This window comes from Triturus cristatus, chromosome 1_1, assembly GCF_964204655.1.
Source record: "Triturus cristatus chromosome 1_1, aTriCri1.1, whole genome shotgun sequence".
NCBI classification, from domain to species: Eukaryota; Metazoa; Chordata; class Amphibia; order Caudata; family Salamandridae; genus Triturus; species Triturus cristatus.
In genome coordinates, this window is record NC_140579.1 from 337,572,191 (window position 1) to 337,644,279 (window position 72,089).

Consider the following 72,089-nt stretch of genomic DNA (forward strand, 5'->3'; position numbering starts at 1 on the left):
CTTGCCATGCATGATCTTCTGTGCTGCCATGGCCCCTCCCACCTTCCCTGTGTGGTCAGCTGCCTGCCCTGACCCCCTCCCACCTTCCCTCCATGTTCTGTGTGTATGCCATCATAGTCTCACTGTTGCTCTCCATGGTGTGTCTTGTTTCTAGTGCCCATCCTCACTGACCTCCATGGTCATCTTGCTGCTCCTGCCATGTCCCCTTGCCCCCAGCCCTCTGTTTCCATGTGCAGACCCCTATTCCCTCCCTCCTGGCTTGTCTGTTCCATTGTAATGCCCCTGATCCATTCCTCCTGCCCTTTATGGTCAGTTATGCTGCAGCTTTCTCTCCTGTCTGTCCATTATGGTCAGCTAGCTACCATTGCCTCTTTCCCCTCTGTTCTCTCTTGTCCATGTGCAAGGTCCTGTCCCCTCCCTATTGCTTTCTATGGATTGTTGTGCTGCACTCCCGTCCTGCATGCCCTGTGTGGTGTATTGTGCTGCTGTAAACCCTGATGCCTGCCCTGTAGGGTCAGTTTGGTGCACCTCTCCATGTCCCTCCTGTCCTCTGTTATCCAAGTCCATGTCCCTACCCCAATTCCTCCTGCCTACCATAATCCAATGTACCATACTTGCGAACATTTTGAACTTGGTAAGAGGGAGATTTTGAAAAAAAACTGGGGTATTGATTTCCCCCCTTGAGTTACATTGAAAAAGAGGAGATTGTAGACAGGACACAGATCAAATAAAGCCCATTGAGCTTAAAAACGTTGGACGTTTCCTGGCTGAAACGGGTCTGTTGGCATGTATGGTTGTACTACCACTGCCTCTTCCTTCTACCAACAATGTCTATTATATTGCCACAGCCTTTCTTGCCAGTCCTGTATTGTTGGTTTGTTGCCCCTGCCCCTCTTTCCACAGCCCTCCATAGTCTGTTGTGCTGCCACTGCCCTTCCTGCCTGCCCAGTGTGGTTAAATTGTTGACTTTGCACTCTCCTACCTGCCTTCAATTTTCAGAGTCCGTGCCCCTGGCCTCTGCCTCTCAACAGTATCCCGATGAACAACTAGATTGCTAACATTCTATATTTATTACAAAAGTGTGAAACGTCATCTTGAAGTCATCAAAACTGTAATACCTAGAGCAATTCCTTTAGAAATTACATATATGAGAGGGACTTTTTTGCATCAAAACTATGGTTAGTGCTCTAAAAAACTAAAATGAGGACATATTTTCTGAGTTTTCAAATAGCGACAAAGAACTTTTAAATTATTTGTAATCTTTATGTTTTTTTATCCAGTTGACCACTTGATTAAATGTTGCACCTAGGGGAGAGGATGTGGTGTTACTTCCAGAGCTGCAGACTTTGCAACTGGGGAACCAGGTTGGAGTTTCTGCTTCAGTTCAACATTCTGTGATTCTGGTCAAATCACTTAATCTCCCCATGTCTACAACCAAAATTAATTTGATCTTGTGTGATGTAACCAATGCTCATGTAAAGCACTCCAATACCTGACAAGTCTGCACTATATAAAACTGCAAATACACAAAAAATAAGTGTTTTGCACACTTCTGTCATTGGGCTACATCTGGGCTACATCTGGGTGATATTTGTGCTGCATTTGGGCTCTTTTGTCTCTGGTGGCCGTCTTGGGAGATTTATTTGTTATGAAGTTTCCTAATTTACTCATTTACTGCAGTCTCCTCAGTAGGAAATGCTTTCAGTTTTTTACTTTGATTCCATCAAGAAGGTATTCAGATATGTCACACATTAGCCATAAATTCTGAATGTTAGCACTCTAGTTGCTCATTAGATCACTTTAGTACAGCTACTGCTCACCAGGGAAGTCTGCTGCTGGTATTCAACGTGAATGTTTCAGTCTGCATGTCAGAAGTCTTTTATGAAATAGAAGAGGATTTGAGAAGTCAAAATGTGCCCTAATTTTTCTTTGTCATTGGGCTATACTTGGGCTATATCTGGGTGATATTTGTGCTACATTTGGGCTCTTTTGTCTCTGGTGGCCATCTTGGGAGACTTATTTGTTATGAAGTTTCCTAATTTCCTCATTTACTACAGTCTCCTCAGTAGGAAATACTTTCAGGTTTTTTACTTTGATTCCATCAAGAAGGCATTCAGATGTGTCACACATTTGCCATAAATTCGGAATGTTAGCACTCTAGTTGCTTATTAGATCACTGTAGTAAAGCTACTGCTCAGCACGGAAGTCTGCTGCTGGTATTAAAAGTGCATGTTTCAGTCTGCATATCAGAATGTTTTAATGACATAGAAGAGGATTTGAGAAGTTACTCAAAATATGCCCTAATTTTTCTTTCTTCAGCACTAATCATAATTTCTATGGCAAAATGAACCCCCTATTTGTGTTCCTTTTTAAATTAAATGTTTTAAGTGTTACCAGTTTATTCCAATCAAGATGGCTTCAGGTGTGCCATACTTTTGTCATAAGTAAGACAGTAAGCGCTCTAGTTGTTCTTAAGAACACTCTGGGACATTTTGTCATTGGGCTATACTTGGCCTACATCTGGTTGATATTTGGGCTACATTTGGGCTCTTTTGTCTCTGGTGGCCATCTTGGCAGATTTATTTGTATGAAGTTTCCTAATTTCCTCATTTACTGCAGTCTCCTCAGTAGGAAATACTTTCAGTTTTTTACTTTGGTTCCATCAAGAAGGCATTCAGATGTGTCACACATTTGCCATACATTCTGAATGTTAGCACTCTAGTTGCTCATTAGATCACTGTAGTAAAGCTACTGCTCACCAGGGAAGTCTGCTGCTGGTATTCAAAGTGCATGTTTCAGTCTGCATGTCAGAATTCCTTTAGGAAATAGAAGAGGATTTTAGAAGTCAAAATGTGCCCTAATTTTCCTTTCTGCAGCACTAATCATAATTTATATGGCAAAATGAACCCCATCTTTGTGTTGCTTTTTAAATTAAATGTTTTAAGTGTTACCAGTTTATTCCAATCAAGATGGCTTCAGGTGTGCCATACTTTTGTCATAAGTAAGACTGTTAGCGCTCTAGTTTTTCGTTAGAACACTCTGGGACATTCTGTCATTGGGCTATACTTGGGCTACATCTGGGTAATATTTGTGCTACATTTGGGTTCTTTTGTCTCTGGTGGCCATTTTGGGAGACTTATTTGTTATGAAGTTTCCTAATTTCCTCATTTACTACAGTCTCCTCAGTAGGAAATACTTTCAGCTTTTTACTTTGATTCCATCAAGAAGGCATTCAGATTTGTCACACATTTTCCATAAATTCAGAATATTAGCACTCTAGTTGCTTATTAGATCACTGTAGTAAAGCTACTGCTCACCAGGGAAGTCTGCTGCTGGTATTGAAAGTGCATGTTTCAGTCTGCATGTCAGAATATTTTAATGAAATAGAAGAGGATTTGAGAAGTCACTCAAAATGTGCCCTAATTTTTCTTTCTGCAGCACTAATCATACTTTCTATGGCAAGATGAACCCCCTCATTTTGTTCCTTTTTAAATTAAATGTTTTAAGAGTTACCACTTTATTCCAATCAAGATGACATGCAGTTTTCTTCCAATGGCAACAACGGTAAATTCCTCATTAATTCAAAGCAACAAAGCCCAGGCCATGCCCCTTTTTACACCTCTCTGCAACGCAGCTCTGTGGCGCTTCCTGGTGGTACCTGGTGGGCTAGTTGGCCCCCAGGGACCCTCAGGATTGAAGAATAATTAATTCCCTAACTTAAAACGTGCCACAGGGCGTGTTTGCACACATGTCACCTCAGGCCCCGCCCCCTCCCTTCACCACTGTGCAAATGCACCCTATGGTGCATTTTAAGTTAGGGGATTAAGTCCCTTTGAACCTTGATGGTCCCTGGGGTCCAACTAGCTCACCAGGTACCTCCAGTAAGCGCCACATAGATGCGTTGCAGAGAGGTGTAAAAAGGGGCGTGGCCTCTGATCACCTTTCTGCAACGCAACTCCCTGGGACATTCTGGAGGTACCTGGTGGGCTAGTTGGCCCCCAGGGACCCTCAGTATTCAAGGGGAATTAATTCCCCGACTTTAAATGCGCCAGGGGGCGCGTTTGCTGAGTGTTGCAGGGAGGGGGCGGGGCCTAGCCGTGATGCCGGCTTTTTTAATAATTTTTTTAAGAAGGGGCTGTGTGACCCCCCTTCTCTTCGCTTTATTTTATGCCCTGGGGACCCCATCCCCCAGGGCCTGGCACCCTTTTTGAAAAAAAATAAAAAAGTAAATGGGAGGGGGGCCGCGTGGGCCCCCCTCCCATGGCCAATTCCAGCCCCGGGGACCCCATCCCCCAGGGCATTGCCACGCACATTGGTTTTTTATAGAAGGGGGCTGCATGGCTCCCCTCCTAAGGCCTAGATTGGCCAGGGTACACCATCCCCCGGGGCCCGCCTTTGTTTATTATTTTTTTGGGGGAGGGGGGCCGCGTGGCCCCCCTCCTGGGCCATTTCTGGCCCCGGGGACCCCAGCCCCCGGGGCCTGGCCATCCTTTTTTATTTTATTTTTAGGGGGCCGCGTGGCTCCCCTCATCAGGCCAAATATTGACACGTAGCCCCCATCCCAGGCCCCTCCTAGCCCCGGGGACCCCATCCCTCGGGGCTGGCCCTCTCCTTTAGGGACCGTGGGGGGAGCCCCAATGCCCCCACGGTCCCTGCCGGCTCCCCACATCCTGCGGGAGCGGGCATTGCTTTTCTACATGGGGAGCTGCTAACATGCAGCTCCCCATGTGGAAAAGCAATCTGGCATGCTTCATTGAAGCGAGAGCTGGTTTACCTGCTCTCGCTTCAATGAAGCAAATCAGTTTGCTATGACAGGGTGGGAGTCGCGAGGGCCCCCCTCCCATGGCCAATTCCAGCCCCGGGGACCCCATCCCCCGGGGCATGGCCACACACATTGTTTTTTTATAGAAGGGGGCTGCATGGCCCCCCTCCTAAGGCCTCGATTGGCCCGGGGACACCATCCCCCGTGGCCCGCCTTTGTTTAATATTTTTGGGGGGGAGGGGGGCCGCGTGGCCCCCCTACCGGACCATTTCTGACCCCGGGGACCCCAGCCCCGGGGCCTGGCCATCCTTTTTTAATTTTTTTTGAGGGGGGCCACGTGGCTCCCCTCATCAGGCCAAATATTGCCGCGTAGCCCCCATCCCAGGCCCTTCCTAGCCCTAGCCCCGGGTACCCCATTCCTCGGGGCTGGCCCTCCTCTTTGGGGACCATGAGGGGAGCCCCAATGCCCCCACGGTCCCTGCCTGCTCCCCACATCCTGCGGGAGGCGGCATTGCTTTTCTACACGGGGAGCTGCTAACATTGGTTTCCCTGCTCTCGCTTCAATGAAGCAAATCAGTTTGCTATGACAGGGTGGGACACAGCAGTGTCCCGGGGGTGGACACCCCAGTGCACTGCAGGATCCGGCCCTGGGGGGTGGCGGTCCCCGGGGCCATCACTGGCTCCATGAGGGGGGCCGTGCGGCCCCCCTCACAATCAATGCACAGCCTCGGGGCTAAGGTCCCCCCACTGATTAAAAAAGAAGCCGGGTGGCGGTCCCAAGGGATGCGGGGGGGGCCATGTGCCCCCTGCAAATATTTTTGAAAGGCCCCGGGGTGTGGCGGTCCCCAGGACAGTGTGGGGGGATTGGGCCCCCCACACATTTTCTATTTAAATTAAAGCAAACGCAGTAGCCCGCACTTCGTTTATTTTATTTTCGCAGCCAGATCCACGGATCTTCTGCACATCTCGTGATTTTTTGGGGGAAAAAATGTTTTTTTTTACCCTGAACAGGCCTAGGGGTCAGGGTGTTTATACCCTGCCCCCTTTTCCTGTTTTGCGACTAAGTTTTTCTGTTTTCTTGTGCCTCGGTTCTACTGAGGCACAAGATGGCTGCCAACACTTCCTGGTTTGGAGTGAGTGTTGACAGCCAATTAGCATGAAGCTCGTGATCTGGAGGGTGCGCGGATCCTCCATGCCTCTAAATATTGAAACTTTTATTTTTGATTTTCTCAGCAACTACTGAACGGATTTACACCATTTGTGAAAAGGTCGCTTTCTGTGCCAAGCAGTACCTTTTTGCCGAATTTGGGGCAAACCCGTTCAGCAGTTTCAGCTGTATCCTTGCATAAAGATTCCGATGGGAAATGGATTTTTTTACTTATTTTTTTAATTTCTCAGCAACTACTGAACAGATTCATACCATTTAAAAAAGAAAGGTCTCTTTCTGAACCAAGGGCTTCCTTTTAGCAAAATTTGGTGTAATTTAAACAGTTCGGGCTGTAGTCGTGTCTAAAGTTTACTACGGGAAATAACATGGAGAAAACGCGTTTTGGGACCCCCCCTTTTTTCTCAGCCCCCGCTTGGCGAATCACCCTGAAACTTTCAGGATAGGAGCTGACCAGAGCGAGACCAACATTTTGAAAATTTCACGGAGATTCGTCAACCGGCGCCAAAGTTATTGGGAACAGATAAAACGCTTTTTGAATAGAAACAAGGTCCTAACTGTAACTACCTACTGGAGAACGCCAGTAGGTAATATATATGTATATATATATATTACCTACTGGCTATAGGTAGTTATAGTTAGGACCAAGTTTCCATAGGAAGAGCATTTTTTGTTTTGCTTAAAACTTTGGCGTCTTTTTATGAATCTTTATGAAATTTTCCAAACTAATTCTTTGTTCATATCAGCTACTATGTTAAAAGTTTGGGGGTGATTTGTCAAGGGGGGGGCTGAGAAAAAAGGGGTCCCAAAACGTGTTTTCTCCATGTAAATTTCCATAGGAAACTTTAGACAAGGCTACAGGTCTAACGGGTGAACGGAATTACCCTAAATTTGGCAGGGAGAAGGGTCTTGGTCTAGAAAGCACGCTTTTGTTCATTTGGGGTGTTTAGGGTGTGCTATACAGGGGTGCGAAGCGAACTACTCATCCCTACTGGTCTAAAAGTGCTGAGCTATGGAAATTAAGTGAGGTATTGCCTAGAGTCTGATGCTGCTAAGGTGAGCTGCTGCGGGACTTGGGATTAAAGCGTGAGCCCAAACTGTGTGCCTTATGCTGTGAAGTCATGTGCCCTCTCCGTTGCACCACGCCTGTGGAAGTAGTGTCAGCATGTGTTTATACCTACTAGGATGAACTACTGGCCCCTACTGGTCTGAAAGTGCTGGGGTACAGAAAATATATGAGGTATTGTCTAGAGTCTCGTGCTGCTAAGCTGAGCTGCTGCCGGACATGGGGATGCAAGCGTGAGTCCAAACTGTGTTTCATATGCTGTGAAGTCATGTGCTCTGGCCACTGTGCCACATCTGTCCAAGTAGTGTCAGCATGTAGTTATACCTACTAGGAGGAACTTTTGTTTCGAACATTGTAACTTGTGTATGGTGCTTAGGGGGTGTTATACAGGGAGTGCGAAGGGGCGTAAGCTGAGCTGCTGCCGGACTCGAGGATAAGCCGCTGAACTACTGACCCCTACTGGTCTGAAAGTGCAGGGTACGGAAATTAAGTGAGGTATTGCCTAGAGTGTCATGCTGCTAAATTGAGCTGCTGGTGGACTCGGGATGAAATCGTGAGCCCAAACTGTGAGTCCTATGCTGTGAAGTCATGTGCTCTGGGCTCTGTGCCACACCTGTCCAAGTAGTGTCAGTAATATTTTTCACGTAGTAGGAGGAAGTTTTGTTTGGAACACGGTAATTTGTATATGGTGCTTAAGTGGTGTTATACAGGGAGTGCGAAGGTAAATCAATACGGTATTTGTAAAGCGCAATCTACTCACCGCTATGGAAGCCAGCGTGGAAATTATGTGAGTTATTGAGTGAGCTATTGCCCAGAGTCACATGGTGCTGAGCTGAGCTGCTGCCGGAGCAGGGTATTAAACCGTGAGCCCTGTGCTCTGAACTCATGTTTTCTGGCCGCTGTGGCACACCTGTCCAAGTAGTGTCAGCATGTGTGCATACGTACTAGGAGGAAGTTTTGTTTTAAACAGTGTGACGTCCGTAGGGTGATTGGGTGGTGCTACAGAGGGAGCGTGAAGTTCAATTCTGCTGTGTCCAATCAATCTGGTATTTGTAAAGTGCAAACTACTCACTCATACAGGTCTGCAGGTGCTGGGGGCCGGCGTGGAAATTAAGTGAGCTATTGCTCAGAGTTACATGGTGCTATCCTGAGCTGTCGCTAGAGTAGGTGATCAAAGCGAGAGCTCTGTGCTCCAAAGTCAGAAGGTCTGGCCGCTGCACCACAGCTGTGTGGAGAATACATTTTGGCGAGGGTGCAGGAGTTGCCGTTACCTGGCCCTAAAATAGGGGGCCTAAGTTGTCAGTTATAAGGCGGCTCTAAAAAGCACCCTTGTGTTTATTAGTTGGAGCTACATATAAATGCGGATGCACAGCTTCAGGTTATTCAGAAAAACTCGATTTCCCTGATCTTTGAAGTGTACTCCATCACTTCTGTAGATATCAGCCATATCAAAACGTATGTTGTTGTTGTAGATCGACCCCATTCTATGGTCTCTGAGGTATGCAGACACAGCTTTGTTGACATTCTTCCTAGATTTTGCATTCTGAGGACAAAATTGGTTTGCCCATTTCCACTTCTGTCTTTGGCATATTTTGGAATATACAAAGACAGTTTGAGGCAAAAGCAACATCAGTTGTCGAAAGGTGTCCTTCATTAGCATTTCCAAACCTATCCCAGTCAATGTGCCTAGGTCGTTTCCACCACAATGCACAATCATGAGGTCAGGGTGTTGGAGATGCAAACAGGTTTTAACCAAAGGCAACAATTGGTGCCACTTCAATCCTCTCTGTGCAAATCATTTAATGTCCACATTTTGTAAACCTAGGTCTAGGTCTAAGTCAATATGTCTCTGTTCTGCATACCTCTTGCACCAGAAAACATAGCTATGTCCTACGATCCACACTAGCATTTTGAAGGTATGGAAAGATATCTGTAGCTCATGAGGTTCCTTCGTAGAGTAAGAGATATGTTTAAAGATGGGGAAAAATCTTTTTTTTCCACAGAAAACGATAATTGATTGCAAGATAAGAAGCATTGCGAACTAAAAACTAGGGTGCACATTAGTTGCGTGAAAAAGCATGTTTGTCATTGGTTAATAAAGAGCAGTCTAAACGTGGAGTACATACAATAGGATGAAATGTGCTCAGCTCAACCAGACGTGCTACTTGCATTTGGAAGGTTCATATGGAACTTAAAACAATGGTGAACTTTTAACCCACAGGGGCTGTTAAATGTTCGAGAATATGCTGAAAAAAAAACATTACGTTTAAAAAAATCATGAACTTTTAACCTGCAGGTGTCGTAGAATGTTCCAGAAAGTGGTGATAATATAGATTGAACTTCTGACTTGTATGTGGCGCGGAATATTAAGTAGCTTTTCATATGGAAAATTCAAAAATAACCAATGGAGATTAGGTTTGGAATGTCGATGAAGGAATAAAGTATTCTGATTTGTTCTTTACATGTATTTATATGTGGAGTGACAGAGATATTGTGCCATTACTGGTTCCATTCTTGATGAAAGCGGTGCATTACATGTACTGTGTGACAAAGAAAGAATTGCATGCGTGTGTGACATTTGAAATCTGCATACCAACTACAAAGGTGAGGTAGAAATGAACAAGGTGTGTAATGTGTTATGTAGTAGTGATTAAGTATTTGAGGTGATATTTTTAAGTTTGAAAGTATTTTTTATTTCAAAATAATATACTGTTAGTAAAGTGTGGTGTTTCACATTGGTTATAAAATATGCATAAAGTTTGACCTGTTGTTAAATAAGTACTTTATATATGTTTAGACATTTTTCACAAAGAAGAAGTGTAGTTTGTCATCTTTAAAGGACTGTATGGTTTCGAAAATGAGGTACAGCGTTAATTTGGGTTTGCTACTGTATCAGTCGAGATAAACAAAATGTCCCACGTTTGCAAATTATACTTTTTGTGGAAATAGTGGGGAAGGGGGGGGGTAGGAGATGTATGTGTTATTAAGTTAAAAGCGATAAAACCAAACCCAGAAATGTTCTGTGGACATGTTGTGGTCTCGTTTTGGACACTGAAAGGTAGATTTGAATATAGGTCTAGGTAGGTTGTTGTACTGTGAGGCCGTCTACAGTGTTTGGCGATTACATGGAGAGGAGATGAAGATAGTAAAAGTGATACGTTCCTTTTATATGTACACATAGTTTGAATCATTTGATCATAGGTTGAGATATAATATGAACATGGTTTCTGGTTTGCATTTGGGTATAGTCAATAGTTTTAGTAGTTTCTGACTAGTGAATAATAAAGAGGTAGATATACTAAAATATATGGTAGTAAACGTATTAATTATTGCTTGTTCTTATGAAATAGAAGTGGTTGGGGAGTGTTTCTTTAGAAGAGATGTTTTATAAATGTGTGAGAGATAAAAAAATAAATGAAAATGTTCGTTATATTTTCTGTTTGACTTTCTGGACATTAGTAAACTACATGTGATTATAAGTGATACTAATTGTCAGGCTGTGTCCCTGTGCTGAATATACGTAAGTGTTTAAGTGGTCCGGGTTTTACTGGTGCTCAGCTTCATATCCCTTTTGAGACACTCGTCAATTTTTTCATTCCATTTAATGTCCTTAATATACATACAGTAAAGGGACGGTATATCAAAAGTTTGGGAATTAGAACGTTGTTTACTCTCCCCATCCTCTGCTGTACACTCTACAAAATGTTTAAACGACTTTAGTAACATACAGATGTCTAGCTAGTAAAGGTGGTGTAGTGCCACTGGGCCATTTATAAACCATGCTATGGGAAGATTGTGCCATCACCTTTATTTGCTTTCAAGAGGAGTCCCAATATTAAGGATCAGATTGTGCAAACCAGACCAAGAACTAAGCAAAAAAAATCTGAACAAACATCCTTATGGGGCTTACCACCTGTGGTGGGGCACTACCCTTGTTGCTCTTGTGCGGCTTGTCCTCAGACTACTCACATGACGGAGGTAGACATTGGTACCACAAAACCATGGTTGCTGAATAAACATACGAACTGCAATAGTGAAAAGGTAATCTACCTGATCACATGCCCATGCGAATTGCGGTATGTGGGTATGACCACACGCAAGACAAAAATGCGAATTTTGGAACACAAAAGCACCATTCGGTGCAAGAGAAGATCTACAAAGATGACGAATCATTTTCTGGATTCTAACCATCAAGCTGACGAACTCAGATGGACTATACTTGAACAACCTACAATACCCCAACATGTCACGGACATTTCTAAATTTTTGTTTAGAAGAGAACAACGTTGGGTATTTCGCACCAAGAGCGATACCATAGGATTAAATGAAGACATTCCCTGGTTATCGTTATGAGTATTGCAGTCAAAGGAGTACAACATATTTAATCTTTAGGAGGTTATACTTCAGTTCCCTTGCACAACAATTTTGACAAAAACAGATATATCTTACATTTTTGCCCTTTAATTACCCAGCAGTTTCATTCATCTCTATTTAATAATAGATTAGGATCTTTATGCTGGTAGGAACACTAATACTTGATATAATTGGTTATTTCACAGGTCTGGTAGCAATGGTATTTAGAATTATACATTGCGTGTTCACCTAATGAGCATTTTTGCTTATGATTTCTAAAAAGCATTCTTACAACTTTGGCCTTTTTAAAGCATTGGTTAGCCTCTTAAAGTTCTATTTTCGCATCTTTTTAACATTAAAAGAGCATGCGCTGCACCCAAACACCGATCTGCAGCGCATGTGTGTTAATCGAACAGGCATTCCCAATGGACACCCTTTGGGTCCTCCGCAACTGCCTGAATGAAGACGATGCGGTTATTTAAGACACTGAGCTGCTCCCGTCGGTACCTCCGGTCGCAAATTCATTCCGCAACGGAGTAACGATGGAGAGGTGAGTGGGTTCCCTTTCTCTAATACGGGTATATGATTACACTTTGGTGGAGAATGACATCCACTAAATTAGATAGGTCTATCCACAAGATTCCGTTTTGGGCTCCCTTTTGTTTGTTTGTACGGCGCCCGATTTAGACGATCACTCTGGGAGTTTAACGAGAGTTTAAACCTTGGGGACTAGGCATTAAATACACTATGGCATCGTATTAAGACAAAGCGATACACATGTCGCTATAGAAACAATGTTTGTCTCGATCTAGTGAATTAGCTCAATCATATGATTGTGAATACTGAGACTGGGACATCAACATATACCAGGAAGTTGTAAACATCAGTGCGCTTCATTGGGGAACGATATGATATCGATGCTATTTGTTTAGCCTATAGATGACATGGCAGAAAACATATGTTGTACAAATGGATTCGAATAGGAGTGTCACTATTGGTTCCTTGCTAAATAAAGATAAGAGGTTACTTATGTATCACGTCACAGTGATTCTCACTCCAGTAATTTGGTTTTAGACGGCCTTACCCACATTTTTTCTTTGGAACTCAGCATGGCTGATTTACCACAATTTGGTTTTTCTGTTTGAACGTACAATGGCTGAACTCTTGGGCCTAGCCTTTGATGAGGCAGTAGTACGAGATATTCTACTCACACCCAGTATTTTAGAGATTCCAGCCAATGTCAACTCTACATCTACCGACGATTGGGCCAAACTCTTGGTGCTGAAACGCTCGCACTCACGAACATACATACATGGTGCGATCATGACAGAATATTTGAGAGCCAACTGTGCACCAACTGGCCTCATAGTAACCAACATGCCACGTTTGTTCTTAGAGGACAAGCAGTTTCTTAAGGATTAGTCTTTGATCGCATGGCGCTGTACCAGAGATTGGCTTATCTTAATAATCAGCACTGCTAAACGCATTGCTGACACCATATTGGTAGAAATACAAACGCTAGAGACACAGATAAAGTCAATTTTGGTGATCTCTGTCTACAAAAAACAGGCAGATGAAACTAATAAAAACAACAAAGATTTCAAGGAATCTATATTGGCTATCAAGACATTTAAATTCAAAAAGGATCTTGATAAGTTTGCTTTTGAAAAGGCATATCCATATACGAGTGATTCCTTTGTGCCCCCACAGTTCAATCAGAGGGGTAGGAGATATGGCTCCAATTATTCCACTTCATCAAGTGGTGATTTGTCTACAGATTCAGACTCGGCCTCCTTTGGGGACCGTAGACCATGAGGTAATCAGGGAAAGAATAGAGGGCAAAGGGGTAGTGGGCAATACAGCCAGGGACAGCCACAATGGTGGCCTCCGGGCCCCTTCGGTTATTCTCAACCACCATTCCCACTACCTATGCACCCTTTTCAGCCTTTTAACAATATGATACCTCCACAGCCTTTTTTAGGGTTTGGCCCGAGAAGATCAAGGGGACGCAGAAGAAACCAGGCCTCAGTACACTGGGACACACCAGTAGCACCCAGGATATTACGCAGCATGGTTCAACCACCAGTGCAACCAGGGACCAGTCAAGATGCAACCTAATTATGAATCTTAGCCAACACCACCTCACTCCAACTGAGACATCTGCATTAGAGAAAGGTTTAGGCTTTGTTCCAACTTGCACTGGTGATGCTTTTTTTAATCAGACAAGAGTTGGCTGTTTTTTTTTTTAAAATACGCCTGAGAGCTATTTTTAAAGGCAAAGATGCTATAGATCAGTCCGCAGATATGAAGAACACAGGTCTGAGATCACGTTCCAACTTCAATCCTCCATCACATATGGTACCTACTGAGGTTACAACATTTGAAAAAGCGGTTCTACAAGATGTGGATCACTTGTTTAAACAAGACACTAGACAATACCATAATTTACCTAAACAAGAACAATGGGCATTGCGACAACTGGCCAACAATGAAACTATTGTTATAAAGGCTGCAGATAAGGGGGGTGCTATTGTGATCCTCGATAGCACCACCTACAGAGCTGAATGTCAAAGACAGCTAAACAATAGGGATGCATACAGATTGCTGAAAATGGACCCCACTAAACGTCTGACCAAAGAAATTAAAACGATGGTGGTCGAAGCCAAAGAACAAGGGTGGATTACAGATCATGAAGAGGCATTTTTGCTAGCATCCCACCCGGTGGTTCCATATTTTTATGTGCTTCCCAAAGTACACAAGGGACAGTTACCACCTCCAGGGAGACCCATAATATCTGGGATAGGCTCATTGTTGGAGCCTTTATCTACTTTTGTTGACCATTTCCTACAACCTTTGGTGTTGAAAATGCCCACATATCTTCAAGACACTAAGCACTTACTGCATCTCTTAAATGATATCAATTTTGACCTAGAACAAGACTACTTGGTCTCTTTAGATGTGGAGTCACTTTATACTTCTATACCACAGGATGAGACACTTGCCACCATAGAGTCTTTACTGGTATCTAAATCATTAGAAAGTATAACTCCACTTCATTTCATAATGAAGTGTGCTCAATTGGCCATCAAAGAGAACTTCTTTAAATTTGAGGATGACATTTACTTACAGACATCCGGTACATCAATGGGCAGCATTTTTGCCCCTAGTCTGGCCAATCTGTACGTACATGCCTTTGAACAGTCTATTGTGTTACATGAGGACAATCCGTATATAGGTCATATACGGACCTGGAAGAGATACATCGATGATGTTTTCGTCATCTGGAGGGGTACTCCATAAACCATCCAATCCTTCCATGCTTGGTTGAACTCCAAAAACAACTTTCTGAAATTTACATTGGAATATTCAAATATGGGTTTATCCTTTTTGGATATCCGCATCTTTCCAGAAAGAGGAGGTCTAGGCACAGAACTCTACAGGAAGCCCACTGCTCGTAATTCACTATTGTCTTTTGGAAGCTCCCATCCGAAGTCCTTACGAGAGAATATGCCCTTCGGGCAGTTCCTCAGGATAAGGAGGAATTGCTCCACTATAGACAAGTATAATGAGCATGCCAAAATTTTGAGTGACCAGTTGAAAGAGAAGAACTATCCACGTAATTTGATCCAGAGGTCACGTAAAAGAGCTGCTAATAATAACAGGGAATCCTTGATTGAAGTAGCTGGCCCTAAAGAAGAACTGGATAGGCTGACATGTGTCAACACTTTTTGCAGCTACTCCAATAAAATTAAGCAAAAGTATTCTAAAAAATTGGAAAATCCTCAATATTGGTGCTAAGATTGTGCCATCACCTTTATTTGCTTTCAAGAGGAGTCCCAATATTAAAGATCAGATTGTGCACACCAGACCAAGAACTAAGCAATAAAATCCTGAACAAACATCCTTATGGGGCTTACCACCTGTGGTGGGGCACTACCCTTGTGGCTCTTGTGCGGCTTGTCCTCAGACTACTCACATGACGGAGGTAGACATTGGTACCACAAAACCATGGTTGCTGAATAAACATACGAACTGCAATAGTGAAAAGGTAATCTACCTGATCATATGCCCATGCGAATTGCGGTATGTGGGTATGACCACACGCAAGGCAAAAATGCGAATTTTGGAACACAAAAGCACCATTCGGTGCAAGAGAAGATCTACAAAGATGACACATAATTTTCTGGATTCTAACCATCAAGCTGACGAACTCAGATGGACTATACTTGAACAACCTACAATACCCCAACATGTCACGGACATTTCTAAATTTTTGTTTAGAAGAGAACAACGTTGGGTATTTCGCATCAAGAGCGATACCATAGGATTAAATGAAGACATTCCCTGGTTATCGTTATGAGTATTGCAGTCAAAGGAGTACAACATATTTAATCTTTAGGAGGTTATACTTCAGTTCCCTTGCACAACAATTTTGACAAAAACAGATATATCTTACATTTTTACCCTTTAATTACCCAGCAGTTTCATTCATCTCTATTTAATAATAGATTAGGATCTTTATGCTGGTAGGAACACTAATACTTGATATAATTGGTTATTTCACAGGTCTGGTAGCAATGGTATTTAGAATTATACATTGCGTGTTCACTAATGGGCATTTTTGCTTATGATTTCTAAAAAGCATTCTTACAACTTTGGCCTTTTTAAAACATTGGTTAGCCTATTAAAGTTCTATTTTCGCATCTTTTTAACATCAAAAGAGCATGCGCTGCACCCAAACACCGATCTGCAGCGCATGCGTGTTAATCGAACAGGCATTCCCAATGGACACCCTTTGGGTCCTCCGCAACTGCCTGAATGAAGACGATGCGGTTATTTAAGACACTGAGCTGCTCCCGTCGGTACCTCCGGTCGCAAATTCATTCCGCAACGGAGTACCGACGGAGAGGTGAGTGGGTTACCTTTCTCTAATACGGGTATATGTTTACACTTTGGTGGAGAATGACATCCACTAAATTAAATAGGTCTATCCACAAGATTCCGTTTGGGGCTCCCTTTTGTTTGTTTGTACGGCACCCGATTTACACGATCACTCTGGGAGTTTAACGAGAGTTTAAACCTTGGGGACTAGGCATTAAATACACTATGGCTTCGTATTAAGACAAAGCGATACACATGTCGCTATAGAAACAATGTTTGTCTCGATCTAGTGAATTAGCTCAATAATATGATTGGGAATACTGAGACTGGGACATCAACATATACCAGGAAGTTGTAAACATCAGTGCGCTTCATTGGGGAACGATATGAGATAGATGCTATTTGTTTAGCCTATAGATGACACGGCATAAGACATATGTTGTACAAATGGATTCGAATAGGAGTGTCACTATTGGTTCCTTGCTAAATAAAGATAAGAGGTTACTTATGTATCACGTCACAGTGATTCTCACTCTAGTAATTTGGTTTTAGACGGCCTTACCCACATTTTTTCTTTAGAACTCAGCATGGCTGATTTACCACAATTTGGTTTTTCTGTTTGAACTTACAGAGCGGGGCTCCCCTTCCTGAGTTTGTGACCAGGTAGAGGTGGGCTTACTTGTCCTACTATATGGGTCAGTAAATATATGTTTGCGTACCTGAATGGATTTGCATTTGAGGACTGATGAATGTGTCATCCTCTTGAAGTAAAAGAAAAGTTTCTAATTACTCGTTGATTGAAGAGTAATTGTCCTTTCTGTGTCTCTTTCTGTTTAGACAAGTACCAGTGATACCGATTCTGGACTTGGATCACTGTTTCTGTACTAAGTATACATTTTATATTGTTTTTTCACTTTTTGCAGCAGCGTCGTTATTGGTCCTGAAGAAAGCCAACACTTACTTGTTAGATGTTAAGTGGCTAAAACATGTCGACCCTCTTTTCTATCCAAGCAGTTTAAATATACACTGCTGAACACTGCGTTTTAAATCTGCCAGCACAGATGAGCAAATAAAGTTTTCTTTTCATCTGCACTAGGCAGTTTTAGATTCACACTTTTTCTATTTTTGATTTTCTGCGCTGCACCCACACATCACCATCTTTCGCTCACATTTGGGATTTTAGCATCCATTTTTGAGGCTTGAACATTAAAACATCCCAGAGCTCCCTCCTCTCAAAAAGGAGGTTGTAGCCCTCAGTGGGACTAGGATTTCCCACTGGGAGGAGAAAGCCCAAATGATGAAGCATGTCACCTTTGGTGAGTGAGTGCATTCGTCCTAAAAGGGATTTCTTCCCCTATTGTATTTCTATTCAAGAGACACTTCTATTGCTCTTCTTTTTTCCTCTTGTATCTTTCCTTTTGCTGCTTTATTTCATTACTTCTAAGATGTATCAGACCTAAGAAATTGATTGTGTTGATAATATGATTTATGTTTTACCCGCCAATTTGCATGTTTGAATACTTTTTGCTAATAAGCGTTCCGGCAGACACCTGTTAAAATTAACCCCGTGTATGGATATAGTGGCTCTACTAGGAATGGTGGGGGTTTCTGTTTGATTTCGTACGGTTGGGCGGGGGTGGGGGTGGGGGAAGTGGGTATGTTGGTGATTAAAACACAGACTTTAGTAACGTGAAGATGTCTAGCTACTAAAGGTGATGTAGTACCACTGGGACCATTTATAAAGCGGCCTATGGCATGGTATATGTTTTACCTGCAAATTTGCATGTTTTAATACGTTTTGCTGATGAGCGTTCTGGGAGACATCTGTTGAAAGTAAGCCTCTGTATGGCTATAGTGGCGCTTCCAGATTTGCTGGGGCTCTTTGTTTTATTGCGTTAAGTTAAGCAAGGGTGGGTGTGGAGGTGGTGTAGTGGTACTGGGACTATTTATAAAAAGCCTTATAGTATGATGTATGTTTTACTTGCAAAATTGCAGGTTTCAATACAGTTAGCTGATGCGCATACAGGCAGACACCTGTTGAAATTAAGTTTATGTATGGCTATAGTGGCGCTAACGGGAGTGCTGGGGCTCTTTGTTTGATCGTATGGTTAAGCAAGGGCAGGGGTGGGGGTGGGAGAGGTGGTTATGTTGCTGATTATAACCACGGACATTTGTAACGTGCACATGTGTAGCTAGTATAGGTGATGTAGTGCCACTGGGTCCATTTATAAAGCGCTCTATGGTATGGTATATGTTTTATCCGGAAATGTTCATGTTTTAATACCTTTTGTTGCTGAGCGTTCCGGCAGACACTTGTTGAAATTAAGGCTCTGTATGGCTATAGTGGCTCTACCAGGTTTGCTGGGGCTCTTTCTTTGATTTCGTAGGGTTAAGCAAGGATGAGGATGAGGGTGGTGTAGTGGCAGTGGGCCCATTTATGAACTGCTTTATGGTATGGTATATGTTTTACTCGCAAATGTGCATGTTTTAATACCTTTTGGTGATGAGTGTTCCAGCAGACAGCTACGCAAATCATACAACATTTCTGTGGATAACAAATCTTCATGCTGATAGACACTTTTGCACTGTGGTAGAAGGCTGCCAGCGTTGATGGCAAATTATGAAACTTGGTGCCATTGTAGATTTAAATAGAAGCTTGGACCATTTCTTTGTTACTATGGTGCAGTCAGGGCTTTAAGTGGGAAAAAAACTGGGGGTGCTCTAAAAGGGGCAGGGCAAACTTCTTAAAGGGGTGTGGGCTATCCAAGTAGGGGCGTGGTCTAAATCAAGATAACTAGCATGGTGTGCTTAAGAAAATCCCCTCCAATTATCCTACGTTCGGAAAACACGCACTCTTTAACGGATTTCCCTTCCTCCTACAATGTGGCTCACCTAGCATGATGTCGCCACTTCTCAGTAGTGAGCAAAATGAGCATGCGCACATCGATGTGCATGCTCTCATTGCAGTCCAATAAAATTAAAAAAAGAAGACTGACTACCTGTGCAAGGGCCGAAAATGGAGCCCGATAGAGACCTGTTTCGAGGCCTCCTGAAAATAACTGCCGGTGCTCAGACCCGGCCCCCTTAAAGCCCTGCATCCATCCATCCTAAGCACTGCGCAATCCAACCATCGTTCGATTCAACCATACATTCTAACCTACATACATACATACATACATCTGTCCATGCACTTATCCTAAGCATCTATCAGCCCACTCGCCTGTGGTAAGCACTGTGCCATCCATCCAGTCATACGCCCATATATCCATACATTCATCTGTCCCAGAACCAATCCTAATCATCTATCAGCCCACCCGTCTATCCTAAGTACTGGTCCATGCATCCATTCATCCTTCTATCCATTCATACATCCATATATCCATCCATCTAGCTATCCATTCATCCATCTGGCCATCCATCCACTCGCACTTTATTCAACTATCCGTCCTTATTTCCATGCACCCTCCGCCCCGATCCTAAATACCGCGTATTATATCATACACCCAGCCTCTTAAGGGGACGAAAAGGCTGGCGATAACCATTGACAGGCAGATATTTCTGATAAAGAACAAGAAAGCTTTGAGTTGCTCTTTGTGGACCATAGTTCACCACCTTGATCTGGTGGTGTTTTAAACAAAGGTTGATCCAGCGAAAGAAATGTAAAGCAGCTTTTTAGTGTAAGACGTTAATTTAGAAACATAACGTTTTGTCCATTTCTATATAGGAACTCTGCTTTAAACTGGCCGTCACTGACAGATACTGAATACCTGTGGTTCTTACATTTGAGAGAGTATACCAGACAGCTAATTTGGGGTGGTGAGAACCTGCACTTCTATATTTCCATGTGAAGCACAGTATAGGAATATAAAGGTAATTCTAAAGCTACTATCTTCGTATTAAAGAGGGGGGATGAGAACAAAGGGGCATATTATTAAGAATGGCGTTAAAATTATCGCTGTTTTAGCGGCAGGAAACTGCCGCTAAAGTGGCGATAATGGGCTTAATAATATGCCCTTGTGAATTTCCAAAGCAGCCCAGGTTCTGGTGTGAACCTGGGCTTTTATGGGAATTCACGCCATTCTTGATAATATGCCCCTAAGTGAGCCAGGCAAAGCGTGTGTTTTTGTAGCACTAAAACAAGACACTGTGAAAGGTCAGAGCAGGGTCGTGCTGGAGTTGGCTGCGTGTGGTTGTCTCCAAAGGTGCAACTAGAGCAAAATTACAGGGGAGGCTAATTCTTTCAGCAATAGGCAGAGTGGGGATGTAGGGGCTCTAAAAATGGGTGAGAAAAACAGAGCCTCATTTACAAGCAAATGGTCTTTTGAAGACCTGTGAAGTACTCGGGCGCGGCTCTGTGTGTGCACCTGGGAAGCTGTCTCAGGGAGTCCGGGGCAATGGGCGTTGCCCGCCTGGTGGTCTCTCTGCTAATCACGCCACGATGATGTTGCTCCTGCGCTGCAAAAAGGGAAGGGAAATCCTGAGAGAAAAAGGCTCTCATTAAAGGATTTCCCTTCTCCCACAACTCGACTCACCTGGCATGATGTCTCCACTTCTCAGTAGTGAGCAATGTGCATGCTCTCACTGTCTCACTGCAGTCCAATAAAAAAACAACGGACTACCTTTGCGAGGCCCAAAAATAGAGCCCCATAGAGACCCATTTCGAGGCCCCCCCAAAAAAATCTGCTGGTGCTCCACAGACTCCCCCCACTTAAAGCTTTGGGTGCAGTGTTATGTTTGCGAAGTTGTAGATAAAATTGTTAGGCTAATAATGGTCATTTTTCTGTGTGCCGTTTGGTTGATAATATCATCCTAAGTACATAGAATACAATTTTTTAAAATACTATCTATAAAGTTGTCTGCGGTGGGTTGCAGAGGGAGTGCTGTGGGGTGGTGGGGTGCGGCAGAGAGGTGAAAAGTACGAGGTAGTGCAATTACATATAAATTGTAAAGGTGTATGTAAATATTTAAATAAATACTTGCTCTATGTTCTAAGGCACTACCCGTCATCCTACTGCTCCCCTGCCCTGCTCCATCACGTTGCAGCACTGCCTCTGGAAGCCGTCAGTAGAACTTATCTAATTGTATGTTATTATTTTAACATATTGAACAGATGTAAAAAATAATTGAATCTAATTTTTTTTTCAGAACATTATTTCTTTTGGATTAAAATTTGAAAATGCTTAGAAGAACTGAAAAAAAAGGAAAGAGGAAAAATATATATATTTGAACAAAAGGAAAGATTTTCAATTAGAAGAAAATGAGAGTACTACACAAACAGTTGCTTCAGGTAAGAACACTAGACAATTTCTGAAGAAAATATCACGAACATTTAATCAAAATAACATCACACAAAGGAAAAAGAAGAAGTTTTCAAGTAAGGAGAAGCAGACTTCAATTTCAAATACCAGGAAAAGAAAACATGATGAAGAAACTTTATCTATTACCCGGAGACAAAACAAATTTCAAGAAATTCGTCAGAGACTTTTTCAAACTAGAGTGATTCAGAATTTAATGAAAACATGCTGCAAATATAAAAAGAAATGCTGCAATTCAAACAGAAGCAGCGTATTGAAAGTATAGTGTATACTGCTTTCACTTTAAAACAGAAGTTATTCATTGTGATTTTGAAGAGGATCAAAGTGTTGGATAAAATAATCAAAGTGTTGAAAGAGAAAAGTAGAAGAAAAAGACTTGTGAACAGAACCAACTTTTGCAAAATCTTTAGTGGACATTGGAAACATACTTCTACTAGTGAGCATTTTTTTAATGAGGAAAGTTACTTCCAGAAAAATAGTTTACCATTTGGAGTTGATACTGGAGGTCGTTGCTACGAAGTTCAGGATGGTTGTCCCCTTCCAAAAGAGGAATTGGTTGGTAAAAGTGCAGAAGAGTTAATAGCTGAAGAAGTGCAAGGAAAACGTACACAAGGTCCTGTGTATAAGTGGGGTTATAGCAGTATTTGTAGTATTCAACAGGAATCTATTGATATAATGTGAAATTTGCTACGAGAATATACACAAAAAAGTATTAAACAGAAGATTAAGTTGTTACAAGGACTAGATCCATGTAATGTAGGAAAATATACTGAGAAACATGGGCATTCTCTGGCTTGTCTTTCAAGAAAACTGTGTAAAAGTGTTTTTCATCACTTGAGGATGTTAGCAGTACACCATTCATAAATGCGGAAGTTTGTAAGGAAACTGTACCATGTAAAAAGTCCTACATTATGTTTAAGTGAACTGAATACAGGTCTTTTACATGGTTCTTTATTAGATGTTCAAAAAAGTGTGATGATCTTGAAATGCGATATTTTGGTTCAGAAGAGCAGTCCATAGAAAGTGAAAGTTTGACAATTGCAGATGTTGAAGGAGATGGGAAAGTGATTAACACTGATCAGTTTGAAGAAGAAATTGGAAAGTTTAATGTAGTGTGCTCTGAAATACCAAACTATGTTTGTGTTTGTTGTCGACGTACTCATTATAAAATTCAAACTAGGAATGTTGATTTGTATTTGAAAAGTGAAAAGAACAATAGTAAGTGCGAAGAATTTGCAACTTACTTGTTGGTGGAAGGTCGATTTGAGTTAGGTAGTGATCAACGTATATGTAAATATTGTTACAACAAGTTAGAAGAGAACAAAATGCCTGCTAGAGCAGTACATAATAAGTTAGAATTAGTAGCTATTCCTGAGGAACTGGAAGAATTGAATACATATGAGTCAGTTCTAATTCAATCTGTTCATCCTTTTCAAACTATAATTCGGATGGAGCCTAAAACAGGTAAACTGCCACCAACAGACTTGCAAAGATGGCTGAAAGGAAGAGTGGTGTACTTACCTTTGGATTCTAAGAAAAATATTGAAACTATTGCTGGAGAGAAAGAGGAAAATGAGGCAGTAGTCATTCTAGTAAATGGGGTACCAACAAAGAGTCGGAAAATATGGCAAGAATTTGTGGATGTTAATAAAGTTGAAAAGGCTACCTTATATCTTATAGAGAACAATATTTATTACAACACTGTAAATGTGGATGAACAGGTGATAAGTTTAGAAGATGAATGTGAAATTTCAAGTTGTCAAATAGAGAAAGTGGACAAGTCAAGGACTGAAGAGATTTATGAACATTACACAATATGTCCTTTGCATTCAAAAGAAGTAATAGGAAGCAGCATTGAGTTATTTCAAATGAAAAAAGCACAGGGAACTCCAATGAGTGTATGGGAGAGAAGCTTGGAAGCTCGTTGTTTTCCACAGCTGTTTCCTACTGGAGAAGGTGGACGATACGATGACCAACCTGTTTTATATTCTGAAGAGCCTAGATTTCGACAGTGCATTCCATAAATATTTCACCTTTTGTTTGAAAGTGATCTGTCTTCTCTGTTGTATGCAGTGAACCACATACTTAAAACTGGAGTTCATCAATCACTTCTTTCTGCGAAAGAATTTGTGGAGAAAGTTCAAGAAACAGATGAAAATTTAGAAGCACAGTTAATCAATTTGATGGCATGTCAACGTGGAACAAATGAGTATTGGTATCTTCATCATGGAGAACTCAAGTGTATGTTACGGAATTAGGTACGCCAACATGGTTTGTCACACTTAGCTTTGCAGAATATGCATGGGAAGAGTTGCTTGAGTTTCTAAGAGAAGTGAATTCCAATATAAAATTGTTGAAATAAAGACTCCTGGTGAACTGTGTTCATTGGATCCTGTAAATGTGTGCAGATATTTTAATCATAGGTTTCAAGCTATGATGTCTTTTATCTGCAATAAAAAGATTCCACCTCTTGGAGAAGTGACCGATTTATTTTGAAAAAAGGAGTACCAAGCAAGAGGTGCACCTCATATATATATGCTACTATGGATCAAGGATGCACCTAAATTTGGAACTGATTCTGATGAAACAGTATTGTCTTTCATCGAACAGTATGTGACATGTGAGATTCCAAGAGAAGAAGGAGATAGAAGCTTGAGACAGCAAGTTTTACGTTTCCAAACTGACCGTTGTGGAAAGTACTGCAGAAGAAAATACAAGCCTAAAGGAAACTTTTACACCAAATGTCGGTTTGGTTTTCCAAGTCCAGTCATTTGTAAAGGAAGAGTAAATTCTTTTTTTCTTCTGTAAGGCACACAATAACTCGGAAATCTCCAAAGAATACCTACAACCTAAAAAGAACAGAAGTGTCAAAGTATATCAATGACTACAATCCAGTCGTTTTAAAAATGTGGAATGCGAACATGGACATCCAGTATGTTGCAGATAACTCAATTGCTGTTGCACGTTATGTTGCATCGTACATAACAAAATCAGAAAAAATAGAGATGAAACAAATGTGGGAAGAAATTGCAAAAGAGAAAAGCCTTAGCAAAAAATTGTACAACTTTACTTTGAACATGCTTTCCCACTGAGAAATTGGATCCTATGAATGTTCAGACCGCTTGTGCTCTTCAAGTTTATATTCAAAGTCACGAGAAATCATTTGGGTACGTTTAGGTCTTGCCTGCTCACGGAATAAAGTGTTGAAATCATTAGAAGAAATTGAATACTTAGCAGCAAATGAACCAGACAGTACAGACATTCTTAAAACTAATATGTTGGACACATACTATCCGAAAAGGAGTCGACATCTGGAACAGCTAAGTCTGCATGAAGTACTTCAACATTACAGCTTCAAAAGAAATGTTAAACAGAATTTAAAAGAAGGAAAATATGCAGTAGTTGGATGTCATGGTTGTTTAGTAAAACATGCAAAGGGTAATCTTATAAACCACAAAAAACTCAGTTGTGAAACTCCAAATAAGCGAGAATTTTACTATTTAGCACTTCTCTAACTCTTTAAACCATGGCATAGCGAAAGTGAAATACTTGGAGACTTTGATTGCTACGTAGATTATTTAAATGCATGTAAAGATAGCATTGCATGTACAATTTTTCCCACATATTTAAAAATGTTGAATGATGAAGTTGAACAGGAAAAGACTATCACAGCTGAAATAGCTGATGAAAGTTCTCAAGATAGTCAAAGTAATGTTCAAAGTAGTCAAGATCCTCTTGGACACCCAATACTGGAAAATGAAGCAGCAATTGCTATGCATGATGTCGACATTGCAATGCAACAAGCACATGAGGAGAATATTACATTGGAAAAGCTAGAAGAACAACTAAATGTTCAACAGAAAGAAATATATGTACAAGTGAGAAAACAGATAGAACATGGTTTGCTGCATGAATAAAAGAATGTGTGTGTTCATCTTTTAAACCTCTTCTGATGTACATCAGTGGTCAAGCTGGGACAGGTAAACGTTTTTTAATTAAAGTTTTGACCAGTTATTTAAAAAAACCTACTGGTTAACATTTATGTTGTGTGGTAACAGCTTCAACTGGATTAGCTGCACACAATGTTAAAGGAGTTACTTTGCATAGATTACTGATGCTACCAGTTGAGCATGATAATAAATTACAACATCAGAAGTTGTCTGGAGAAGCTTCTCATGAAGTGTCAAGAGTGCTGAAGAAAATGAAACTATTAATTTTTGATGAGGTGAGCATGGTCTCAAACGTAATGCTTGCTTTTGTACACTTAAGATTGCAACAGGTATTAAAAACAGATTACGACGTTCTCTTTGGAGGAAAACATTTAATTGTATTTGGAGATCTGCTACAACTAACCCCTGTAAAAGGAGAACCAGTGTTTAAAACTCTTCTACATGAAGACACAAAGAAATCTTTGGGAAGTATTGGAAATGTGAATCTGTGGTTACATTTTCAATATAAAGAACTCACTCAGAACATGCGACAAGCAGGAGATGAAAATTATGCAAATTTTCTAAAAGGTGTAAGAATTGTGTTTCAAGCAACCATGGAAAACAAGCTTTTCAAAGTCGTCTACTAAAGAACTTGTTTACAAATGAAAACACACCAGGAGAAGTAATGTACAAGAAAATGAAGGAAAAAAAGTCTATAGTTTGCTTAATGCTTACAGTGGAAGAGTGTTATACATTTAATAGAGAGCTTATGAAATTGGAAAATCAAGAAATAGTTCACATTGAAGCTATTGATAAAATTGAGCATCAAGGAATAACAATTCTTCTTTCAGAAAAACTACAGACTAAATTGGATTCTCTGGAAACGTCTGTATCAAAAACTGCTGGCTTAGAATTTTTTTTAGATGTATGTTTGAACTGTCGAGTAATTTTGAGGCGTAATCTGAATGTAGAAGAAGGTTTAGTGAATGGAGCAATGGGGAAAGTTGTTGATTTTGTGAAATATCAAAATAGAAATGGAATTGAATTCTTGAAAGTTAAATTTGATCAGATGACTGTGGTAAGACAGATTGTGCGTTGTGCTGTACATTTTTTGCTTGTAAAAGACTTGTATGTTCATAGAAAACAGTTTCCCTTCTGTTTAGCATATGTAATAACTATTCATAAATCTCAAGGTTTAAGTGTAGATAATGCTTTGGTAAATGTAGGAAGAACTGTGTTTAAAGAGGGAATGGTATATGTTGCATTATCTCGAGTTAGAACGTTGTCTGGTTTGTATTTAATTGATTTTGATGAGAACAAGGTTAGTGCTGATGTTAATTGTGTAAGAGAATATAATCGTTTGAGAAGGCTTTATGCACCAGTTTAGGTGAATATCCTATTTATGAGAAACGTGTTGTGTGTTCAAAAAGCAAACATGTTGAAGAATCAACTATGGTTGAAAAGCAGAAACAAAATCAAGAGAAAAGAAAAGATGTAAAGAAGCAGAAAATACAAACAAGTGATTATGTTGTCGGATACCAATTAGAAAATGATTCTGGTGTCAACTGCTATGGTAATGTTATTCTGAACGTTATATTTTATCTTGAAAATGTTTATGGTGAAATTATGGAAAGTCAGGAAAAAAGATTATGTTCGGCACTTTATAATTTATTTCAAGAATTGAGAACTGATAGAAGTAAGATCCATTCTGCTTCTGGTATTCGCCAACTGTTGGATACATGTACTGGATCTTTAACGTACAGTGCTAATATACAACAAGATGCACAAGAATTTCTGATGGTTATGCTTGGAGTACTAGAAGATGAAGGAATTCAGATTGAGAGTTTATTTGGACTCAGTTACAAATGGGAACATAAATGTGAACAGTGTTCATTAACTTCAAGCACAAGTTGACAAAGAACGATTTCTATATTTAACAATACCTGACTGCAAATCTGTACCATTTTCCAAATTAGTAAAAGAAGCTGATCACGAGATGATCTGTTCTCGTTGTAAATCAACAAAGCTATCTACATTATGCGTACAAAGATATGGAAAATATTTGATTATAATGAGGTAACGCTGTAGACCAAATGGAAGAAAAGTGGAAACCAAAATAAAAAATGTTGTTGCTAGTCAAGTATCTATTTCTGGAAGAACTTTTGCAACAGTTGCTATTGTTTTCCATGCTGGAAGTACACCACAAGTGGACATTATATAGTTTATTTAAAGTGTAATAATGGTTGGAGTCACTGCAACAATACACACTTGGAAATGAAACCGAGATTGCCTTATGAATTACCCAACTCATACTTGATATTTCTGAAACAAAGATTTTAGATACATCATTCGGCCTAGTGGGAAGGTGTTAAGATACTTTAAGGAATTCATACTGGATGATTTCAAAGCAAAATTTTGGATACATTATTTGGCATATTAGGAAAATGTGAACAGAAACTACAAAGTAAAGGTAAGATTTGAAGAATGGAAATAGTATTGGATGTGTTATTTGTGTTGATTTTGTATTATATTTATGAGAATTAGGGATTTGCGTTTTTTTAACAATCTAGTTGATTTCTTTTTCCCTGCTGTTTATGATGAAACTACTCTGACATCACTGTGAATATTGAAGTTAAGTAGTAGCTGATGACAGCAAAAAAAGGGAGAAAAATTGTTTTCTGAATGCTACATTATTTTGTATTATTTAAAAACTCACTGTAATTTGTGAAATATATTACATTACATAGCTGTTTTGCAGTTTATTTTATGTAGTTGAAAAGTTAGAAAAAAACACTACTAATGACAAATAGCAGAATAGTATTTCGATATTTAAAAAACCTTTGAAATGCACTGAAAAAAACATAGGTTTTACAGACGTTATAGTTCGAAATTTGCATTTAAAAAACCTTAGAAATTCACTGAAAAAAACATAGGTTTCAGGGATGTTATAGTTAGAAATTAGCATTTACAAAACCTTAGAAATTCACTGAAAAAAACATAGGTTTCAGGGACATTATAGTTAGAAATTAGCATTTAAAAAACCTTAGAAATTCACTGAAAAAACCATAGGTTTCAGAGACGTTATAGTTACTTGGACATTTGACTCATATAAAAACCAGAGAAATTCGCCTGTTATAGTTAGTTGAGCTAACTATAACTCGCGCGCCCGCAATGCACTGGTGATGACATCACATATTACATCACTCATGACATGGTCAGTGACATCACTGATGACATCACTGAGACATCTCAAATGACATCACTGATGACATCACTGATGACATCATCCACGTGATAGTCTGACACACCTCCTCACACTATAATATAACCTTTGATACACATTCTCTAAAATACAGACTACCATTTTCTAAACCATAGACACACCAATACCAGATACTAGATACCCATCCACTGATTCCTATCTATATATTGTGAGATAGACATACACTCATACAGTCACTCATACATGCTGTCACTCATCATTACATCAGTATAACATCCACTCATACACCTATACATACATTCACACAGTGCTACTGATCCATAGAGTTACTCACATAGCTACTCAGTCATGCCAAAAATCAATTACACACCCATGTACTCACCTATACAGATATACACACACCACCTGACTTATTTATACACACATCACCTCCCTTATTCATATAGATACTAACACATACTTACTCTCTTAAACAATCACTAATACAAGTACACATTCATGTATGTAGACACTCTTGCAATCACTCTCTCTCACGTATAGTCAATTATACACCCCAACACTTACATATAGGTGCCAATTCCGATCCGGTAAAAACCGGGTACGAACCGTCGGACGGAGCCTTTTCTCCGTCCGACTCGTACCCGGTGCGAAATCCATCCGAAAATGCAAGTACGATTCATACGGAAACACCATTTCCGTACGAATCGAACAAAACACCGACCGAACAGAAACTAAACACAATTCCGATCCTGAAAGGCGCCGACGTGACGTCGGTACGCATCCAGCCTACGTTTCACGAACCAGGAAGTACGAATCGAACCGACGTCATCCCGCACGGTAAATATTTACCGGCTGCCAAAAACTGCCGGGAAATCAGGACGAGACACGCAAGGAGCAGCTGGACGCGACGAACAGACATGGACCCAAACCTACGTGCCATCCCTGCCCTCCTAGCAGTCCACCTGGCGTACAGGAACCGACGCAGACGCCGCAGAAGGTCAGCACAACAACCAGGGGCAAAGGGGGGGGCAGGGGCAGGACACACAACACCAACACATGGTACCAAATCACACATGGCCTGGACATACCTGACCATCAGGGCCTGGACACTGCCAGGGTGTGGGGGCGAGGCCAGCAACGCAAGCGTCCGCCACAACGGAAGTGGATGGTCACGCGAACCGGTACGTACCCTACCCAGGCCGCAAGAGCGTGGGTACGGAACGTACCACGCGTCCCCCTACGTCACTCCAACAATGGCGGTACGGCCCGTACCCACGTCAGAAAGGCCTTGGTACAGCTCGTACCAGCATTGCTGGGGTCATGTAGGGGTACGCGTGGTATGACCCGTAGCCACGCCCCCAAGGCCTGTGTACGGTGCGGACCCCACGGCACCGCAACAATGGGGGGACGCACCGTACCCACCCACCAAAGGCATGGGTACGGCCCGTACCCAGGCACGCAGAGCGTGGGCAGGGGTATGTACGGACCGTACCCCCACCCGTAGAAGTACGGCCCGTACCCCCACCCATGCATGTACGCCCCGAACCCCCACCCGTGTATGTACGCACCCAAGCACCACCCGTGTATATACGCCCCGAACCCCCACCCGTGTATGTACGCCCCGAACCCCCACCCGTGTATGTACACACCAAAACCTCACCCGTGTATGTACGCACCGAACCCCCACCCGTGTATGTACGCCCCGAACCCCCACCCGTGTATGTACGCACCGAACCCCCACCCGTGTATGTACGCACCAAACCCCCAGCCGTGTATGTACGCACCGAACCCCCAGCCGTGTATGTACGCCCCGAACCCCCACCCGTGTATGTACGCACCGAAACCTCACCCGTGTATGTACGCACCAAAACCTCACCCGTGTATGTACGCACCGAACCCCCACCCGTGTATGTACGCCCCGAACCCCCACCCGTGTATGTACGCACCGAACCCCCACCCGTGTATGAACGCACCAAACCCCCAGCCGTGTATGTACGCACCGAACCCCCAGCCGTGTATGTACGCCCCGAACCCCCACCCATGTATGTACGCACCGAAACCTCACCCGTGTATGTACGCACCAAACCCCCAGCCGTGTATGTACGCACCGAACCCCCAGCCGTGTATGTACGCCCCGAACCCCCACCCGTGTATGTACGCACCGAAACCTCACCCGTGTATGTACGCACCGAACCCCCACCCGTGTATGTACGCACCCAAGCGCCACCCGTGTATGTACGCACCGAAACCTCACCCGTGTATGTACGCACCGAAACCTCACCCGTGTATGTACGCCCCGAACCCCCACCCGTGTATGTACGCACCGAAACCTCACCCGTGTATGTACGCACCGAACCCCCACCCGTGTATGTACGCCCCGAACCCCCACCCGTGTATGTACGCACCAAAACCTCACCCGTGTATGTACGCACCGAACCCCCACCCGTGTATGTACGCCCTGAACCCCCACCCGTGTATGTACGCACCGAACCCCCACCCGTGTATGTACGCACCGAAACCTCACCCGTGTATGTACGCCCCGAACCCCCACCCGTGTATGTACGCACCCAAGCGCCACCCGTGTATGTACGCACCGAAACCTCACCCGTGTATGTACGCCCCGAACCCCCACCCGTGTATGTACGCACCGAAACCTCACCCGTGTATGTACGCCCCGAACCCCCACCCGTGTATGTACGCACCGAAACCTCACCCGTGTATGTACGCCCCGAACCCCCACCCGTGTATGTACGCCCCGAACCCCCACCCGTGTATGTACGCACCAAAACCTCACCCGTGTATGTACGCACCGAACCCCCACCCGTGTATGTACGCCCCGAACCCCCACCCGTGTATGTACGCACCGAACCCCCACCCGTGTATGTACGCACCAAAACCTCACCCGTGTATGTACGCACCGAACCCCCACCCGTGTATGTACGCACCCAAGCGCCACCCGTGTATGTACGCACCGAAACTTCACCCGTGTATGTACGCACCCAAGCGCCACCCTGCCACCCGTGTATGTACGCAACGAAACCTCACCCGTGTATGTACGCACCCAAGCGCCACCCGGCCACCCGTGTATGTACGCAACGAAACCTCACCCGTGTATGTACGCACCGAACCCCCACCCGTGTATGTACGCACCAAACCCCCACCCGTGTATGTACGCACCGAACCTGCAATAAGAATGGGGTGTGCCAAACACCCCCAGCAGTGCCCAGACACAGAAGGGGTGGGTGCAGGGTCCTCCCAGCAGTGCCCAGACACAGGAGGGGTGGGTGCAGAGTCCTCCCAGCAGTGCCCAGACACAGGAGGGGTGGGTGCAGAGTCCCCCAGCAGTGCCCAGACACAGGAGGGGTGGGTGCAGGGTCCTCCCCGCAGTGCCCAGACACAGGAGGGGTGTGTGCAGAGTCCTCCCAGCAGTGCCCAGACATAGGACAATATACCCCATCAACAAGTTCAGTGACCTACAAGGGTGATACCCCAGATGCAGGCGGAGCCATCGCTGAGCCAGCATGGCTATATTGAACGGCAACCCTCACACATCCAGGAAATGTAGACACAGCACAGCACAGCATTTGGGAGACACCCTGCAGGGAAAATGGCCTGCTCCACAGAGGATGGAACACACCTTGGGACAATGTCACCATACAGTGAGAGCAAACATGACCAAATACCATTGGCAGAGACCTTTGTGATGGCACGCAGATGGCAGGGTACACCCCATGAGCAGCACACTCCAACATTTCACAGACCCCTAACACATTATCACCACCCCAACGCAGGGAGCACCAGCACCAACAGCAAGTCCAGGAAAGCATCAGTGTGCAAAACCAAAATAAAAGGCTTTATTCAGCAGGAAAATATATCTGAGAAAATGTCCACTATGTACAAGGGCCATGGGCCAGCCCAGCAGCAAAGTCCGGGGGGGGGTACACATCGGGACGTGTGTCCCCTAGCTTGCCTGCACAGTTCACAAGTCCATTTCATCCACAGAAGAGGGGGCATCAGGGGGGAGGGTGGAAACAGGCACCGCAGGGACAGGAGGGGAAAGGGTAGGTGTTGTGGGTGCAGGGAGGGATGATTCTGCCACAGGGGGGGTGCCAGCGCCAAAGGTGGAGGACAGAATGGCACTGCACACGTCGGCAAGTTCCCCCAGCGACTCCCCCGCACCCAATCCAACCACAGGCCCCAAGGAGGGGGGGGGGGCAAAGGGATGGGTCGCAGCGCCACTGGGGGAGGGTGTGGACAGGGTGGGGGACTCAACTCCCCTGGCCGGGTCCCGCCTCCACCGCTTGCGGGGTGGTGTCATCCTGGGGCTGGGGGGCACACTCGCAGTGGATGATGCTGTCACTGACTGTTGGCCAGGAGAGCTAAGGGGAGTGGATTTGGAGGGAGTGGGTTGTGTGGAATGCGGACTCCCACTGTGGCTGCGTGTTCTACGTTTCCCCCCCGACCCAGTGGGTGTGCCTTCCTCACCCTGTGTGTGCGTGACAGGAGGTGTGCGCTTCGACTTCCCTGGTGGTGTGGTGCCTGTGTCTGTTGGGGTGCGTGCACGCTGACGTCTGGATGTGCGTGGGACAGGCACGGGAGTGGGAATTGTGGATGGGGCAGGGGTAGGGGGTGTTACGCAGCGCTGCAGGAGATCCAGTGCTGCAGTCAGTGTGGAGTCTATGGACCTCAGCAACTGCCGTTGGTCAGACTGCGCAGCCGACATGCCCTCCATGTATGCCTCCATCTGGGTCAGCACCTGGGTGTGGGCATGGAGGACATTTAGCATCGCAGTCTGACCAACCTGCAACTGCCTCAGGATGTCCACAGACTCCGCACTCACCGCAGCAGTGGTGACAGGGGCAGGGGGTGCGGTGCCTGGCAGGAAGGAGACATGTGGGGACCGAGCACGGAGGGAAGGGCCACGAGCATGTGGGAGGCCGGTGATGGAAACTGAGGTGGCGGGGGGATGTGGAGGGCTGCCATCAGCTGGGGGGGCAGACTCCGCCACCTCTGGGAGCTCAGCCTCGGACCCGTCTGCGTCATAGTCTGTGTTGGCAGTCAACAGGTCCTCTGCCTCACTCCCTTCGGCCTCCGTGCCACTCCATGTGCCAGACAGGACAGCACTGCTGGCACTGGTGCTCAATCCCTCCTCCCGGTCCGTGCTAGTGTCTCCTTCCGTGTCCCCCGGCGATGCTGTGGGCAAGGTGAAGAGACAGGAGAAAATCAGACACCTGTACACATATGTCACATGAGTCAAATATACATAGGTCACATTGCATAGCCTGAAAAGCAACAGGAGTAACACCTACAAAACAATGTACACATGTAGGCCATGGAACACACAGATTTTCGACCCACCATGCCACTGAGACACAATGGAGATCATGACACAACAGCAAATCACTGCACCTGAAATTTTAGAGAGGAGCCAGCCTCTGGGGACAAATGTGCACAGCACCTGCACCACACTGCGTCGTCAAAAAGGGATGAGCATGAATCATATCCATTTACTCTTGCCGCATGCTGCAAAGGCAATACATGAAACCAGGCCACACATGACAGGGTCACTGCACCTTGAGCGTATGTCCAGTCAAACATCACACACAGGCTAAACCCAGCAAGGAGGATGAAGCTTCTGACATGTAGGCCTTGTACGCACAAACAACCCACACCTGAGACAATCTCATTGAGACGGAGAAAGTATGTACACCTCTTACTCTGGGATGGAAACACATGGCCTCCACTAATTCATGACTGTACACACACAGCCCCTGGTGGCCATGTCCACACATCATTGACAGGCAAACATCATCAGATTGTCTCAACAACACACACAGGTAATGCCCACTGTGAGTATGCACAAGCAAAATGGGTCCCCCTGTACAGTGGACACATGTAGCAACCTGTAGGTCCTAACAGTTGAGCCCAGGGTACAATGCCACCCTACCCAACCCATGGTGAAGACACAGTGAATGGCCATATTGTTGGATGACGCACATGATACTTAGGAAGAGGTGCCCCAGGGCACAGTAGTGCCCACACTCCTCCATGGTCCAGGATGGACATGACTGCAAATTAAGCAACCGTCCCTGCACTTAGCAGCCCTCCCACTCAGGCACATCATGTCAGAGGGCACACAATTGGACATGCATGCTGGAAGGCTGTACATTTTGGAGACACACCCCTATGTCGTGATTCACAATCAGTGCCAAGTGACATGGACACCACAATGACTGAAATTGGCCATGGCACACGCAAGGTCCCCATACCTGTGGCACATCACCCCCACATATGATGCTGATAGCATAGGGCACCTGCATGAACTGCCTGCCTAAATAACCTTGTGCAAGAGTGGCTACAGACAGACCAGGGAACACATTGCAAGGAGGGGAAGGGAGGGAGTGAGAACAGCACTGTGCTACTTTGTGGAGAAGTTGACGCACTGCACAATCAAACCCTGGCAGTGTATCCATGCAACTGCACACTTACATTGGCTGGGGACACACAACTGACACACATGTACCTACCCCCTTCCTGCTGCTGCCTCTCCTGTAGGCGCCTGTCCATATCGGGGAAGACCACCGCCAGCACACGCTTCTGGATGTGGGTCAGACGACGGCGCCCACGGTTCTTACGGCTCACAGGTGAGTCCCCCAGCAGGAGCCGTGCAATCCTCCTCGTCCAGCACCGGATGTCCTGCCAGCGTTTCCTCACCTGAGACAGGCTCCGCCTCCGACCCTCTGTACCCCTCACGGCACTGACGGCTTCCCTCCAGATCTCCCCCTTGGCAATGGCGCCTACCTGTGAGGATGCAAAAGAGAGAATACATTAATCCACATGAGCAAAGACACAGAGACACACATATAGAACAATCCTCATTATGAACAGGCCATGGTATGCATGCAACTAATTGCACCTTTGTCATAGGGACATTATCCACTGTGGAAGGCCAAATGCACTACGTGCCAGTGAAAGCACACGGGTGGCATGAGGGGTACCACACACTCAATGACCAGGGATCACACTGTGCCTCACAGGCTACACCAGGATTATGTACAGCACCTCACAGCAGTCACCTGCCCCAGCACACTGATGCTACCTCAGCAGAGTACACAGACACACACAGGTACAGGACAATCACATGGCATTGCCAACTGCGGGTACACACCTCACTCTGCCCATGTGCCAGTAGACGGGGGTGTCACAGGTGTGGGGCTGGCTCAGCACGGCATGCACACAGCACTGCTCCCTGCTCACATCGGATGGCCAGGCCATATCCATCCCTCATGCTGCTTGTGTGCAACACTCCCCATATGCACTCACCCACATGACAGGGGACTAACACACACCAATGTGCAGGGGACGAACACGGCCTTTGGACACTCACAGCACAGGTACACTGAACAAACACACATCCATGGGTACTGACACCTGTCACACTGGGGGGAACACAGGATCACATCAGGACTGTGGAAACAACATCCCCAGGAGGAGTATGCAGGCAGAATGTGGCATGCACCTTGCATTCATTGTCACAGTAGGCACTATGCAAGTGAGGAGTGCACACAGGAAACACAGCATGCTCTGCATGGGTGACATGAGGCCATCCACACCCTGGGACCCACTCCAAACAACAGTGCATGTCTGTCACACATGGACACAATGCCAGAAGTCACTGTCACACAAAAGGGGCACAGTCTAAGCTAGTGGAGTCTGCACTCACCTGAACCCCTGGTCGACCATACAGGCTCTGGAACTGTGGGAGGATCACATCTATCAGGGCAAGGTTCTCCTCCTGGGTGAATGGCTGTGACCTCTCCACAGTCCTGGACATGGTGCCAGAGGAATCACTATCAGCAGCAGTGGTCATGGATGAATGGATGTGCAGGCAAGTGCTCTCTCATGGGACCTGGCTGCCTTATATATGCCTGGCTGGCCTGTTCATGTATAGGAGTACAGATTGATTGGTCAGTCACATTAGCATCCTACGTTTCATCCAATCCCTTCAAACCTACCCCAGTGTGTGGCTTTGCATGGTTTCAGTTTTGATAATGATGTCAAGTCAACATCCACATTGCAACAATGTAGATTCTTTCAAACTGACTTCTGCTGTGCACCTGGTGCTCAAATTCAAAAATTTAACTCCATGGCAACCATCATGCATTTAGGCCCTTATACTTGTCCCTCATGTGTCCCCTATGTGTTTTCATACATTTACACACAGGTACGGTGCGTTCCACGCCCTAGGGCACCCCACAAGCAGTGATACCGACCGTACAAGCGCTTGTACGGTCCGGATCACAAAATGGGCGCTGGCGTATGCGTACGCCACAGTAGTACGGACTGTACAAGCGCTTGTACGGTCCGGATCACAATATGGGCGCTGGCGTATGCGTACGCCACAGTAGTACGGACTGTACAAGCGCTTGTACGGTCCGGATCACAATATGGGCGCTGGCGTATGCGTACGCCACAGTAGTACGGACTGTACAAGCGCTTGTACGGTCCGGATCACGAAATGGGCGCTGGCGTATGCGTACGCCACAGTAGTACGGACTGTACAAGCGCTTGTACGGTCCGGATCACAATATGGGCGCTGGCGTATGCGTACGCCACAGTAGTACGGACCGTACAAGCGCGTGTACAGTCCGTACTACTGTGGCGTACGCATACGCCAGCGCCCATATTGTGATCCGGACCGTACAAGCGCTTGTACGGTCCGTACTACTGTGGCGTACGCATACGCCAGCACCCATATTGTGATCCGGACCGTACAAGCGCTTGTACAGTCCGTACTACTGTGGCGTACGCATACGCCAGCGCCCATATTGTGATCCGGACCGCACAAGCGCTTGTACGGGCCGTACTACTGTGGCGTACGCATACGCCAGCGGCAATATTGGCCCAGGGACCCTATACACGCACTCCGAGCGTATGTACGGTGCGTTTCACAACTGTCAGTGGTGACAGGCGGCACACAGACAGGAATGGAGCGGACAGGTATTGCCAAGGGTGGACACCAATGCATTGTCTGTGCAATACCACATGTGTGTGACACAGGTGTGTCAGGATGTGATGTGGCACTTTACCCCTGAGGTGTGGGCAAAGCACATGTACGATGAGCTGTGTACACATGTCGGGTGTGATGGTGCGCATTGTACAACACATCCCCTGCACTCCTTTGACATGTGTGCATGTCGTACACACTAGTGGAGCCATGAGTCACTTGCATGTCCCAGTCACGGACACCCGCACCTGTCCCCTGATGCCAGGTACACGGAATATTACACATGACATGTGTATGGCTGCGTTGCACGCTGCAACCATGTCATGTGTGTGGCATGTCTTTCCATGATTTTGCTGTAGGTGTGTGGTTCAATGCATCAGCAGTTGCTGCTGCCAACATGTGTCTGTGTGTCGATGGGCATGGCACACTGTTCCGCACACCAGCCCACATATGTGATTTGCCATGAGGTGTGTATGTATGCAACTACACGGAGTATCAACACAAGTACATATCCACATGCTCCCTATGTATGTTCTGTCTCGACATGTACTCCTCAAAGGCAATGTGTGTGGCCTGTCCTATTCCTATGACATGTGACCAGTGCATATCGCATCCAACTACCTGTCTGTACCATACGCATACTACTTCTGCACATGTGTGGATGTCTGTGAATCCTGTGATGCGTGTGCATGTTCACTCACACTGGCCCACAGCTAGTCTCATGCCATGTCATCGTGATCTTGCCCCCCTCCGTTAGTGGCTGTCCCTTGGTAGGAGTGTCACCTGACTGGCGTACGTGTCCAGGAAATGTGGCACAGACCTGACTCACAACGTGGCATATGTGTATTGGCTGTGTAACATGTGCTCAGTGCATTGACGATGTCGTTGTACAGTGCTCACTCTTCGGTGTTCCTTCCATTTCACTGCAGGGCTCCGCCTCTCCCTCGACGTATGCCAGACATGGCTGCCCTGCATGAACGGGACTGTATACGCCGCTACAGATTCAGCCAACGGTTGATTGATGAGTTGACTGGCCGGCTGGAAGCACAACTCCTCCCGCGCCACAGGTATCCCAGTGCACTGACACCCAAGTTGAAGGTGATGGCAGCCCTACATTTCCTTGCCACGGGTACGTTCCAACATACCATTGCTGATGTCGGGGGCATGTCCCAGACGATGTTCAGCCGTGTTCTGCATGATTTCTTAGAGGCCATGTTGGTTCACCTGGATGAGTACATAAAATTCCCAATTCGTGAGCAGTTGACAGATGTCAAGCGTGAGTTCTATGCCCTGGGAGGGATGCCCAATGTCAATGGGTCCATAGATGGGACACATGTTGCGTTGGTACCACCACAGGCACAGGAGGTGGTGTATAGGAATCACAAACATTATCACTCCATTAATGCCCTTGTGGTGTGTCTGTCCAACATGGTGATTTCACATGTCTGTGTTCGCTTTCCAGGATCAGCACACGATGCCTTCATCATGAGGCGTAGCAGGCTGCCTGAAATGATGCTGCAGCTGCGGAACGAGCGAGCATGTATTGTTGGTGGGTAGACTCTGGCAGTTCAGTGTTTGGCGTCATCTTCCAATCTCACTGCCTGTGCTGACACACTTCTGTCCATGATGTTTCCTTGTAGGGGACGCTGGCTATCCCAACATGCCATGGCTGATGACGCCTGTCCGCAACCCCAGCATGGCTGCCGAGCACCGCTACAACAACGCACATGGGCGGACCAGGAGAGTCATTGAGAGGACGTTTGGCCTTCTGAAGAGCCGATTCCGGTGCCTCCACAAGACCGGCGGAGCACTCCCATATGCCCCGGTGAAGGTGTGCAAGATCATCATCGTCTGCTGCATGCTGCACAACATGGCAGTGGAGGAAGCTGTTCCACTCATACTGGATCAAGATGACCAGGACCATCCACCCGTGGAGGATGAAGGCCTTGGTGACGGGGCAAGTGATGTGGAGGAGGAGGAGGCTGTGGAGGACATGCGGAGTCGGCTCATACGCAACTTCTTTGCTTAGTGGTGAGTTCCAGTGTCTGAGTGTGCACGCATTGGGCCGTGTGTGGCATGTGTTGCAATGTGTGTGTCCATCTGCATGTCTGCCAAGTGAGTCAGTGGTGTGTATTGAAGTGTCACTCAAGTGATGGCGCAATGGAAGGATGTTGTCTGAGGGTCATCATTGTCACCTGTCATGTTGACAACATGATACGTGTTGAGTACATGCTTGCGGATGTGCTCCTTTGTGCTGACTCCTTGTGTGTCTCTCTTCCACAGGTCCATGTGCATGCTGTCTGCTGGTGGCATTGTTGTGCTCCTGCTACTCCTCATGAACACAGCAACATGTGCTGATTCAGCGTCACATGCACGGGCAAGTGTTGAAATCTCCTTAGGGTAAGGGATGCCTCACGTCGTTTTTGGTGTGTGAATTGTTTGTAGTCTGTGTGCACTTCTCCGGTTCATGTGTGTTCCATTTGCATACATGGTGATCCTACATGGGGAACATGACATGGGGCAGGCTTCACCTGGAGCCATGGTCAGACTTGGTGACTGTCATGTGGCAGGGGATTGGGGATTGTGATGAGGCCATCATTGTGTGTAACACTGGCCTCGGACACATACAGGTTGCACCGGGTTGACATGGTGTGTGATTGCCCCATCAGGGCCTCAATGGTGTATAGCGGCCTCTCCGTGGCAGCAGGGGGTGTTTAGCTGTTATCCGTCACTTGTGTGCCAGGTCAATGGGATACCAGCATCTGTGTTGCAATGGGGGGTGCCAGTGTTGCTCCCACATGTTCATCCACATGACCTGTGTATGTGTTGACAGAGTATCATTGTCATTCCAACACACATGACTAATAAATTTGTCCCTCTGTCTCCAAGGTGCCTCTTCCCTGTCAATGGTGGCCTGTTGCCACTGTGCGTGCGGCATGTCTGGCATAGTTTTCATAGGTGGTGCATATGTGTCTATGTGTAGAGTGACAAGATGCTAGGGGTTTGTCAGGGAGTGGGAACTGTATTATGCACAAGATGCACAGTTCCATCCACCTCAAGGCAAGAGAGACCATCCCCCAGGGCAACTACAACATCCGTGTAGAATCCTACCCTGCAGTCTACGGACATGTGCCTTACGACTCCCATGGTACTTGTCCATATCCGGAGTGCATCTGCACAGCTCTGCTACTGCGTCGGGCAACCAGGCCACATCAACGTCCAAACGGGATGGGGGGAATGTTTCACAGCCAGCTGCAGGATGACCTTCTCGATCCACGCCCACACTCATGATGCAGCCCACAACCCCAACACAACCATGTGGCACTGTGATCCTAAACTGCATTCTGGCATCTCCATGCATCCAACCTTGGCCTAGCCACCATTCTCAACATCCGCCTGACGCAAGCATGCTGCACATTGTAGGGACACATGTCTAGACATACCTGGGAGCGGCAAGCCAGGTCACTCCACATGATCCCTGACCTCTGCGCATGACTGTTGCTCCCCTGAATGTGTCTGTAGCCACAGTTGTGCGGGAACCACTCAGCTGGTTGGGCCCAGCACAGGTGAGTATGGTACTCCATGTCTGTATCAGATGATACATTGGGACCCATGTGTGTCCTGGGCAAGACTGCGACCCCACGGTTTGGATGGTTGGAGTTAATTCTGAGATCAGGCATGCTTTGACTTCACGACACACACATGTATTGTAATAATGCAGAATCACGGCATCATCTTGTAAGTGTGATTAATTTATTTGTGGTGGGGTACGGGTTTGTGGGGATGACAAGAGGTGCACAGCGGGAGTGTAGAATCCAAAGTTCACTGGGGGAGTTGGTATCCTTGCCGTAGCAAAATGTCAGAGTCCATGCCACAGTCTTCGTCAACATAGGTCAGACAGTGACCAGCAAGTCCATGTGGCAGAGAATGTCATGTGCTGCTATTGGGCCAGAGGGCCAGGTGCCAGGCCAGGTGACCTGGGAGATGGTGATGTTCTGCTGACTCTCACAGTCTTTTTCGTGGACGACCCACCTTCCTGCGGGGACCCTCGGAAGCAGTCCGTGACGATGTCTGTGACGCTCCGTCGGATGAATCCTCCTCCTCCTGATCCCTCCCTGTGTCTGGTAATGGCCTTCGCATGGTGCCACAGGGAGGGTTGCCCATGTTGTCGGCAATCCGACGGAGTACACCGGTCATTTGGGTTTGCACCGCCACGAGCTCAGCCTGTCTATCCTCCATCCTTCCTTGGTGTTGCAGTTGACAGGCATGTTGCTGGGACTGCAGGGTCTTCATCTCCTGGAGGGTCCCCTTGATGTCATTGAGGGTGGACGCAATCTGGTCCATGCCCCTGGTGTCACGCCGGTATGTATCCAGGATGTTGCTGACCTGGGACACTACCGGGTCCTGAGCTGCCTGGTCAGGTTCGCGCCTCCGCCGTCCTCCACTCCCGCCACCCCTGCCCACGTGCACCTGGCCTGCCGTTGTGGGTGCATCGGGTCTCCGGGACCCCTGAGGGATGGCATCTGCGTTGCCGCCTGCCTCCTCCTGGGTGCCCGGAGGACCGTGTCCCTCCTGGGCAGACTGGCTGGGTGGTCGTGTGCGGGCAGGGCTCCTGGACGTCTCCTGGGATGTGGCAGGAATGGGGGTGGTGGTTGGCACAGTTGTACCTGACGCAGGTGCTGCAGGTGGTTGGACACCAGAGGGGCCAGGTTGGTCTGGGTCATCCACGGAGTGGTGAGAGTCATCACTGGCGGTGGGGTCCTCATCCCGCGGAGCCTGGTCCTGTGAGACTTCCCCCCCAGTGTTGGGGGGTGTTCGTCGACGTTGACCTGTGTGTGAGAGAGACAATGTTAACAGTGTCAGATGTGGCATCCATGTTGCATGCATTTCTGATTTGGCACTCTTCCTCTGGGTAGTTGGATCTGTCCTGCATTCCTCTCACAGTGCACTTGTGCATGGCTATGTCCCTTGGCCACAGCTGTCAGGGCTTTACGCATGTGTGAGACACAATCTTAGTTGATGCATCTATTTGGGTACACAGTCAGCAGTGTGGTGTGCGGGCGTAGCGAGCCATGCAGAGGTGCCTTACGTGTTGCACTGTACGTGGCCAAATGGTGTTTTGCCAAGGCAATTTGATGTTGCAGGTAGGGGACTGAAGCATTTGTGACAGGGTTCTTACCGACACAGTGGGTGGGTATACTGGGTGTGTGGTTAGGTCTGTGCCTGAAGCACGGATGGACTCGTGCACAGATTGACACATGGACCGGTCTTCATCTACGGAAGGGGGGGTTGAGGCACTGCCAGACCTGGTCTGCATGCACACAGTCCACCGGCTGACGAGTGGACATGGCCACACCACCCAAGGGTGATTTAGTCTCCCTGTGTCTCCCTTCCTCCCTCCCTCTGTCACCCTCCTCCCTCCCTCTGTCGGTCTCCCTCTGTCACCCTACTCCCTCCCTCTGTCTGTCTCCCTGTCTCCCCCTCTGTCTCCTTCCCTCTCATTCCCCCTCTCCCTCCCTCTCTTTGACACTCTCTGTCACCTCAGGCCAGCTTCCTGGGCACACACAGTTAGCCGGTCTTTGAATGGCCATTGGCTTGTTCATGTGAGTTAGTCCCTGTTCTCCGGGCACCCATTGGGCAGTGTGTCTGAGTGTAGGCTGCTGCTGTGGCGGTGTGTGCTGAGACTCTATCAGAGCGATGCATCTTCATTGTCTGCTGTTATGTGCAAATTGTGCCTTCAGACCCATGTCATCCTGCATGGCAGCCACCATTTGCAGGCAAGACAGTACTGTGTGGGTACACACAGTTTGTATGGCTGTGCCCTGGGCCATATGGGCTGAGGGCATTGTTGTGTGCTTGTGAGTTGCTCAATGTTAGTTTTGATGCCCCCACTCCCAGCATCGACCACATCCTGTGTTGTGTTGGTGTTTTGTGTGGCCTGTGACTTGGCATGGCCCTGATTGATGCATGGGGCATGGAGGCGCTAGTGGCATGTGTGTGTTTGTGGAGTGTTGTTGTGTCCGGTGGTGGCTTGGGGGGGTGGCATGCATGATTGATTGTGTATGGCATCCCCCCCATGTGCGGTGAGTTGTTTGTGTACTCACCAGGGTCTGGGAGTCCTGGCAGTCCGTGTAGTCCCTCCACCGCCAGCGTGGACATCACCTTCTCCTCCCAGGGATGGTATTGTACCGGTCTGGGGGGCGGCCCTCCTCCAGTGATGTTCCCCTGGTTGTGATTGTCAGTCATCTTCCTCTTGACCGTCCTCCGCAGATCGTACCACCTGGATTGGCACTCGTGCCTGGTCCTTCTGGTGGTCCCAACAGCATTCACAGAATCGACGATCCTCTGCCACATGGCCGTTTTTTCGGATATGCTGGTCTGTCTGACCAATGTCCCAAAGAGCTGTGGCTCGACTCTGAGGATTTCGTCGACAAGGATCTCCAGCTCCTCCTTTGTGAACTTTGGATTCTTGGTGGTGGACATGGCGTGGGGTGTGGGTGTGGATGGTTGTGGGGGTGTGGGTGTGGATGGTTGTGGGGGTGTGGGTGTGGATGGTTGTGGGTGTGTGGGTGTGGTAGTGGAGGTGTGTGTGTGAATGTGATGAGGGGGTGTTTGTGTAGGTGGTTGTGTGAAGGTATGCAAGTGTGAGGTTCAAGTATGGTGGTGTGGGTCGTCTGTGGGCTCTGGCAGCAGTGGGTCTGTTGCAAAGGCTCATGGTTTGTGTGTGTGGTCCATTTTTATTGGTCCATTTGTGGGTGTGGCTGTGTTTGAAATTTGTGTGGGTGTGTTATGAGGAGTGATTGAGTTTTGGGCCTCTGTTTGGCAGTTTGGCAGTTGCAGGTGAGTGTATGTGATGTTTGTGGGGTTGTTGGGCATGTTTGGTGGTGTGGGGAAACTCTACTTGACTCTCCTTGTGTAAGTATGGTTTGTCCTGGTTCAGTACGTGTTTTTTTGGCGTCAGTACGGTCCGTACATGCACTGGTGGGGGTGCGGTGCGTACATACACGGCTGGGGTGGGGGTTCGGGGGCGTACATACACGGGTGGTGGTTCGGTGCGTACATACACGGCTGGGGGGGGGGTTCGTGGGCATTCGGGGGCGTACATACACGGGTGGTGGTTCGGTGCGTACATACACGGCTGGGGGGGGGTTCGGGGGCGTACATACATGGGTGGGGGTTCGGTGCGTACATACACGGCTGGGGGGGGTTCGGTGCGTACATACACGGCTGGGGTGGGGGTTTGGTGCGTACATACACGGGTGGTGGTTCGGTGCGTACATACACGGCTGGGGGGGTTTGGTGCGTACATACACGGCTGGGGGGGGTTTGGTGCGTACATACACGGGTGGGGGTTCGGGGGCGTACATACACGGGTGGTGGTTCGGTGCGTACATACACGGCTGGGGGGGGGTTCGTGGGCGTTCGGGGGCGTACATACACGGGTGGTGGTTCGGTGCGTACATACACGGCTGGGGGGGGGTTCGGGGGCGTACATACATGGGTGGGGGTTCGGTGCGTACATACACGGCTGGGGGGGGTTCGGTGCGTACATACACGGCTGGGGTGGGGGTTTGGTGCGTACATACACGGGTGGTGGTTCGGTGCGTACATACACGGCTGGGGGGGTTTGGTGCGTACATACACGGCTGGGGGGGGTTTGGTGCGTACATACACGGGTGGGGGTTCGGGGGCGTACATACACGGGTGGTGGTTCGGTGCGTACATACACGGCTGGGGGGGGTGTTCGGGGGCGTTCGGGGGCGTACATACACGGGTGGTGGTTCGGTGCGTACATACACGGCTGGGGGGGTTCGGTCCGTTCATACACGGGTGGGGGTTTGGTGCGTACATACACGGGTGGGGGTTCGGGGGCGTACATGCACGGGTGGGGGTTTGGTGCGTACATACACGGCTGGGGGGGTTTGGTGCGTACATACACGGCTGGGGGGGGTTTGGTGCGTACATACACGGGTGGGGGTTCGGGGGCGTACATACACGGGTGGGGGTTCGGTGCGTACATACACGGCTGGGGGGGGTTTGGTGCGTACATACACGGGTGGTGGTTCGGTGCGTACATACACGGCTGGGGGGGGTTCGGGGGCGTACATACACGGGTGGGGGTTCGGTGCGTACATACACGGCTGGGGGGGGTTCGGGGGCGTACATACACGGGTGGGGGTTCGGTGCGTACATACACGGCTGGGGGGGGTTTGGTGCGTACATACACGGCTGGGGGGGGGTTCGGGGGCGTTCGGGGGCGTACATACATGGGTGGTGGTTCGGTGCGTACATACACGGCTGGGGGGGTTCGGTCCGTTCATACACGGGTGGGGGTTTGGTGCGTACATACACGGGTGGGGGTTCGGGGGCGTACATGCACGGGTGGGGGTTTGGTGCGTACATACACGGCTGGGGGGGGTTTGGTGCGTACATACACGGCTGGGGGGGTTTGGTGCGTACATACACGGCTGGGGGGGGGTTCGGGGGCGTTCGGGGGCGTACATACACGGGTGGTGGTTCGGTGCGTACATACACGGCTGGGGGGGGTTCGGTCCGTTCATACACGGGTGGGGGTTTGGTGCGTACATACACGGGTGGGGGTTCGGGGGCGTACATGCACGGGTGGGGGTTTGGTGCGTACATACACGGCTGGGGGGGGGTTTGGTGCGTACATACACGGCTGGGGGGGGTTTGGTGCGTACATACACGGGTGGGGGTTCGGGGGCGTACATACACAGGTGGGGGTTCGGTGCGTACATACACGGCTGGGGGGGTTTGGTGCGTACATACACGGGTGGTGGTTCGGTGCGTACATACACGGCTGGGGGGGGTTCGGGGGCGTACATACACGGGTGGGGGTTCGGTGCGTACATACACGGCTGGGGGGGGTTTGGTGCGTACATACACGGGTGGGGGTTCGGGGGCGTACATACACGGGTGGTGGTTCGGTGCGTACATACACGGCTGGGGGGGGTTCGGGGGCGTACATACACAGGTGGGGGTTCGGTGCGTACATACACGGGTGGGGGTTCGGGGGCGTACATACACGGGTGGGGGTTCGGTGCGTACATACACGGGCGGGGGGGGTGGTGGGGTGTTCGGCGCGTATGCGGGCACATGTCTCCATGGTTGCTATGGGAGTTCGGTTCGGACGGTGTTTTTTGCGTACGGTTGTGAAATGGGGAGGACGGGAGGGATCGTACTTGCGCAGTCGGACTTTATTTTTCCGCACGGTGGGTTTTTCGACCGGGGACGTGTCGGTGACTTTTCCCGACCCGAGGACGTGTGGGGAAATCTTCCCAATGCGATTCGTATGGACTTTTTTCCGTTCGAATCGTACTTGGCAGTTTGTACGCTACTTTGACGATTCGGACGGAAAAAAATCCGGATACGAGTCGGACGGGGAATTTTTTTACCGGATCGGAATTGGCACCATACTGTCTAAAAACATATATAGTTACTCACATATATACAACTGAGACATCTAGTCACTAATCAACACTCCTGTACACACAGTCAGCTACCCATACAGCCCTTCCGAGATGTACTTTTGAATCTATACAACCAGTGAATCAGCCATTCAGACATGTATGCAGAGAGTGAGACACCCCCCACCCACCCACATAGACACTCAGACACCCATAAAGATACTCATACAATCAATAACCCATATAGACACTGATGTAGCTACTCACCAACCCATGCACCTGCTTACACACCAACTGAGAGACTAATATAGACAGTCACACAGTTTAGTCAATTCAATTCAAGTTAGCTTTATTCGACGATTGTCATAAAAGCATACAAAAATTAAATATATGTACAAAAAGGAAGAACATATTAAATAGTTTAAAAATAGTATTACAACATGATTGATATTTCATGGCTTTAAAGAATCTGCCCAGCCAACAATTTACTCCTGATCACCCAAGCCCTTCCAAGGAATTTAGCAACAGATATATAAATAAATGGAATTTCTGCAGTTCGCAAAATTCTCACTGCTATCTTGGCATTCCTAGTGCCCAACTGAAGACACATTGGTTTTATCCAGGCCCGTCGCGGAATTACATATAATGGACATTGAAACAGGACATGGTTAATTGATTCAGTAAGTGCCGAGCAACCCGGGCAATTGAGCAAGTTTCTCGAGGACCATCTAGATGTAAATTCTCTGACTGGAAGACTACCAACTCTAAATTGGAAGTAAAGCTTCCTATCCAGTGGTTTAGTAATATCATCCCAGAAAGTTGCCAGGGAAATCGTGTCCTTAAAATCAAGAAATACGCCTGTTAATGAGAGTGGGGCTGTACTTCTATATACTCGAGTAGCCACCACTTCCCAATATAGGGCCTTCAATACTTTCTGTGACGGGAACCGAGCATTTTCTGGGTCCTCCCACAAATCCTTTAGGCCCAACTCTTTAGGAATCTCACATATTCTATGTAACCACTTAACTTTGTGGAAAGTATCGATCTTAATTATGTCCATAAGGCCAAGCGCAAAAAGCCTAAGTTCCGGGGTAACCCATAATCGTCGCCAGTATAAAACTGGTCGAAAAGAGGCAATTATTGCTATTGGTCTCATCCCTAAGTCATAAAACAAAGGACACAAAGGAGTACTCTGTGGTAATATAGTGAGATTGCGTAAAAATCTGTTTTCTGAGGTAGACATTTTATGTAAATTCTCAAATCCCCATATCTCGACTCCATAGAGCGCTGCACCAACCACTTTTCCATCATACACACGGATAGCCGGGTCGATTGGTTTTGTCAAAGATTTAGTATGTTCTTTACTCAGCGCGCCAGAGAGTTGAGAATGTTTAAGGGTTGCCAGATATACTTGCTTCTTCCAGCCCAAATCATGTTGGATACAAATACCTAAATAGTTAAAATCTTGGACCTGATCAAGTGGCAAATTGTTCATGAATATTTTGCCCTTGAAAGATTTGGTCTGATTAAAAGTCATAAATTTAGATTTTAAAACATTTATTTCTAACCCTCGAGCTGAACAAAAGTCCTCAAAAATACCTAATGATTTCTGCAGACCACTCGGGGTTTTAGCAATAATCAGACAATCGTCGGCAAACATTAGAATAGGAATTTTAGCACCTGCCAATATAGGGGCATCTATGCTTGCATCAATTAATAGTTTAGCCACATCATTGATGTACATAGAAAATAAAGTTGGCGTAAGAACACAGCCTTGTCTAACCCCCTTCTCTATAGGGAACTGACTAGTCACTTGTCCCACACAACCCCACCTAATCTGTGCAAAATTGTCCACGTGGAGTCTGATAATTAGAGAAAGTAGTGTAGATGACATACCCATTTTGTTTAAGACAGCCCATAAAGATGCCCGAGGGACAAAATCGAACGCTGCCCTTAAATCAATAATGGCAGCATATAGACTGCCCCCTCCTAAGAGTACGATCTTCCAGTGGAGCATGGCAAAATGCAACACTTGGTCGATAGTGCTCATACGGGCTCTAAATCCTGCTTGCAAATGGGAAAGAATTAGATGTTCAGAGGCCCATTCCAACACTTTATTCAAAATCAACCTACCCAGAATTTTTGTGTGGTATCTATGAGACTAATTGGTCGATAGTTACCGGGGAGGGACTTATCCCCTTTCTTAAACACCGGGATGATTTCAGCGCCTTTCCAGGAGGTAGGTATCGGTGCGCCTCTGGCAATCAAATTAGCTAATACTAGTATATACTTTCCCCAGGATTCACTATTGCTCATAAAGATATTGGCTGGGACTCCGTCCATACCAGGCGCCCTACCTAGAACCACAAGTTTTAAAGCATTATCAACGTCACCCAAGGTAAAAGCTTCATCCTTATAGAACGTAAGTTGAAACTCAGGGGTGGTGCTCAGACCCTCTCCTTTAGCATAATGGGACTTAAAATACTCAACCCATGCTTCTTGCGATACCCAATTTTGGGGTTTGTCAGGATTACCCCCACTCCCCCACTTAAGGACTGACCAAAAACGTCTAGAGTCATGTTGAGCACCTGCTTCCCTGAGTTCCTGCCATCTTTGATCATCCCATGCTCGTTTGGATTTTAATATTACATTCTTATAGGCATATCTTGCAGAGCGAACACTGGAACTTACGCCACTTTTAAGGGCAATACCCAGGTTCAAGCGAGCTTCTCTACACTCTGGAGTATACCATCGTGGGGAAGAATCATATTGGTTCTTGTTTGGATTACGTGGCCTAACAAATATACCTCTAAGTTCTAGAAAAAAAGATTCATGAATCATTATCCCAGACATACAGGATAAATCTAAGGCACCCTTTTTATATTCTGCCCCTAGTTCCTGTATAGCTTGGTTTAGGCTACTTGAAATGAAATTAAGATTTTCTTGACTTTGAACTACTTTTGCTCATCTAACGTGGCGCATATCATTCGCAATGACTGGATCTTGTTGAATCTGGGCAGACGAGTCATGGGGAACAATAGGGTTCACCCAATACAAGAGTGACAAAGAAAGAGGATTATGGTCACTCTCCAGTCTATCAATAATCAACATACCTCTCAGGTCTTCCCACAGTTCAAGCGATATCAAAATATAATCGATTCTACTGGCACGTAAGCCACTCTTAAAAGTATTGGACCCTAATTTGTCTTGCTCGGACCTGCCGTTAGTTGCACGAAGCCCCTTATTCAGACAAAGGGCATTGATCTGAATTGCCACTTCAGACAAATGTTTGACAGGTTCTAGGTCTAATTTTGGGACACCCCATAGACTGTCCTCTACTTCAGAGACACTCCAGTCGGCGCCAAATAAGGGTTCAAAGGTAGTATTAAAATCTCCTCCAATAATTATGTGGGAGTGCTGGGAATAGAGAACCATAAGTTCCTCAAGGCGAGCTATAGTATCAGACTTCTTACCACCTGTGCTCCTAGCATAAACATTTTAAATGTCTAATGATTTCTCATTTTTAAACTTAACATTAAGAAATTGGATATCCGGATGCTGAGTAGGAAACTCCTTGACAATAGTGCCAAGGTCCTGCTTAATCCAAACAGTAAGACCGCCCGAGGGCCGCCCTTTTTTGCCCTTTTCTGCCAAGACATTAAAATTCAAAAACCCAGGAAAACACTGGGCCTCTAGGAGCCAGGTCTCCTGAAATAAACATACGTCATAAAATTAATAAACGATGCCCAATCAGGATCCTCAGTCTTTGTTCTTAGACCTGCAATATTCCACAATAAGAACATCCCAAACTCTGTATCATTTACACTACCTTCCTGCTGAACCTCCAAAATACTACTCATTTGAGGTGTCCTCTCCAATTCCATGGGGGAACCATAAGATTCTGGGATATCGATAATGCCCTGCTCAGAATCAATAATTAGGGTTTTGGCAGTCGCCAAAGGACGAACTATAGGGTCATCTACGATACTTTCATTGTGCAGTCAATCATTTTGTTCTAAACACGACTCTCCCATAGGCTGTCTATAAAAAACGTCTGCCTGTAATAATCGAAAGGGAGTAGACCTCATTTGTATTGCAGAACAATCTGGGGAACAACTTCTAAACTCAAGATTAATTAAATTCCCTGCGATACTGGCGTCAATAAAACCTACCTCTATATAGTCCACCTCACTTCCTCCCTGTGAAATCCTTCTAGCTCCAGCAATGTCAGCTCTAATCACCGAACGACAGCCCCACACAGTTTAGTCACTAACCCATGCATTCAGCAACATACGTTCAATCAGTGACTTATACAGTCAGTCATGCATCTACTAAATAATCTATTCAGGCACTTCTACATCCATTCTTCAATAGACCTTGGTATAGATATATATGAAAAATATTTAAACTTTACAGAAACACACATTCACTGGATGATGTAATCAGTGATGTCATCAGTGATGTCATTTGAGATGTCATCAGTGATGTCATGAGTGATGTCACTGACCATGTCATGAGTGATGTAATATGTGAATGTCATCACCAGTGCATTGCGGGCGCACGAGTTATAGTTAGCTCAACTAACTATCACGGGCGAATTTCTCTGGTTTTATATGAGTCAAATGTCCAAGTAATTATAATGTCTCTGAAACCTATGTTTTTTCAGTGAATATATATAAATATATATATATATCTCTATATATATATTCACTGAAAAAACCATAGGTTTCACACATGTTATAGTTCGGAACTAGCATTTAAAAAACCTTGCAAATTCACTGAAAAAAACATAGATTTCACACATGTTATAGTTAGCTGGACATTTCACTTGTAAAAAACCAATGATATTCCCCCGTTATAGTTAGTTCAGCTAACTATAACTCGCGCGCCCGCAATCCACTGCTGATGACGTCACATATTACATCACTCATGACATGGTCAGTGGCATCACTCATGACATCACTGATGACATCTGAAATGACATCACTGATGACATCACTGATGACATCATCCATTGAGTATGTGTTTCTGAACAATTTTAATATGTTTAATACATATAGGGAAAGGCCTGTTGAAGAATGAGTGGGTGTACAAGTGTGTAAATGGATGATTATCTGTGGTGCGTAACTGACTCTATAAGTGAGTCATTAAATGTATCTTACTGCAGACTAGTGACTAAACTGTGTAAATGTTTGTATGTGTCTGTATGTTGGTGTATAAGTGGCGGCATGGTTTTGTGAATACCTATATAAGTGTCTATATGAGTTATTGATTGCTTGTTTCAGTATCTGTATGGGTTCCTGAGTGTTTGTGTGGGTAGGGTGTGTGTGACTCTATGCATAGATGTGTGAGTGGGTGATTCTATGGTGCATGGTTTTAAGAGTGCATCTGTGATGGACTGTATGGTTGAGTGAGTGTATGTATGGGTGTACTAGGGATTGAATGTATATCTCAGTGGTACATTTGTGACTAACTACATATGTGAAAGGCAGTATATATGCGTGTAAGAGTATATAAGTGGGTGAGAGTGTGTGATTGTGAGAGTGACTGTATGGATGAGTGTGTGCTTGTATCAATGATTCTATTAGAGCGTAAGAATGCGATACTATTTTTATGAGAAAGTGAACTTGAGTGTGTATAACCGCATAGGTGAGTAAATGGGAGTGTGATTATTTGCATGACTGAGTAGGTGTGTGTTAGAATTGGGAATCTCTAGTTGGCACAGGTATGCACTTGCGACAAGCAGGGACTCTCAATTCTAAGTCAGGATAAGGGGATCACCCTTTCAAATAACCCCTGCTCACCCTTTAGGTAGTGTGGCGCAAGCAGTCAAGACTATTCTCAGGGCGTCATAGGTTAAGCATTAGTGAACACAAACAGTAATACAATGACACACCACAAATGGACACCAGTCAAGGTTGTATCAAAAATAGGTTTCTTTATATAAGGCTTAGCACAAGACCAGAATAACGTTTAGAAATGACCACAGTATTATTTCAAAGTGCAATGTTCTTGTAAAAAGGCTTAAAATGCAAAAATAGGCTTCTTTTAGTCAATTCTGCTTCTTTTCAGGCTTTGTACGGTTCGTACCTGGGTGTGCGACTCGTCCGCATTAAAAACAAGGAAAGTACGAGTCAAACAATCGGTGTGGACTCCGGGCTCCGTAACATGCACGCTGCGGTGCGAACAGAACAAAGTAGCTTAAGTTCGTGGGGTCCGCGACGGACAGTGCGGGACAAGTTGATGGGTCCGGGTCGTAGTTCGGCAGCGTATTCAGATGCTGGTCGGGTCGCGGCGTCAGTACGCGGCGTTGGTACGGGACCTTCAGGGATACGTGCGGAAGGCCCGGATCAGCTTGCAGAGTCCGTGGCGTTCGGCGTTCGAGCCGTACCTTCGGTGCGGATAGGCGGTGACACTTCTCGGCGCCGTACAGCATACAGGGAGGATCAGCGTACTGCGGCTTCTCGGCTCTGAGTACGGCACGGTGCAGTACTTTAGCAGCGTACGGACCGTACCTGCGGGACGATGGAGCTTGGGTCCGGCGTACAGGGTTCGGCAGCCATGACCCATAATCATGCCCTTTAGGGTTCGGTTGAAGCGCTCAACAAACCCGTTTCCTTGTGGATGGTAAGGGGTGGTGAACTTGTACGTCACACCACACTCTTGCCAAAGGGATTTCATATATTTCGATATGAAATTGGTACCCCTGTCAGACACCACCACAGGGAATCCTACTCGTGAGAAAATTCCCATGAGTGCCCGTCCCACCACGGGGGCCGTCACTGTCCTCAGAGGGATGGCTTCAGGGTACCGGGCGGCATGGTCCACCAAGACCAGGATAAACCTGTTGCCCATGGCTGTCTTGGGGTCCAGTGGCCTGACAATGTCAATCCCCACTCGCTGGAATGGGGTACTGACCACAGGGAAAGGTTGGAGTGGAGCCTTCAGCTTCCTTCCACTCTTACCACTTGCCTGGCAAGTCTGGCATGTCCTGCAGTGAGTGTCAGAACTCCTGCGCATTTGAGGCCAATAAAAGTGGGTGACAAGCCTTTCAAAGGTCTTGTCCTGCCCCAAATGCCCTGCTAACGGAACGTCGTGAGCCAGCCCCAGTAGGAAGGCTCTGAACTTCTGGGGTACCACCAGCACACGGGCTGACCCAGGTTCAGCAACCTTAGGCTCTGAGTACAGGAGGTCGTTCTTCCAGTAGATCAAGTGAGTACTGGACTGATCACCATTGGCCTGGGCCGCAGCCTGCTGCCGCATACCCACTAGAGAGGGGCACTCCTTCTGCTCTCTGCAGAATTCCTCACTGGTGGGGCCTCCTTCTTGCTGCCAATGGGTCAGCTCAGGCAGGTCCCCCAGTTCGGCTATCTGTTCCCCGGTAGGCTCCAGGGCATCCCCCTCAAGGTCTGCTTCCTCCTAGGCCGTTGGAACTTTAGGAGCCGGTTTCCCGTGCCTCCTGCACCCTCTCCCTAAGGCTGGTTCCTGGGCCTCTCCTTCAGGCTCCAGGGTCCCTTCAACACCCCTACTGACTGACATTGACCGGGTGGTCACGCAAGCCCAATCAGGTAAACCCACCATCCACAGGTGAGTTGTCTTCTCCACCTTTTCCAAAGGGGAGCTCTCCAAATCATTACCTAGGAGACAATCAACAGGCATGGCCGCTCTCACAGCCACTTGCAGAGTACCAGAGACCCCCCCCCCACTCAAAGGGAACCTGAGCCATTGGACACTGACTCTCTGTGTTGTCGGCGTTGACAACACGGCAGAATGCGTGTGGGACAACCTGCTCTTGAGACACCAGGTGTTGCTTGACAGCAGTCACACTGGCTCCTGTATCTCTAAGAGCCCCCGCCCTGTGGCCATTTATGGTCACCCACTGCCTATACTTCTGAGTATTGGGGGCAGTTGGGCCTCAGCGACCATCTCACTGTCTCCTAATGAGACTAGGGTCATCTGTACGGGAACCCCCTCCCCTTGGACATCTACCTCCCTCCCAAAGGCTACACTAGCCACCTGCTTGGGGGTGGAGCACCAGGGGGTGCTGGTTTACCAAACATGGGGCACTTGGGATCCATGGAATAGTGCCCCAGGTTGCTACACTTGTAACATCTGGGGGGCCCTCTTTGAACAGGGTTACCTGTCGGGCCCCGGTCTGCTTCAGGGGTGGGGGTGGCTGAGAACCTTTCCCTTGGTTCCCCTGGGAATTACTTTGGGGCCCTCTGTAGAACTCCCTCTGTTTACCCTTGTCCCCCCCACTCTTCTGCTGGGGACCCTGACCACCTTTGGCGGGGCCTCCCACGGGACCCTTGTGGACCCTGGTGCTGATCCAGCGGTCCGCCTCCTCAGCAAGCTTCCTAGGGTTAGTCAGCTTGCTATTGATCAGGTGTTGGCGTAGCTCAGGAAAACAATTATCAGACAAGTGTTCCCATGCAATTAGATCAAACAGCCCTTGGTAATCATTTACTTTGCTACCCTTCACCCAACCATCTAGCGCTCTGGAAAAAAAAGTCACATATTCTACATAAGTGGTACCAGGTTTCTTGGTGCAATCCCTAAACCTCTGCCTGTACAATTCAGGAGTTAACCCATACCTTGTCATCAGAGCTTCCTTCATGTGTGGATAGGATGTGGTGACATCAGAGGGGAGATCCAGCAGTGTGTCCCGCCCCTCACGTAGGAACCTTCCCCACAACCCCGCTCCCCAATCTCTCTCAGGAACCCGGTGGGAGGACATGGCTACTTCATAGGCCCTGAACCACTGCCCAATATCATCCTGCTTGTAATATTCTTTCACTACATCTTTAGGAATGTGCACCCTTGACTCTGTTAAATTGCTGCCACCAGAGGGAGAGCGTTCTAAACTCTTGGCCTTGAGATCCAACTCCCTCATTTTCACCTCATGCTCCATGGCCAGCCTTTGTCTTTCCATTTCCATTTGCAGTTTTGCCATCTCCACTTCATGTGCTCTTGCAGCAATCCTGTCGGTCATCTCCTCTGGCGACAGGCCTCTGCCAGGCTCAGAAGCACCTTCTGGGGGTATCACCTCCAGCGCATTCTCTGGGAACTTGGATTCGTACCAGGCCCTCTGGTTGATTCTGTACTTGGAGAGGTATCCTTTCAAGACTTCACTTGTGCACTTTATCAGTGCCCCCTCCTCCCAATCTATGTCATCAACTCCAGAGAATATAGAGGACGCCCTGCCTCCATTGACTGAGCTAGGCATGGTTTCTTAAAGTGGAGATTCTTCAGCAAAAACAAAATTAATACTGTGTGGCTGCGTTATCGGTCTGAACTCACTACGTGGTGTTCACTTAATCACTGTACATGAATCACAAATGCAAATTCAAATCCTCACCGCTGACCACCAATGTTAGAATTGTGAATCTGTAGTTGGCACAGGTATGCACTTGCGACAAGCAGGGACTCTCAATTCTAAGTCAGGATAAGGGGATCACCCTTTCAAATAACCCCTGCTCACCCTTTAGGTAGTGTGGCGCAAGCAGTCAAGACTATTCTCAGGGCGTCATAGGTTTAGCATTTGTGAACACAAACAGTAATACAATGACACACCACAAATGGACACCAGTCAAGGTTGTATCAAAAATAGGTTTCTTTATATAAGGCTTAGCACAAGACCAGAATAACGTTTAGAAATGACCACAGTATTATTTCAAAGTTCAATGTTCTTGTAAAAAGGCTTAAAATGCAAAAATAGGCTTCTTTTAGTCAATTCTGCTTCTTTTCAGGCTTTGTACGGTTCGTACCTGGGTGTGTGACTCGTCCGCATTAAAAACAAGGAAAGTACGAGTCAAACAATCGGTGTGGACTCCGGGCTCCGTAACATGCACGCTGCGGTGTGAACAGAACAAAGTACCTTAAGTTCGTGGGGTCCGCGACGGACAGTGCGGGACAAGTTGATGGGTCCGGGTCGTAGTTCGGCAGCGTATTCAGATGCTGGTCGGGTCGCGGCGTCAGTACGCGGCGTTGGTACGGGACCTTCAGGGATACGTGCGGATGGCCCGGATCAGCTTGCAGAGTCCGTGGCGTTCGGCGTTCGAGCCGTACCTTCGGTGCGGATAGGCGGTGACACTTCTCGGCGCCGTACAGCGTACGGGGAGGATCAGCGTACTGCGGCTTCTCGGCTCTGAGTACGGCACGGTGCAGTACGTTAGCAGCGTACGGACCGTACCTGCGGGACGATGGAGCTTGGGTCCGGCGTACAGGGTGGGCAGCCAGTGTTGTACGTCTCGAATCGGATCGGCAGGGAAGGTTAGGTGCGATGCGGCCGGGAGGGATACGGCACGTACTAACGCTTTTGGATCAGCGTAGACGCACGGTGCCGGGCGGCAAAGACACAGCTTCACGGCGGATGGGGTACGAGGCGTACTGGGGCCAAATCCAGCGGAAAACAAGCACAAATCGTCCAGGCAACTCAATTTTGGAAGGCAGATGAGTCCAATGGTCCTGGGACTCAGTTCAGGGGGCAATCTCTTCTTCCAAGCCCTTGGAGATAGTTGAAAAACAAAGTGCAAAGTCTCTTTCAGTCTTTTCCTCTCCTTTCTCAGCAAGGCACCAACTGCAGGCCAATCCCCCAGGTCAGGGAAAGTTACTCCTCCTTCAGCTTCTTCCAGGTCCTTCTAGTCAGGCAGAGTACCTTTGTGGTTCAATCAGGATCTGATTTCTTAGGAGCAGGGCTCCTACATTTATACCAAGTTTCTTTTGTCTTAACAGGCCAGGGGGGCCTTTGCATAATCCCAGTCCAGTTGTTTTCAGTGAGGAGCACTTTGTTGTTGGGACTCTGGCTTCTTCTTTCAGCAGGCAGGGCAGAGACATCAGACACTCCCCAGGGGGTGGAGCCAGCATTGTGGTGGCAGAGCACTGCCCTATTCAGAGTCAAGGTGCACTCCTCCCACCCATCCTGGTGTAATCTCTCTATTCACCACCTGGTAGCCCCAGCCTGTCTCCTGGAACTTCCCAGCCCTGTCACTCAAGCTACACACAAAGAAGATAACCCCTCCCAGCAGAGGCGGACTGAAATGGTTAGGCACGCAAAGGCTAACTTTCTAAAAGTAGCATTTGCAAACCCAGGATATTAAAATAACCTTTACTAAAAGATGTATTTTATTATTCTGAGTTCAGGCATACTAAACATGAATTTCTACCATGCTTCCTGAGCCTGCTAGGATTATAGAGTGTTATAATCTAGCAGCCCATTCTGGCCTATGGAGAGCAGGTAGCCTTACAATAGTGAAAAACGAAAATGGCTGTAATTCACTATTAGGACATGCCACACACTTCAGGGCATGTCCTACCTTATCCTTACAATGCACCCTGTCCTAGGGCCTACCATAGGGGTGACTAACATGAAGGTAAGGGAAGGTTTAGGGACTGGCAAGTGGGGACACTTGCCCAGTCAGCATAACAGTACCAGACTGCATGCAGGTTCTGCAATGGCAGACCTTAGACACATTTTACCCCGCTGCTTCTGTGGGTGGCACAACCAGTGCCGCAAGCCCACTAGCAGCATTTGGATATACAAGCCCTTGGCACCCCTGGTGCACTCTACTAGGGACTGATAGTAAACCAAATAAGCCAAACATGGAAGTCAATTCACATAATACATTTTCCCATAGGGAGCACTTGCACTGTGGCACTGGATGGCAGTGGCACAGTGCCCTGAGCAGCTAACACCAGCACAAAAATACATTGAGGCACAGACAAAAATGGAAGGGTGACCCACGCCAATGGTTCCAGGTCTAACAGTGTGAGAGTACCTCTATGGATGATTGGTAGTGTGTGAGTGTCTATATAGGTGTATAAATGCATATGATAGTTTTGTATGGAGTGACTGTAATTATGAGTGACTGGACAGGTGAATGAGTGGAGGTGTATGTAGACCTAAGAGTTAATAAGTGGGTATGTAGTTATTGGTATTGCAGTATGTATGGTTTTGAGAATGGAACTCTTAAATTTTGAGTCGGTGTATCAAAGGTTATATTAGGGTGTGAGAAGATGTGGTAATTTATCACATGGATGATGTCATCAGTGATGTCATCAGTGATGTCATTTGTGATGTCATCAGTGATGTCATGAGTGATGTCACTGACCATGTCATGAGTGATGTAATATGTGACGTCATCAGCAGTGGATTGCGGGCGCGCGAGTTATAGTTAGCTGAACTAACTATAACGGGGGAATTTCATTGGATATGTCCAGCTAACTATAACATGTGTGAAACCTATGTTTTTTTCAGTGAATTTGCGAGGTTTTTTAAATGCTAATTCCTAACTATAACGTGTGTGAAACCTATGGTTTTTTCAGTGAATTTGCAAGGTTTTTTAAATGCTAACACCTAACTATAACGTGTGTGAAACCTATGTTTTTTTTAGTGAATTTGCAAGGTTTTTTAAATGCTAATTCCGAACTATAACGTGTGTGGCACCTATGTTTTTTTAAGAGAATTTGCAAGGTTTTTTAAATGCTAAATTATGAATGCATTATTATATTTTTTAAATATTTATTTTACAATAAGCTACCTATATATATATTTATAGATTATCTTTATCCTGTAATATGGAATGGCTCAGTTTTTTTTTTAAATTTGTATAGAGTTGAACAGCATAGTTAATATCTTCTATAAACTTATAAACACTTTAAAACATTTTTTAACTGTTTTTGACCGTGCGCGCACGGTGCGCGCTCAGTGCACGCATGCGTACGTGCTCCGTGTGCGCATGCATACGTGCTCCACGTGCACATGCATACGTCGTGCGTGCTCCGTACGCGCATGCGCGCGTGCTCCGTACGCGCGTGCTCCGTATGCGCATGCGTGCGTGCTCCGTACGCGCATGCGTGCATGCTCCGTGCGCGTACGCGCATGCGCACGTGCTCTGTACGCGCATGCGTGCGTGCTCCGTTCACGGTGCGCGCACGGCAAGTCATCTGATTTAGAAACAACACTTTTCATTGGTTTATAGTAGTTTTAGGTCATGTGATTTAGAAACAACACTTTTCATTGGTTTATAGTAGGCCTGGGCTAAATTTCCGTTCCGCTCGCGGAAATTGCGATAATTTGACATTTCCGCGTTCTGCGTAGAGCGCGAAAATGTCAAAATTTCCGCATTCCGCAGCTTGGCGATAATTTGGTTCTTGCTCTCGCTGTAAAATAATACATTCTCACGCGCGCGCGATCGCCTTACCTGAATCCCCGCGTTCGCCGACAAGTTTTCCCGATCCGGTCGCGTTCTCCACGAGATGTTGGATTGTTGGTAGCCATTTGCGCTGTCTCGCGACAGTTCACGCCCGCAGTAACGTCATGCGTCGCGCGATCACGTCTTTCTTCTCGCGATCATGCACCGCGAGAAGAGTGAAAACAAGATGGCCGTGCCCGCAAGCTACCGCATGGGTAAGTTGGCGAGCTGCGAACACGCAGAAAATACGGCGAACGGGCGGGAAAAAAACTTCCAACACCACACCCACTCCCCTCATTATTACTTCTGATTCCCTGGGAGAAGGAGCTGAGCAGCTTTTAAAGTACTCCAGTACTTGAGAATGGCAGAGCAGCAGTCATCTTCTGGGAGTGAGCAGGAGACCCTTGTGCCACAGAGACAGAGGAAACAGAAAAACTCTTTTCTATGGCAATTTTTCACTTTTCCAGAGGTGCAGACGAAGGTGAATGCTCCAAAAGTCACCTGCACTATTTGTAATGGTGTCTTATCAAGAGGAGATCCTAAAAAGAAATACTCTTTTAGTATCTTCACTATGATCAGGCAAGTTAGAGATGTGCATCCTGTGGCTTATGCTCGAGCTGCTAGAGAAAACCCTCCAGCAGCTCAGCCGAGCACATCCGCAGCAGCTCAGCCGAGCACATCATCGGCAGCTCAGCCGAGCACTTCATCTGCGGCGGCAGCTTCACCTGCTTCTGTTCCTCTGGATATACACCCTCTGTTTAAGAGGGTGCATATACGGTGCAATGCGTGCAATGCTCTTCTCTCTTATGGGGACACCAGCATTCCCCTAATAGAGAGCAAGATACAGCAGCACACGTGCAGCACCCTATAATTGTTGTCATTTTTTTGTTCCTCTGTTCCTCAATTAACACAACGGCTCTTTTTAGAGCCACCTAACATCTAAACACTTAAATTTGATTTTTTATTCTATTTTTTTTAATGTTTTTTTTCCGCCGTGCGCGCACCGTGCGCACACCGTCGCGAGGTGCATGCACGGTGCGGTGCGCGCATGGCGGATTTAAAAAAAAAAAAAAAAAGTTTTTTTCACCCTTCATGGTCCTTCAGGGACCCCCTGACAAAAGCTAGGGGGTCAGGAACTCTATACCCTGCCCCCTTTTCACGTTCTCCACCTTTCTTTACTGTCACACACAAAATGGCGGCCGACACTCCCTGATTTCTACCGATTCGAATGTTGACTGACATGAATCCACCAATCAGAATTACCCTCGCGCACGGCATCGTGCGCGCACGGTGCGCGGCTATAGATATTTATGTGCTTTTAACTGCAATTTTCTCAGGAACTACTGAACAGATTGACACCATATATGCAAAAGGCACATCCCTGACCTGAGGACTACCTCTTTGCCAAATTTCAAGTAATTCTGTTCAGCCGTTCGGGCTGTACCTTCGACTAAAGGTCCTATGGGAAAATGCATGGGGAAAACGCGTTTTGGGACCCCCCTTTTTTCTCAGCCACCGCTTGACGAATAACCCCGAGACTTCCAGGGCAGGAGCTGAGCAGAGCACCCCATTAGTTTTGAAAATGTCGCGAGGATCCGTCAACCGGCGCCAAAGTTATTCAAAATAGAATTTTCAGATTTCCCATGGAAACACGGTCCTAACTATAACTATCTACTGGCGACCGCCAGTAGATAATATATATATATATATATATATATATATATTATCTACTGGCGGTCGCCAGTAGATAGTTATAGTTAGGACCCTGTTTCCATAGGAAATCCGCAACATTCTATTTGGAATAACTTTGGCGCCGGTCGATGAATCCTCGCGAAATTCTCAAAATAGGTGGGGCGCTACGCTCCGCTCCTACCCTGAAAGTCTCGGGGGGATTCGTCAAGCGGGGGCTGAGAAAAAAGGGGGGTCCCAAAACGCGTTTTTCCCATGCATTTTTCCATAGGACCTTTAGACACAGCTACAGCCCGAACGGCTGAACAGAGTTACTTGAAATTTGGCAGAGAGGTAGTCCTCAGGTCAAGGAAGTGCCTTTTGTAGGTCTGGTGTAAATCTGTTCAGTAGTTCCTGAGAAAATAGCATTTAAATCAATATATATATGTGGGCGGAGCCTAACCACACATCTCATCCTGAGATCTGATTGGCTGTCAGCACTTCATCCAAGAAGTGTTGGCAGCCATCTTGGGACCAATATACATGATAGCACCTCATTAAAAAGCATTGCAGTTAATAGAAGATTTTAAGACTTTAGTTACATTATAAATCATTTGTTGATGGTACCATACTCATTTTAGGAATTGTGGTATGTTCTAAGGTGATTTCACCATGTGAAAAAGCCTTCTGCTGGGATATCATGATTGAGAGAAAAATATTTTCTCATGCTTTTACCACAGAGGTTTGGAAGGTGATCTATAAGCTAAACTGAGAGCTTATTTTCTGTAAATTCACATTATCTTTCTCAGTCATGTGAGAATGAAGTCTGACATTCTCAGTAAAACATGTACATCCAACAAGGGCAGAGGCTGTCAGTTGATTCCTTTGTGTTCTACTGCAGCTTTCCAGAGTGTTCCAAAGAACTACTAGAGCGCTAACCGTCCTACTTATGATAAATGTATGGCACACCTGAAGCCATCTTGCTTGGATTAAAGTGGTAACTCTTAAAACATTTAATTTAAAAAGGAACAAAATGAGGGGGTTCATTTTTCCATAAAAAGTATGATTAGTGCTGCAGAAAGAAAAATTAGGGCACATTTTGAGTGACTTCTCAAATCCTGGCATGCAGACTGAAACATGCACTTTCAATACCAGCAGCAGTTTTCCCTGGTGAGCAGTAGCTTTACTACAGTGATCTAATGAGCAAAAAGAGTGCTAACATTCTGATTTTATGGCAAATGTGTGACACATTTGAATGCCTTCTTGATGGAATCAAAGTAAAAAACTGAAAGTATTTCCTACTGAGGAGACTGCAGTAAATGAGGAAATTAGGAAACTTCATAACAAATAAGTCTCCCAAGATGGCCACCAGAGACAAAAGAGCCCAAATGTAGCCCAAATATCACCCAGATGTAGCCCAAGTATAGCCCAATGACAGAATGTCCAAGAATGTTCTTAAAAACAACTAGAGCACTTACTGTCTTCATTATGACAAAAGTATGGCACACCTGAAGCCATCTTGATTGGAATAAACTGGTAACACTTAAAACATTTAATTTAAAAAGGAACACAATGAGGGGGTTCATTTTGCCATAGAAATTATGATTAATGCTGAAGAAAGAAAATGAGGGCACATTTTGAGTGACTTCTCAAATCCTCTTCTATTTCATTAAAAAATTCTGACATGCAGACTGAAACATGCACTTTTAATACCAGGAGCAGACTTCCATGGTGAACAGTAGTTTTACTACAGTGATCTAATGAGCAACTAGAGTGCTAACATTCAGAATTCATGGCAAATGTGTGACATATCTGAATACCTTCATGATGGAATCAAAGTAAAAAACTGAAAGCATTTCCGACTGAGGAGACTGCAGTACATGAGGAAATTAGGAAACTTCATAACAAATAAATCTCCCAAGATGGCCACCGGAGACAAAAGAGCCCAAATGTAGCCCAAAATCACCCAGATATAGCCCAAATATAGCCCAATGACAGAAGTGTGCAAAACACTTATTATTTTGTGTTTTTGCAGTGTTATATAGTGCAGACTTGTCAGGTATTGGAGTGCTTTACATGAGCATTGGTTACATCACACAAGAACAAATTCATTTTGGTTGTAGACATGGGGAGACTAAGTGATTTGACCAGAATCACAGAATGTCGAGCTGAAGCAGAAACTTCAACCTGGTTCCCCAGTTGCAAAGTCTGCAGTTCTGGAAGTAACACCACATCCTCTCCCCTAAGTGCAACTTTTAATCAAGTTGTCAACTAGATAAAAAAACATAAAGATAACAAATAATTTAAAAGTGCTTTGTCGCTATTTGAAAACTCAGAAAATATGTCCTTATTTTAGTCTTTTAGAGCACTAACCATAATTTTGATGCCAATAAGACCCTCTCATATATGTAATTTCTAAAGGAATGCTCTAGGTCTTACAGTTTTGATTACATCAAGATGATGTCAGGCGTTCCACACTTTTGTAATAAATATAGAATGTTAGCAATCTAGTTGTTCATTAGGATACTGTTGAGAGGCAGAGGCCAGGGGCACGGACTCTGAAAATTGAAGGCAGGTAGGAGGGTGCAAAGGCAACAATTTAACCACACTGAGCAGGCAGGAAGGGCCGTGGAAGCACAACAGACTATGGAGGGCAGTGGAAAGGGGGGCAGGGGCAACAAACCAACAATACAGAACTTGCAAGAGAGGCTGTTGGAGGGAAGATCTATTACGGGTCAAGGAAGCTAGGGGCGGTCCCCAGAGCCCCGGGAGCCACCACAGAACTGAGCAGGAGAGTGAGTCAGGGACAAAAGGGGCACCTTAATTTGAGCCGGGGTGCCTAGGAACGCTTGCTCCAAAAATGAAGAAAACAGACATATGAGACATGGAATTGGAGGCAGAATACAATGGCAGTTTAATGAGAAGATGCAACTTCAAAGAAACCGCAGAATAGAGACATAAAGTACAAAATACAGAATCCAGATAATCATACAGCTGTCATGATGTTCTCTGTATCTCAATTAATGGACTGACAGAGAGAGAGAGAAAACACATCTATAAATGCATCATGAGAAACAAGTTACACCAAGGAAAATGTTACCTAGGGACACTCACATTTACTCTTAGAGCAAGCATTCCTGCAATTACAATACAACATCTTTTAAATGCAAAAGTAAAGAGAACAATGGTTAAACATAACATGACATTTCATATAGGTAAAATAGAATAAGATACTTCAAGCAAAGCAGAGCAAGACATTTTAAGCAAAGGAAGACAAGAGCTCCCAGTTCTTGGGGAAAACCTGCACAGCCTGTTAACCTACATACAAACGGCGAGGTTGTCCGTCGATATCTGTGGGTGCTCCCTTTTTATATCATTTTGTGGGCTCCTTTGCACGCTACATCTACCTACGTATGCTACCCAAAAGCTTCGTCTGCAGATTTTACCAGACATTTCGTCATTTACCCACTTAATGCTGACAATGGACTGGGTGAAAAGGTCAGTCTCTCAGGGCAATCGCTTATCGTAAGTTCCATAGAGCAAGCAGAAAATAATGGGTATTGTACAGGAATTCAATATATTCATGTATAAAAATCTCCTCAGTTCTCCTAACTTGACGCTCTGCGGTTGCCACTTCCTTAAAAGCGGGAAACCTGCCCAGGAAGCAAGTACCAGTCCAGGATGCAGCCTACTGTATGTCGACAGCTTCAGGGGGATGTTGAACTTTGATACCGAGCACGGAGCACTCGGGTAGGGTGGGGGCTACTAGTTTGGAGCAGAAGGCCTCGCAGACCTGCCTTCAGACTGCTATACACTAAAATTGCAGAGCTATGGTCAATTTAACAAAGAGGCCTACATATTGAACAGAAGGGCCTACACAGGGGTTTTATGCTGGCTAAGTGGTAAGGATGTCTCAGGATAATTATATAGCAACACAGGACCCGCTGGTCAATTTAATATGGCCTACAAATGCGGCTGGCAGGGCAAGGACAAGGGTCTCATACTTCAGGTGTGGACAGAACGGGCCAGGCGCCCCCTGTGATACAAAATCTACCCTCCTTCAAGGCTGTGGCAATGTAATAGACCATTGTGGGCAGAAGGAAGAGGCAATGGTAGTACAACCATACATGCCAACAGACCCGATTCAGCCAGGAAACGTCCAATGTTTTTAAGCTCAAATGGGCTTTATTTGATCTGTCTCCTGTCTAAAATATCCTCTTTTTCAATGTAACTCAAAGGGGAAAATCAATACCCCAGTTTTTTTTCAAAATCTCCCTCTTACCAAGTTCAAAATGTTCGCAAGTATGGTACATTGGATCATGGAAGGAAATGGGATAGGGACATGGACTTGGATAACAGAGGACAGGAGAGACATGGAGAGGTGCACCAAACTGACCCTGCAGGGCAGGCATCAGGGTTTGCAGCAGCACAATACACCACACAGGGCATGCAGGACGGGAGTGCAGCACAACAATCCATAGAAAGTAAGAGGGAGGGGACAGGACCATGCACATGGACAACAGAGAACAGAGGGGCAAGAGGCAATGGTAGCTAGCTGACCATAATGGACAGACAGGAGAGAAGGCTGCAGCATAACAGACCATAAAGGGCAGGAGGGACGGATCAGGGGCATTACAATGGAACAGACGAGCCAGGAGGGAGGGAGTAGGGGTCTGCACATGTAAACAGAGGGCTGGGGGCAAGGGGGCAGGGCAGGAGCAGCAAGATGGCCATGGAGGTCACACAGGATGGGCACTAGAAGCAAGACACAACATGAAGAGCAACAGTGAGACTGTGATGGCATACACACAGACCATGGAGGGAAGGTGGGAGGGGGTCAGGGGCAGCTAACTGACCACACAGGGAAGGTGGGAGGGGCCATGGCAGCACAGAAGACCATGCATGGCAAGTGGGAGGGTTAGTGGCAGCACAATGGCTATGATGGGCAAGAAGGAGGGTGCAGGGGCATGCACAAAGGACGATGGAGGATAGAAGGGAGGGTCAGGACCTGTGCACAGACAAGAAAGTTCAGGGGAAGGGGCCTCACAACAGACCACACGGGGCAGGCAGGAGGAGCAGTTGCAGCACAACAGACCAGGGAGGGCAGAAGGGTGTGGCAGTACAATGGACCATGTAGGACAGGAGGAAGAGGATAGAGGCATGGCATGTGGACAGGCAGGGTGGAGGTGGCAGGGACAGGTTACAGTCATCTGACAATGCTAGGCAGGTGGGAGGGGAGTGGCAGCTCAACAGAACACTCAGAGTAGATAGGAGTGGCAGGTCCATGGGACATGGTGGGCAAAAAGGATGGAGCAGGGGCATGCACAAATACATCGGAGGGCAGGGGGAAGGAGAATAGGGGCAGCAAGCTAAGCACAGAGTTTAAGCAGGAGGTCAATGATGGGGCATAGAATTGGGCAATGGAGGGCAGGAGGAGTGGACTGGTACATCATACTAAATTGAGGGCAGTGGCAGCACATCAGACCATGCATGGCAGGAGGGAGGAGGCTAGTCCATGGATTCACACAACAGAGGATAGGGAGGAGGGGGATGGGGCAGCAAGCTAACTGTTCAGAGAAGGCGGGTATTAGAAACTTTATTGTTTTTAAAACATTTTGTCTGTGCAAACTACTTAAAATATGAACAAGTATGCAGCATAATCTCACTTTTATTCAGGAAGAAGAAGACGTTAGTGACTGTGACTCCGGGCTCACTTGGCAAAAACACCCCCTGACCCTCCACCCCCTATCGCAAAATGTAATGCCCGTGAAAAGGGTAGGTGAACACAGTGTTATATAGAACATAGTCCTGAGAGCACGATTGAAAATGAAAACTAGATATAGTGTATGGTATAAACTATGCACCAAAAAGTGTGATATAAGATGAACCAGGCGTGAAATATAATATGCAATACATTGTGCGCAATGACAGATTCATTGGAGAGCGCGAGATAGCACAGGCACTAGCGCGTGCTATGCGATATGCGCCTTAGAGTGTAATATGCACAGGGCAGTGTTGTGTAACCTAACTAGTCTCTAAAGTTGTAATATAAAATATGTGCTGGGGAGTGTAACGTTGCATATGCACTGTGACAAAGATATGGATCCCAAATTGTAATATGTATGGCATAGCACTGTGCGTTATAACATAGGCATCGAGGAAGGCACGTTAGATGGGGCAATATAACCCGTGCGAAGACAAGTGTGGCATGACATTTTCATGGGGTGGTGTTACAGTGCACATGGGCTAGAGAGTGTCATAGCATATGCACTAGCTAGTGGAATACAATACAGAGGTGTGTGGCACTCGGCAGGCAATGGTGGGTGTAACACAGCATTGGGCTCTGTCAGGAGCGCGCTGTGAATCGCAAGTGATGTTCGTCCCCTTTCCAGAGAGTAAAATAAAAAGTATTACACATCCGGCAGTGGATGTGTGTTTTATTAACTGTGAGGGGGGTTTCTTGCATAGTTTTGGTCGAATTTTTGTCGAATCCCCTTTGAATGGCTTGGTGTGCATGTGTATTAAATGTGCCCGTCAATAGCTACCCATGTTTGTATAAATAAACGACAAGGGTGTCTACCGGGATTAGGCACGGTAGAGCATCAGACATGTCAGAGCTTCACTAGTGGTGTAAATACATTCCACGTGGATTAATTGCATGCATAGTCGCCTTTTAATGAATATCACGCAAATCGTCATGGTGATAGGTACGTACGGTTTGTCCAGCATGTCCTAGGTGTGTCTATAAATATATATTTTTTAAAAATAATAAAAAATAGTGGCCGGCCCTGGGGATTGGGGTCAAAAAAATATAATTAGGAGACAGGCCCTGGGGGATGGGGTCATCAGGGCCAATAAATTAGAATAAGAAGGGGAACCACACAGCCCCCCTTCTTAAAAAAATAAAATAAATAAAAGACTGGCATCGTGCCGGAGGCCATGCCCCCTCCATGCAGCACTCTGCAAACGCACCCCCAACAGGCATCTCCAGTATGCGCCAGGGAGCTGCGCTGCAGACAGGTGTTCTGAGGCCAAGCCCCTTTTTACACCTCTCTGCAACGCAGCTCTGTGGCGCTTACTGGAGGTACCTAGTGGTCTAGTGTGACCCTAGGGACCCTTAGGATTCAAGGGGACGTAATCTCTCAACTTAGAACAGCCACAGGGCGCGTTTACACAGTGGTGAAGGGAGGGGACGGGGCCTGAGGTGACGTGTGCAAACACGCACCATGGCACGTTTTAAATTGGGGATATAATTTCCCTTCAATACTGAGGGCCCCTGGGGGCTAACTAGCCCACCAAGTGCTTCCAGTAAGCGCCACTGAGCTGCATTGCAGAGAGGTGGTCCAGGCCGTGCCACTTTTTACACCTCTCTGCAACGCAGCTCTGTGGCACTTACTGGAGGTACCTAGTGGGCTAGTTGGACCCTAGGGACCCTCAGGACTCAAATGAACTTAATCTCCCAACTAAAAACGGACACAGGGCGTGTTTACACAATGGTGAAAGGAGGGGACGGGGCCTGAGTTAACGTGTGCAAAAACGCCCTGTGGCCTGTTTTAAGAGGTAGTTTTAATCCCCATGCCCTATTATATACTAGGGGCTTATAGAGGAGGTAAGGCTAATCACAGGGGGACCCCAACGCATAATGTTCCCTAGTGTATGTAGGTGTTTTCACTGTATTCTAAGTGTCTTTTAACATAGCACTGGCTCTAGGACTGGTTAGTCAGACTCAGTTACCACCAGTATCCGTCTGAAAAAGTTGAGGGTACAAGATGATTTTGCAACAAGGCTTCTTTCTGCTCTTCTTTTTGTTCTTTCTGCACGTTATCCTTCTTCCTGCACTTATCTTCGTATTTGAGGACTTCTGTTGCTTCTTTCTGCACTTCTTTTGTTTCTTTCTGTGCATTTTTTCTTCTTTCTTCACATGTCCTATCTCTGTAGGCATAGTTAGAAATTAGCATTTAAAAAACCTTTGAAATTAACAGAAAAAAACCATAGGTTTCAGGCACGTTATAGTTAGGAATTAGCATTTAAAAAACCTCAGAAATTCACTGAAAAAACCATAGGTTTCAGGGGTGTTATAGTTAGCTGGACTTTTCACTTGTACAAAACCATTGAAATTCCCCCGTTATAGTTAGTTCAGCTAACTATAACTCGCGCGCCCGCAATGCACTGCTGATGACGTCACATATTACATCACTCATGACATGGTCAGTGACATCTCTCATGACATCACTGATGACATCTCAAATGACATCACTGATGACATCACTGATGACATCATCCTTGTGATAGAGTGGCAGACCTCCTCTCACCCTAATATAACCTTTGATACACACATTCAAAAATAGAGACTAAAATTTTCAAAACAATGGACATACCAATACCAGTTACAACAACCTCTTCAGTAATTCTAAGATCCACATACACATCCACTCATTCACCAACAGTCCAATACAGTCACTCATACATGTACTCACTCATCATATGTACTCATACACCTATACATCCTGTTACACAATGCCACTCATCCATAGAGTTACTCACACACATAGTCACTCATGCTAATAAAGAATCAAACATACATTTACTTGCATATACAGTTATACACACACCACCACACTTACTTCTACGGAAACTTACACATACTTAGTCTTTTAAACAATCACTTATAGAAACACATACTTATTCATACAGGAACTCTTTCAATCTCTCACTCTCACATATACTCACATATATACACCAATAGTCACATATACTAGTTTAAAACATATGTAGTTACTCATAAAGACACTATTGAGACAGTCATTCACTCACTAACACACCCATACACACACTCATCCACCCATACAGTCCTGCACACATACTGTGTTCAACACATACAAACAGTGAGTCACTCATTCATGCACCTATGCACTACATAATACCCCCACCGAACCATGCAGACACTCAGACTGATACTCAAAAAACCAACTAATAACCTATATAGACACCCATGTAGCTACTCACCAACCCATGCAGCCACTTATACACAAAGTGAGAGACTGATACAGATATTTACATATTTAAACATTACTCACTAAGCCATGTATTCACTATGATACACTTAATCAGTCAGTTACACAATCAATTTTTCAAAAACAAATCATCCATTTAGACACTTATATACCCATTTATTCTTCCATCGACCTTGAGATATACATATATAAAACATATTTAATTTTCAGAATAACACACATTCACTGGATGATGTCATCAGTGATGTCATCAGTGATGTCATTTGAGATGTCATGAGTGATGTCATGAGTGATGTCACTGACCATGTCATGAGTGATGTAATATGTGACGTCATCAGCAGTGCATTGCGGGCGCGCGAGTTATAGTTAGCTGAACTAACTATAACGGGGGAATTTCAATGGTTTTGTACAAGTGAAAAGTCCAGCTAACTATAACACCCCTGAAACCTATGGTTTTTTCAGTGAATATATATATATATAGAGAGAGAGAGAGAGATAGATATAGACATATATATATACATTTTGAACCTTAATTTCACAATAATTACTGAACAGATTTACATCAAATCACAAAAAGCAATACTTCTGCCAAATTTGGTGTAATTCCTTTCAGCCACTTTTGCGGTTTCGCTGTTCAATTTTCGAAAGGGAAATTGCATGGGGAGTAGGCGTTGTGGGAGCCTCTATATTTTCCTCACCCCTGCTTGACAGATCACCCCGAAACTTTCCAGGACAAAGCCAAAGTGGATGAACTTGTATGTCGAAAACAGCGCAACGCATATAATCCACTCATTTAGGATCGTAACCAAAGTGAATAATGTACAGAACAATTGCGGTACTGTAAGCCAACTATAATTGAGAGATTTCTTTTTTACCTTTTGTGAATGAGTTTACTGATTGATCCTTAGATGACGCTGAGCACCAGCGGATTTGTGTGATTCTTTATCGGTACTGTTTACCACATAGTAATGGATTTGCTACACTTGCCACATAATTTGTAGATTTCACAAAAAATTGTTTGCAGCAAAACTGTATGAAAATAATACTGCCAGAGAATGTGCCACATATTTGTATTTATTGCTGCA